General features: G+C 48.2%; 4 protein-coding genes across 9 annotated transcripts in view; 1 reads left to right on the top strand and 3 right to left on the bottom strand.

The window, feature by feature from the left end:
• The first annotated feature begins 242 nt into the window (after positions 1-242).
• Positions 243-43021, top strand: ARHGAP4 (Rho GTPase activating protein 4). 5 transcript variants are annotated; one of them, XM_083482792.1, is made up of 23 exons: positions 243-733; positions 13455-13650; positions 17897-18059; positions 19001-19063; positions 20849-21040; positions 22718-22846; positions 23847-24068; positions 24147-24248; positions 26952-27146; positions 27639-27723; positions 28495-28522; positions 28763-28850; positions 31852-31912; positions 32104-32181; positions 33825-33959; positions 34467-34572; positions 34681-34911; positions 35101-35177; positions 35763-35916; positions 38699-38785; positions 38969-39124; positions 41195-41276; positions 41403-43021. In XM_083482792.1, the coding sequence occupies exons 1-23, from the start codon at positions 667-669 to the stop codon at positions 41625-41627; spliced, it is 2922 nt and encodes a 973-aa protein (XP_083338918.1). In that variant the 5' UTR covers positions 243-666; the 3' UTR covers positions 41628-43021. The 5 variants fall into 5 exon arrangements, 4 of the variants coding, with proteins under 4 accessions (XP_083338918.1, XP_083338920.1, XP_083338919.1 ...); XM_083482793.1 differs by lacking the exon at positions 28763-28850 and adding an exon at positions 29046-29073 and having other exon boundaries at positions 248-733; XM_083482794.1 differs by lacking the exon at positions 38699-38785 and having other exon boundaries at positions 247-733.
• LOC310696821 (caveolin-3-like) lies at positions 43015-47787 on the bottom strand. The gene is made up of 2 exons (XM_083482863.1): positions 47533-47787; positions 43015-44002 (listed from the first exon to the last, which is right to left on the bottom strand). Exons 1-2 carry the CDS (start codon positions 47671-47673, stop codon positions 43652-43654), a joined length of 492 nt encoding a protein of 163 aa, XP_083338989.1. The 5' UTR covers positions 47674-47787; the 3' UTR covers positions 43015-43651.
• A 7711-nt stretch (positions 47788-55498) lies between these two features.
• On the bottom strand, positions 55499-58697 carry LOC310696182 (caveolin-2-like). Its single transcript, XM_083481341.1, has 3 exons — positions 58217-58697; positions 57702-57889; positions 55499-56468 (listed from the first exon to the last, which is right to left on the bottom strand). Exons 1-3 carry the CDS (start codon positions 58367-58369, stop codon positions 56318-56320), a joined length of 492 nt encoding a protein of 163 aa, XP_083337467.1. The 5' UTR covers positions 58370-58697; the 3' UTR covers positions 55499-56317.
• Positions 58698-63737: 5040 nt separating this feature from the next.
• Positions 63738-69319, bottom strand: part of AVPR2 (arginine vasopressin receptor 2) — a 6306-nt gene continuing 724 nt past the window's right edge. Inside the window, exons 2-3 of one of the 2 annotated variants that reach the window (XM_083482826.1) lie at positions 65892-66747; positions 63738-64448 (exon numbers count right to left, since the gene is read on the bottom strand). In XM_083482826.1, the coding sequence (XP_083338952.1) occupies positions 64246-64448; positions 65892-66741 (1053 nt within the window). In that variant the 5' untranslated portion in view covers positions 66742-66747 and the 3' untranslated portion in view covers positions 63738-64245. The remainder of the gene's footprint in view (positions 64449-65891; positions 66748-69319) is intronic. The other variant, XM_083482825.1, reaches the window with a different exon arrangement.

The following is a 69319-nucleotide window of genomic DNA, read 5'->3' on the forward strand; positions in this document are numbered from 1 at the left end:
TTTGGGGCAACCCACACATTGCTGCGGCTCGTGTTTCCGAAGAAGAGCCCTGCTGGACCACAGGTCAACCATCTCGCCCAGCGCCCTGCTCCCCCAGCAGCCCGACAGACGAGTGCAGCTGCCCCAGTTGCTGAAGAGACCCGTGTGAGCTGAGTTTTAACTCGTCGCTGGTAATTGCCAGGAAACGGGGCGGCGGCGGCGGCGGCTTTTCAGTTACTCCAGCTCAATTGATGCGCAGAAGGCGGCGGTGGCGGAGGAGGAGGAGGGTGTGATCTGGTGGTGCAACCGTCGCTCCCGTCTCTGTGGGGCTTGTTGCTGGCCGGGCCCGCGTTGCCACAGGGCTGGACAGGGCGACACAAAGCCTTGGGCTCCAGCCCTGGGAGAGCGAGAGCAGCGAGCGAGCGAGCGAGCGAGTGCGCGCCTGGCACGGGCGGCGATTGTGGCTGGCACCGCGAGGAGGGGAGCCGGAGCGCAGCGGGTTAACGGCGCCGCTCCAGCCCCAGCTTCTGCCTCTGGGGAAGGGAAGCAGCAGCAGCGGCAGCAGCAGAAGAAGGGAAGGGGGCGGCGCCTCGCCCGGGAGCGCGGCACACCGCGCCGCATCTGCCGGGCGCATCTTGCGGACAAGCTGGCCCTGCTGCGCCCCGGCCCGCACCGCCCGCCGCCGGCATGAGCGCGCCGGGGAAAGCGCGCCGCGAGCGGGGCAGCCTGGCCGAGTACGAGACGCAGGTGAAAGGTAAGGCTGGCGGCGGCGGGGGGGGGGGGGGATCCTGGGGAGGCGGCGGCCGAGGGAGGTGCGCGGGCTGCGGGGGGGGGGGAGCCGGGGGCGCGGGCGAGGCTGCGCGGGGAGAAGGGGGCAGCCGGCGACGCCCGCGGGCCGGACAAGGGGCATCGCTGCGCGGGGAGGGCCGGGGGTGGGGCTGCGGACGCAAGGGCAGGCCAGGGGTGGGGAGGGCATTGTGTGCCAGGGGAGGCATTGCTGGCCGGGGGTGGGCAGCTGTCGGGTGGCCGCTGCGCCAACGCAGCGCCGAGGGGCGGGCGTCGGGAGCAGCCAGCCGGACATCTGCCTGCAGGTGCAAGTGGCGGCGGGGGCGGCAGCGCGCTCTCCTGGCCCCCCTGGGCCTGGCTCGGGGGCGCGGGGGACCAGGGCGCCGCTGCTCATCCGTCCTCAGCTGCGTGACCGACCTCCAGCCGGCCAGGGGCCTCCCCACCGCCCACACGCCACCCCCTTCGGGTGGGTGCTCCCGCGTCAAATAGCAGCCGCGCTGGATTTCACTGCAGCTGCATTTATATGGCTGCGAGAGGGACGCTGTCTCTCTCTCTCTCTCTCCCCCCACCCAAACCTAGAGAAATGTGACCCAGATTTTGTAGACGGGAGAATATTGTTGCTGGTGGTGGCGAGGCGTGACTGCAAACTCGGGTTCTTGGCGGGAGAGACGTGGTCGAGGGGTTGGAGGCAAGAGGTGAGGTTCTGAAGGCACAGAAAAAAGAAAACCGTGTGCCATGCCCGCGTGCCGAACTGACAGGAAAAGGACCCAGGCGTCCTCTGCCTCCCTGTAACCTCCCTCGGCTGTAAAACACTAATTTCCACTTCCCCTGTTAAGACACCCTTGCACAGCAAAGCTGTTGATTGTAACGCAACATCCCTTCTTGGGTTCCGGTCGTTCAACTTCCTCTAGGCTGGGTGAGTTGATCAGCCAGCAACGATTCTCTCTCTGCCCCAGCGCTCCTCTGCTGCTCACCTCCTCCTCAGGATCACAGCACCATTCTGGACCTTATGCTATCTTACAACAAACCTCGGCTGCCAACTCAAAGCCCTTCTGGGGCTCAAAATGTTACAAGCACAGGCACCAGCCATCCTGGCACCAAGGCAGTGCCCCTGGTCCCACTAGCAGGGCTGGTTCAAGGCGTTTTGGGTATCGGAGCCAGGAAGGCCAAGTGGTCCCAGCACCACACGCAGCAGTTGGCGTGGGGCACAATTTCGTTGAGATGCTCTTGTCCTCCTGCATGTGCCCTGTGAAACGACAGTTCATCTTAATGGATATTTGCAGAGTGCATTGGACCCTAGCTGGTCACATCTGTACATGCACACCATATATTCCCAGAGTGGCTTAAAAACTAGTCCCTCTTCCCAGGGAGTTCTGGGAACTGCAGCTCTGTGAGGGGAAAAGGGGTCTCCTAACAACTCTCAGCAGCACCCGTAACAAACTGCAGTTCCCAGGACGTTTTGCAAGGGGAGAGGAGCCATGGCGGTCAAAGTGGGTTTAATAGGGCTTTAAATGCATGGTGCAGATGTGGCCTTGTCTCCCTTTCTGCCACTGAAAAATATACAAGGCGGAAGGCAGCGGTGGACCTACGCTTCTGGGGCCCTGAAGCTTGAAGTGTCATCGGGGCCCCTTTGCAACCAGCAACAAGGTCCGGGGAACCACTGTTCTCTTCTTCAATGGGGTTGTTCCATGACAGGCCACCACACTTTACAATATCTGTGCTACTAACTCTCAAACTTTGGGATTGTTACAATATATACAACAACAAAAAATTGATCAATTTTACTCAAATCAGTGAGCCTCAAATTAGATCTACTAGACCCCAAAATTTTAAGCAAGGGGACTGAAGTCACTTCTGGGGCCCTTCTGGGATTAGGGGCCCTGAAGCTTAAGCTTCATTAGTTCCATAACAGACTGAAGGAGCTGCTTTGTCTTATGGCAGCAGCCTCTCCCTGCTACTAGGTCTAATTTCCTCTTTGAGTACCTCGCCAGTACCTCTTGTTATCACCACTCCTATACCCCCAATGCTTTACAAAGCTGGGCACCATTCCCACGGTTGGTGCCTGCCCCACTCTGCCATTCTGCATCTTAGGTGAGCAAGAATGTTTCAAACTTCATACTGTAGTCAGGTACTTTGAGCAAGAGAGAAGCTGAGGTTAAATATTCTGGAAAAACAAACCCCTCTCTCTCTCCTGCTAACAGAAACTGCCCTGCCAGGAAGCAAAATGTGGCACAGCTGTGCAGGGCCGGCCCAGGATGGTTGCTGCCTGAGGCAGAGCAAGAAATGGCTTAGCCCCCACAACCCACAAGTCAAGCTGCATAGGAGGACCCAGGTCCAGTTCAGTTATTTGGCCCCTGAGGCAGAAAACCCCCCTCCCAGGCAGCAAAAACACAACGCTCAATAAATGAAAGAGCCAACAACTGCAAACCTTCCTTTCTGCCAGGCAAAGAAATAGTTCTGCTGCCGCCTCAGATATTATCTCAGGTTTTGACTATTTTGATTTGACAAACTCACAGGTTTTTACTAAGATGGTCACTTCAGGGGGCTGTCATCATGGAGAGGAACACCAAGCAAGTTGTGTGTGTGTGTGAAAGAGAGAGAGAGAGAGAGAGGCTGCCCTTTAGCTTCAGGAAGAGAAAAGGCTGAACCAGCCTTTTTTTAAATGCTGTGATCTAAATATCAGCTGAGGTGGAAGCTGGCAGGTGAACTTTGGTGGACTTTATGCCCAACAGACATTATTATTATTTCCATACCCTGCCTGTCTGGGTGGGTTGCCCCAACCACTCTGGGTGGCTTCCATAATAAAACCAAACATTAAAACAAAATGGTTGTTTGTGGCATATTTATTAAGATGAGTTATTTCTCATCCTTCTATTGCAATCACAATATTCAAAGTGGCTTACAACTTTATTTTATTCTTTTTAAAAATAAGATTACAGTACAAATTTCAAGCAAGGCAATCAGTGAAACCTCTCCCTCTCTTAATAATAAGCCATGTTTTTATGAATGAGAGAGCAAATATTGTTTACCTGCGCTGATTCTGTGGGATACGGTGGGCTATAAATCTGACTGCAGGCCCTTGAACTTCTGACCTCTGCACTTGTCAGTGCAATCACACACCCCCTTTCCCCCTCCCCTCCTCCGCCACCACCAGGGCCAACTGGTACAGATGCCTCCAAGAGGGGCTCAAAGTGCCTTCTGATCTTGTCTTTGGTACCAAGCCTCCAGACCTCCACCTCTACACCATGTTCTCATGCAAGTATTAAGCCATACACAGTGGGGGTTGGACCTAGATCCCCCTAATTCCTCTCTCTCTCCAGCCAACTCATTCCCCTTTCCCCATTTTCCCAACTGAGCTTTCTCTCTTCCCTCTTGCTCATTGGGTTGAGTTCAGCTTCCAAGTTGTCAGTTCTGATTTTTCAGAGGCCTTTGTGAAGAGGGTTGGGGGAAGGGCTGCGGACCATTTCTCCATCCCCTCGCTGCTTTGCCTTGGCTTCTGCTGATAAAACTGGCAAGCGAAGGGGTCTCTCTGTGCCCTTGCTTCCTTCTGCTAACCCAGCGGACTCCCAGCTGCCTTGGCCCTGCAGGGCTGTGAGCTTGAAGTCTCGTGTCCTGAAGAGAGGATTGGGGGAAGTTCAGCCATCCCTCTTCCTTTTGTTCACGTTTGCCGTTTTATTCTTGTTTTGCTGCTTCCTCTACTTCATGGTGGCCCCTTTTCTCTGTCCAGGCTATGAAATACACCATGGGAAGAACATAAATGGGAATTAAGTAAAATCAAAATTCTGCACAATGGCAACCCAAATCCTTCATCACCAAAAGCTGAATCATGTATATATAGCAGCTGGGATGGCTCAGTGGGTAGAGCATGAGACTCTTAATCTCAGGGTTTGAGCCCCACAGTGGGCAGAAGATTCCTGCCTTGCAGGGGGTTGGACGAGATGACCCACATGGTCTCTTCCAACTCTACAATTCTATGATTCCATGTCTCCCAGATAGATTGTGGAAATTGAGAAATTATGCAGTATTACTCTTGTACTGCTGAATCCTGCAGTTATATACTGTATATAAAAACATTTTATGTAAATCTACCCTTGTTTTGGTAATCATGTGGAAAAGTGAGAATGATGCCTCTCACTTACTCCCTGACTCCTAGAAATACTATTCAGCCCACACTTTCAGGCACAACTTCACATTTGTGAGGATTAGAAACTTGCTTTTAAAAAGCAGCAGGTCAGATTCCCAGGAAGCTTAATTGCCCCCTGATACCACAATCTGCATCGTTCCTGCTCTCATGCAGAATTGCATCACTTACCCAGTCCCGTTTAGAGCACAAACTCTACTCTGTCCAGGGCAGTTCATGCTTTCCCAGGTGTGGGCACAGGTGTATGAATATGGCTGTCCAGAACCAAGGGGAGCCATGTTTTGTAAAGGAACAACTTTCTATGCAGATGAAGCCTTAGGCTGCTATCTCACTGAGATGATGTCAGCAAAACTTACTTGCCCACAAAAGTTTTTACTAGCCTGTTTGATCTCATATACCTGGTTAGCCATCTGCGTCTGAAGTGGGGTATGTCTTCTAAACTATGAAAGCTTCTCTGCCAAGTCACCTGGAGCTAATTCTTACAAGCTGCAGGCAACTAGTAACATGGTTATTTACAAGCCTGCTGCCTCTGAGTAAATCAGTCTATTTCTCAGACCAGCCTTCTCCCACCCACCCTCCAAATATTTTGGACTACAATTCCCATCAGCCCCAGTCAGCAAAGCCAACAATCTGGGCTGATGGGATTTGTGGTCAAAAACATGTAGAGGGCACCAGGGTGGGGAAGCTGCCTTGGACACCATTACCAAGGCCTGTACTGCACCCAGCTTGGATGATCAGCAATTTGCCCATTATCCAGCACGGCTGGAGCACCTGCAAACCCTTGGTGTGAGATGCCTGCTGTCTAACACTTGATGAATCAAACCAGTCATAGCTGTCCTCTTTGTCTCAGAGCATCACTTCTTAGGCCCTGCAGTCTTTCAGTACAGTGGTACCTCGGGTTACATACGCTTCAGGTTACAGACGCCGCTAACCCAGAAATAGTACCTCGGGTTAAGAACTTTGCTTCAGGATGAGAACAGAAATCGTGCAGTGGTGGCACAGCAGCAGCAGGAGGTCCCATTAGCTAAAGTGGTGCTTCAGGTTAAGAACAGTTTCAGGTTAAGAACAGATCTCCAGAACAAATTAAGTACTTAACCCGAGGTACCACTGTATTAACTTTCTGCAAGCATGGTGGTTCTTGAGTCTGTTTGCAGCCAGTGATCAATGCCAAAGTACAAACCACATGCATGTTGTGACATTATTTGAGTGGTGCACACTTGCCTGTATAAATTGAACCATTTCTGTTCCCAATGAATACAAATGGCCATGGAGAAATGATTGGATTCCCTTTTGCATACATTTTAATGCCATGATTTATATGCATGTGTGGCTTTCCTACTGTATTTGTGTTTTAATGGCTGGATACATGGGAGTTGCTCTCAGCTGAGCCAGTACAGTAGCGTTATGCATGTTCATATACCTTGGTGGATATATGTATATGCTCAAAGCTATGATTTTTGCTTGGCTTTGCATTTCTGGATACACCAGTGCTGCTACAGCTGTTTTATATGTGTTTATCACACATTTTTGTCTTTCTGTTTGCTGTTGGCATTTATGGTTCCTCCTTTGTATGTGTCAAGTTTGAGTGTGTGGATCAGCATTTAATGTCCTGCCAGGTATTCTAGAATGCAGTGACTGTCTGACCTGTTGCTAGATGGTTCTTTTAAAAAATACTTGGTATGTGGAAAATGCAAATACAATGATTGGGGTTCCCTATCTACTTTTGTAGGTACTGTATATGTTAATTGTTCTTTTGAAACTTTCCATATGATGCTTTTACGAAGGTGGTTCTGCCATGAGGTTAGTGAGGTTTTTGTGAGAGAATTTGCCTGAAACAAAGCAGTAAATCACACACAGAGAGATGCGCGTCATGATCCAGAGTTGATATAGTTTGGTCTGTAGAAGCATATTTTTTAGACCAATGAAAAGTGAGCCTGAGGGGTTCCCAAGCTGTCCATACACTCAGATAAACAATCAGAGCCTTGGAAAGGATCAGGCACAATGAAATTGTGTATGGGAGGGTTACAACATCATCTATAAAACCGAGGAGTGTGTACACAGACGTCAGAAAGCTTGAATAAGCATACAGGTTTTAAAGAGCTGTTTAAATGCCATTACTGTCTCTGCTTCTTGAATTACCTGAAGGAGGGCATTCCAGAGGGTGGTAGCTACCACTTTTATCCTAACAAAGGCCCAATATTTTTTGTGTAAAAACTTGAGTGGGTTTTTCTGTCAGTTTAATGAAATTTATTAGAGAAATTTATTATATCAAATATACCAATACAGAGCAGTTCTATACAGTACATCAACTACACCTGGGGTGGACAAGAGATTTGCTCCTGTGGCTACGCTGGTGGAACAACTGTCATATCCTATCTTCCCTCTGTCCGGGGGGGGGGGGGAATGGCACAATCAGAAAACAGAAAACATGAAAGCCATGTAAAAATGGCAGATCTGGTTCTCAGCATCCTTGGAAACATGACCATAGCCCACCAATCAGGGAATGTGCTGGAGATGATGCCCATGCGTCACCCATATGTGGAGGGAGCCAATTCACTCAATACTGGGACAGTGAGAGTTTCTTCCCCTTGTAAATAGCAGGCATAGTGTTGGGGTGGGCAGTTCCAGTCAGGACCGTGGCAAGGGCCCCTCCCCATGCTGTGGCCCTGATTCTGCTCCCCCACCCCCAGAGTGTGGTTAGGGAATTTTAGATTCTAGACATAATGTTGCATTAGATGGTAATGTGTCTTACTTCACTGACTTAAAATGGGTAAGCCAGCTCTGCTGTGTTCAGGGGGCTGTTCTGCTCAGTGGGGCCCTGGATGTCTGTCCTCAATCCTGTCCTGATGGCACCAAACTGCCCCCCACAACCTGCTGTTAGTTAAAGTATTATGAACTACATAATGCCCAACTGTCCCATTTTATGCAGGACATCCCAGATTGACAGAAGCCTCCTCAGCCTCTGATCCCAATCCCAGATGTCCCATTTTGGCCAGAGCACAGGACCAAAAGATGGGCTTTTTTCTGTCCCACCCTGTGGCATGAGTCAGTTGGCCCACACCAGAGTGTGGAAGAAAATAAGGGAAGCAATACCTACCTTGGCCCCGGGCATTACTGCTCTTCCTCCTCCTTCCATCACAGCACTTCTGGAAGCTGATTTCTGGAAGTATGTCTGTGGCGCTGGCAGAGGAGGCGGAGGCCATGGACAAAGGTACAGTGGTACCTTGGGTTACATATGCTTCAGGTTACATACGCTTCAGGTTACAGACTCCGCTAACCCAGAAATATTACCTCGGGTTAAGAACTTTGCTTCAGGATGAGAACAGAAATCGTGCTCTGGCGGCGCGGCGGCAGCGTGAGGCCCCATTAGCTAAAGTGGTGCTTCAGGTTAAGAACAGTTTCAGGTTAAGAACGGACCTCTGGAACGAATTAAGTACTTAACCCGATGTACCACTGTACAATGGAGGAGGATGGGTGGGCGGTGACAGCAAGCAAGGGAGGTGACAAGTAGGTGAGTGATGGAGGTATCGAGAGGGTGGCAAGGTGCTCCCATTTGCCCTCAATGGCAAACTATAGTCATGACTAATGTCATGCTTAGTCTGATCTTAGTTTAACACAGTGGTGTCTAATTTCTTGCCTGCAAGGAACCCATTTCTTTCCTGCCAAGGAATCTCATTGTGTTGAAAAGATTTTTCCAGACACATTCAATGGTGCATTTTCAGATCACGTAGGGAGCCCCTGAAGTTTTGTGGCCTCACATGGGCACAGAATGCTCAGTGCTCTTCTTCCCTGTGTCCATGTGCTGCAGAGAAATTACTAGTGCTAATGGCATGCAAGATTGTCCATCATTACTGGTCCATCATTACTGCTCCTTCCCCTGCTCTCCTGGGATTAATATGAACCAGGGATCAGCCCCTGAACATGTATGAAATAATAGTAGAGTATGTAGGAGTCTGTATAGTTAAAGCTCTGGTTTTCCCAGTAGTGATGTATGGAAGTGAGAGCTGGACCATAAAGAAGGCTGATCGCCGAAGAATTGATGCTTTTGAATTATGGTGCTGGAGGAGACTCTTGAGAGTCCCATGGAAAGCAAGAAGATCAAATGTATCCATTCTTAAGGAAATCAGCCCTGAGTTCTCACTGGAAGGACAGATCGTGAAGCTGAGGCTCCAATACTTTGGCCACCTCATGAGAAGAGAAGACTTCCTGGAAAAGACCCTGATGTTGGGAAAGATGGAGGGCACAAGAAGAAGGGGACGACAGAGGACGAGATGGTTGGACAGTGTTCTCGAAGCTACAAACATGAGTCTGACCAAACTGCGGGAGGCAGTGGAAGACAGGAGTGCCTGGCGTGCTCTGGTCCAGGGGGTCACGAAGAGTTGGACACGATTAAACGACTAAACAACAACAATGTAGAAGTATGTTCATAATGCATTTTCCTGGTCACTAAGTAACATAAAATCCCTGCATATGAACTTGGAATTATGAGAATAGCACTCTTAATCGGTAACATCAACCTGGTAATTAATTGTTGCCTCATTTTCTATTCTCTCCCCTCCCCCACAAAAAAGTTTGCCTTCTCTTTAATCCTTCTGCTGGCAAAAGTTTTAAAACTAGTAGTAACATTTCATTTTTTATATTGATGCTATCTCTAAAAATGTAGGTGCTGTCAAGAGAGCTAACATTGTTTTGAAGACGCAAATCGTTAGGAGCTGAACGTGTTTGCAGCTGACTTTCTTTGCACATCATCACTTGGTGTAGTAGCGGAAAGGTTTTGGTGTATGTTTAGCTTAAATTTGCCAACATACACTGAGGTGTTCGAGAACTTTCCTATCTGGTCTGTTTCATTATTTAACTTTCCAACCAAGCTGGCACTTTGGGCAGAGTTAGGAAAGTGAGGGTATGAATATGTGCCTCTGTTTGGAGAGTTGAGTGCCTATGTGAGCGTGGGCGAGAGAGGGAGAATATGAGTGTGAAAGCATGCACACATGTCCTCAGGCCAAATAGAACTGGCAGGGTTCCTCACCTGCACATCTAGGGATATATGCTTCCTCATGTGAGGTGTGCGCTCTCTTGCCTGGACCTTTTCCCAACCTTGGCTTTTGTACGTGTTCATTTGAGCAAGGAGGGCAACTTCTGATCTGTTCCAGGCCTAAGTCATTAGGAGTCACTCATACCAGATATTATGCAGATGAGAAGCAAATCTCGTTTGCTCTGTTACACTCGGCAGGCAGGTGCAGCAAACTGTGGTGTTTCTATCTTAATCTGAGACGTGATTTTCTAAAAATATGTATGTTAGGTTCATCGATACATGTTTAATAGTTTCTTAGCAACCTAAACAAAACTTGGTGCTAAAATTATGATCATAGTAAAAATATACAGTGGTGCCTCGCAAGACGAAATTAATTCGTTCCGCGAGTTTTTTTGTCTAGCGAATTTTTCGTCTTGCGAATCACGAATTCCCATAGGAATGAATTGAAAATAAATTAATGCATTCCTATGGTCAAAAAAAGTCCAAACAAAGCCAAATTTGGTACAACAAGAGTTTATTAAGTGCTCTTTAAAGTCACACATAAAATGTAAAGAGCATTTCGAAAATTGGAGGAACAATAATTTAAGTTTCTAAACATGACAGAAAAACATTTAAAAATCAACGAAGTGTACAGTACATTTTCTAAGACTCTGGGGGACAACTTGAAGAAGGTTCCTCTTCCACTCTTTGCTTCTTGCTGAAGAACCTGTCCATGGTCTGCTGCTTCATCCGCCTTTTCAGCACCTCCCTGAAAGGCGACATGACCCTCGTATCAAAAGTGTTCACAAGGTCATGTGCCACGTGCTTGTCAGGGTGGTGCCGCTGTGCAAAAGCCTGCACATCCTTCCACTTCAGGCAAATGTCCCTCAGTTCTTTGGAGGACAGCCGTTCCTCAGTTGCTTCCTCCTCTTCCAGCGAGGCCTGCTCCTGCGCAGCCTCTGCCTGCAGTTCGACCAGCTCCTGGGTGGTCAGCTCATGGTCGTGCTCCTCCACCAGCTCACTGATGTCCTCCTCTGTGACCTCCAGGCCCATGGTCCTCCCCAAGGCAACAATGTCCTGCACCACTGTTGACTCTGGTGCATCAGAGTCACTTGGTGCCACACAGTCCGGCCACAGGCTGCGCCAAGTGCAATTCAAATTTCTCTGGCTATCCCGTTCCAGGCCGTGGTGATCATCTTCAAGCAGGTGACGATGTCGAAGTGGTCCTTCCAGAATTCCCGCAGGGTGATGGTGGTGCAATCAGCCACCTCAAAGCATCGCCTGAAAAGCTCCTTGGTGTAGAGTTTTTTGAAATTGGAGATGAGCTGCTGATCCATCGGCTGGAGCAGTGGCGTGGTGTTAGGCGGCAGGAACATGATGCTGATGAAGCTGAACTCCTCCAACAAGTCCTCCTCAAGGCCTTTAGGATGAGCAGGAGCATTGTCCATCAGAAGCAAAGCCTTCAGCAGCAGGTCGTTGTCCAGCAGGCCCATAGGGAAATTCGAAGCAAGCCCATAGGGAAATTCGTCTTGCGAAGCAACTCAAAAACGGAAAACTCTTTCGTCTAGCGAGTTTTTCGTCTTGCGAGGCATTCGTCTTGCGGGGCACCACTGTATAGGGTTGCCATATTTTGAAGAGCAAAAAAGAGGCCACATTTGCCAGCTTCTACTTAATCCATAATTCAGTTACGCATATACAGCTTAGAACTGCTTATAATCAGATTCTAAACACATTGGTCACAATTCGGCATCTCAGAATCAGAACAGGGCTCTGGAATAAGCTAATACATATTATTATCATTATTATTATTTATATCCTGCCTTTATCCTAGTTCAGGACTCCAAGCAGCTTACACAGATAAAACAGCACAAGCTAAAAGAAAGCTCATGCCCGGGCGTCAGGACTGACGTTCTTTGGGAAGCTCATTGACCAGAGACAAACGTCTTTGACAGATAGTTAAAAGAAGAGAAACATAGTGATTCCATTGTTCTCCTCTGCGTTTTAAAGGAACAAATATTGACAAAATATCTGAAAAAGGAAACTTTGTTGTTAGATCTGCCTCTAAAAGAAAAGAACAAATAGAAGTTCTTCCCCTAGAGGGAGCCTGTGAAACTGTTATTAAATCTGAATCGGGGAGCTCTACAGCTGCAACAGATTACGATCGTGGGAATAGACTTCTGACCTTGCAGAACAATGTACTCAGAAGCTCTGATGAGTGCTTTCTGCAAAACAAGTGCCCTACTGGAACAGCTACATGAGAAGACGGACTTGATGACTGCTGCGATCGGAAATTTCGGACAGGTAGTGGGTAACTATATAGAGCCCACCCAGGAATCAAATCAGGAGTGTGCTCCCCACCTTCTCTATATATAGAAGGATCTGGCAACTTCTGTTTCAGTGTATCTGAAGAAGTGTGCATGCACACGAAAGCTCATACCAAAAACTAACTTAGTTGGTCTTTAAGGTGCTACTGGAAGGAATTTTTTATTTTGACTATGGCAGACCAACACGGCTACCTATCTGTAAGGTTAAAATAGATTAAGGTAATATAATGAATATTATGAAAAATGGAAAGGATTTGCTGTGACTATTAACAATTAGGATACAAAAAAAGGGAGGAGTGAGGAGGTCAAAGAAAGAAGGTAATGACAGATAAGGATTTGAGAATATTGGATTTGTTTTTAATTTTTTGTGGCTTATTTTTGCCTTTTGAATGTGTTGTGTTACGTGCTTTGTTTTTATTTTTTGATTTTGATTTTTATCAATCTGTATTGTTTGATTGTGGATTGTTTCTCTTTTGTTTTTTCTCTTTCTTTTTCTTCTCTGTTTTTTCTGTAATTCTAAAACTCTTAATAAATATCATTAAAAAAAGAAAAAGAAAGCTCATGCCATAATTAAAGTGTTAGTCTTCAAGATGCTGTAAAATCATAATCACCCACGTGTCATTAACATAACTGTTACAAACGGTGAATAATTGTTTTATTAATCCCATGTGGGTAATTTTGATTTTTTGAGTGAAATAAATATGAAAAATCATATTTAAATTTGTTAAATTGTAATGATTTTCAGCCCAAAGTTACTGTTAACAAATTTCACTAATGTGATTTTGTGAAATTACGGTGTTTATTGGAGCCTCAATTTAATTAGATTGAAATCACCTCCATAAAACAAGTTATTTCTAACTTTTCTTATTTAATTCTAATACTGAATCTGTGGTTCTAATTTAAATAGCAATCAATAGCAATAAATAACAATATGGGGGAGGCTTACAAAATGTGGTTCACACTGGGCATAATTATGTTTACTTACAGCATGGTTTCCTATTCACTTTCCAAACTGCAATAAATCTGATTCTTTTGGAAAGTCATGCTAGAGTAACAGAGTGCTTTGACCCATTTTAACTGTGAAAGCGTAAAGTTCCAGGAGGCTTGAATCCTTTCCACAAACCAGCGGCAGTCTGGATGTGCCCAAAGAGCGTTTGAGAACCCTGTATCCTAGAGCAGTTCAGCTGCTGATAGCTTTGCTCCTCTCTTTCAGAAATGCGCTGGCAGATGGGGGAGCAAGTCCGAGGTCTGGACTCCCAGGCTGAGAGTCGGCAGCAGTTGCTCCAAGATGTGGCCGACTTCTTGCGCCGGAAGGCGGAGGTGGAGCAAGAGTATTCCCGGGGACTGGAGAAGCTGTCAGAGCGCTTCTCGGCTAAGATTCGTGGTTCCAAGGAACACCAGAACTTCAGGTGGAGACGGGTATATGCTGGCAGAGGAGGTCCTAGGACAATGATGGTGGGGGAATTGCGGAGGTGGTTGGGGGGCAGGAGCTGAGGACAGGACTACTGGAATACTAAGTTCTAAGAACTGAAGTTATTATAACCTTCCTTTGAGAAGACATGAGGCATTCTGCACTGACAACACATCAAGGAATGCCTGAATTAGCCTTTGTCTGAGTGATTGTTTTATCATTTTAAAATGTGTTCTTAAAACTGTTTCTGGTGGGGGTGAGCAATGGAGGAAGATACTGGCAAATGCGCAGCTTATTTTCACTTCAGTTTCTTAAGCTAATTATATAGGTGTTCCAGCTTAGGTCTTAATATTTGGGTTCTTAAACAAGGTGGCACTTTTTGTCAGTTTCTCAGCCTTCTATAAATCTCACCTCTCAGGCTCCTCTAGCAGTGTAACAGGCCCAGGAGGTCATCACATCCCTTCCAACTGGTTTGGGATTTTCCTCTTTCTAGAAGACCTCTAGCCTTCTTACTGGATGGAGACCCAAGTAGAGTGTTCCCTCATACCTTTTCCTCTCCTGTCCCCAGTTCAGCTTCCTAGTTTTTCTCTTGTCTTGTCTGTATACTCCACTCATTGTCTTTTGATCTTCCTTCTCTGGATATTGATGCTTTCCTCAGAGTGGATCTTACACAGTTCAGGAGCTAAACTCCTAACCAGCTGAATGCCAAGAATGGCATCTCTCCATTCTCCGCTGGGACTCTGCCCCCCCCCCCCAGCTAGCTGTACCTGCAGCCAACCAGAGAGAGGCCCCAGACAGCATTTTGGTGGAATTCTGAGGCATTGCATCACCAAACTCTGGTCTGGCTGAGTTTCCCGTCACATCATCATATGAAACACCGTTTCTGTTCCACTGCAGTTCAGTTTCTGTAAAAACCTACAATATTCTTCTCACTGCAGAATTAACTGACATAATAAATTACATAAATTACACAAATTATGTAAATTACATTGTTGTTATGTTATTCTACCCCGTTTGTTACAATGCAAAAGAAATGCAGTGCAAATGGGGGGGGGGGAATAATGTAATCAATTACAAATCATTTGCACACTGAAGGCAACAACAGCATTTCTGTTTTTGTTGGAATTCCCTGACATCCTTATTTTTTATATAGCCATATTTACAACAAAGAACCAAAAGATCACATTCATCACGATACTTCCAGGTTACCCCATTACTGTGCTGATGCATAACTGGTCCCATGCCACCACAGCAACATCATCCCCACCCTTTGAGAGAGAACTCGGATCCTGCATAGTTAACAAGCAGCTCCTGCAGAGCAGATGGCCAAATCTTTTCACTCTGATGAGGCAACAGAAAGTGGAACAGGAACTCAGCGTTTGGCATTCTGTGAAAAGTTATACTTGTTAACTTCACATGGCATATGGTGGGAGTGAGACGAATTACACTATAAACAAGACAGAACCCTGTGGCACCCCACTAGTCACTCTTCTCCAGGATGAAGAGGAACCAAAGGGTGCTCATCAATGGTTCCTCTTCATCCTGGAGAAGAGTGACTAGTGGGGTGCCACAGGGTTCTGTCTTGGGCCCAGTCTTATTCAACATCTTTATCAATGACTTGGATGATGGACTCAAGGGCATCCTGATCAAATTTGCAGATGACACCAAACTGGGAGGGGTGGCTAACACCCCAGAGGACAGGATCACACTTCAAAACGACCTTGACAGGTTAGAGAACTGGGCCAAAACAAACAAGATGAACTTTAACAGGGAGAAATGTAAAGTATTACACTTGGGCAAAAAAAATGAGAGGCACAAATACAAGATGGGTGACACCTGGCTTGAGAGCAGTACATGTGAAAAGGATCTAGGAGTCTTGGTTGACCACAAACTTGACATGAGCCAACAGTGTGACGCGGCAGCTAAAAAAGCCAATGCAATTCTGGGCTGCATCAATAGGAGTATAGCATCTAGATCAAGGGAAGTAATAGTGCCACTGTATTCTGCTCTGGTCAGACCTCACCTGGAGTACTCTGTCCAGTTCTGGGCACCACAGTTCAAGAAGGACACTGACAAACTGGAACGTGTCCAGAGGAGGGCAACCAAAATGGTCAAAGGCCTGGAAACAATGTCTTATGAGGAACGGCTAAGGGAGCTGGGCATGTTTAGCCTGGAGAAGAGGAGGTTAAGGGGTGATATGATAGCCATGTCCAAATATATAAAAGGATGTCATATAGAGGAGGGAGAAAGGTTGTTTTCTGCTGCTCCAGAGAAGCGGACACGGAGCAATGGATCCAAACTACAAGAAAGAAGATTCCACCTAAACATTAGGAAGAACTTCCTGACAGTAAGAGCTGTTTGACAGTGGAATTTGCTGCCAAGGAGTGTGGTGGAGTCTCCTACTTTGGAGGTCTTTAAGCAGAGGCTTGACAACCATATGTCAGGAGTGCTCTGATGGTGTTTCCTGCTTGGCAGGGGGTTGGACTCGATGGCCCTTGTGGTCTCTTCCAACTCTATGATTCTATATATTAGTTTTACACTTGTTAGACCACTATGGCTGCCGCCAGTGAATCCTGGAAATTGTAGTTTAGGAAGGGTGCTGATAATTCTGTTACTGATTTGCAAGTGCCCTGGATTTTGGGACTGACAGCCAAACCAGTTTTTAGCCTGTGGTGTAGGTATGTCTGAGGAGCAGCTGTCACCAGTGAATTGTGTGACATTGTGTGTGCCTCTCCTTATCAGACTTGGAACTTGAACTACAAGTTCATAAGGCACAGCAAAGCTGTAGGATACATGGCTGGCCATAAACTGCAGTTCCAACAATTGACACATGACCTGTCCTTTCTTTTTGAAGAGCAGGGCAGGCTTGACTTGAGACTAGCCAAGCAAGGGGTAGGCTGAGCACAGTGTGTCTGTTCACACTGGCACAGTCACCTCTGCATCTTCAGAAACAGCTCACTGTCAGAGCTATCCCCAGGTGCCTCCCCTAAGGAGGAAGGCTCTCGTCTTTATTGACAGTGAGTGGTGCCAGAGACAGGGCCCAAGCCTTGCAAGGTAATGCTTGGGGTATCTGATGGCACCGGGGAGGGCTGTTGTTCTGGCAATACACTTGGTTCTTCCCTCAGGTCCACACCACTGGGACCCTCTTCAGGGTCCAAGTCCTCCTGTGAGTTTTGACCATGGCCTCCTAGCCTGTTGGGCTCCTTCCAGGATCAGAGACCTCCAGCTTCCCAAGCTCCTCCTACACTTCCTCCTCATTGACCAGTCCATCAGGATGTTTGCATGAAGCTCAAGAGTGAAATGTGTGCTCGGGGGTGAATCAAGTAGTGATCAGTGGTGACAAAATGAATAGTGATAATCCATTAAAAATATTATTGGAAATACCCTGCTAGGACAACAGGAGACCATTATGTAACTTACAGTTTACAGAGTGTCGTCACTGCACATGAAAGCAGCTATTTATTTAAAACATTTGTATCCAATAAGGCTTTCATAAATATTCTTAAAGCAAAAGACCATGCAAAGACAATCAAAGGGTGGATGGGCCTGTCAGTCTGGGAGGGTAGCCCATCTAGGAGAAGGAAAACGCTGATCATAAACCTCTACTGCCTTGCAGGATATCTTTGGGAGAAGAAAAGGCTAAGGAGTAAAACCCACACAGATCTGGAATAGAGGCCCTAAGATGGTTGGATGGTGCCTTGTACACCTCCTTCCGACAACTCCTGCAGCCAAGCTTCTGCCAAATGTATTGCTCTGCTTTCCTTTGGACGATGTCAGCAAGGCCGAGAGGGGAGTCTTGACATCTGGTCAGTTCAGGACCTCCATGCACACTGCCCAGGCTTGTGCCCCGGGGAGGTCACTTTGGTGCTGCTAACACAGTGGTTTGATTTCACCCCTGGAGGCACACTCCATTGTCTCTTGAGGCAGATGGATGCCAACAAGTGGAAAAGGAGACATAAGTAAAAGAGAGGTCACTGCCCTGGAGAGTTTACAACAGGGATGGGAGAGCCCGTGGCCCTCCACTTGTTGCTGGACTCCATCCTCCATCATCTCTGACCATCATCTACATCCCTGAAGGGTCACACAAGTTCCCCATCCCTGGCTTACAGTTCAAATTTAGATAGTGGTGGAACAAAACAAAATAAAAAGAATCAGAGGCTTAGGAGAGACCAGGAGAAGGCACAATAGAGGTGGGTAGTTCATCTAGTCAAAGATTAAAAAGCATCTCTGCTTTTTCCCTGCAGGAAGGACCAAAATCTCCCATCCCCTCTGAATTGTTGGTATACGATTCTCAACCAGACGCGGCAGGCAAGCCGGGATCACGGAGCACTGAGTGAAATCTACACAGGCCACTTGGCACTGCGGTTGGTGCACCTCAGTGAAGATGTTGGGAGGCTGGCTCGGAAGGTAGGTAGTCTGGATGATAGAAGGGCAGGTTCCTGATAAGGAAAGAAAAAATGAGCTGTTTCCCAGGATGCCAGGCCTAAAATAATGTGCCATGTGGTGGCAGATGCTGGGAATTTAGCCCCTGCTGAAGCCACACTTTGTCCTTAGCCAGCTATTTTGTTTGCTTTAAAACGGAAATGTATTAGAAGAAAGCCTCTCTGTGGGTCTTCAGCATCTATGCCACTACATGCTCCCCAATTACTTCCAGGTTAATTTCAGACGTGGTTGGGAACCATTTTTGTTTGCTAGGCGACTGTGGCAAACACCTCCCTTATTCAGCCCCTAAGCTGGGGAAACAGCAGCTGGGGATCTCAAACATGGATGTAGAAGCAAAGAGCCAATAAAAAGGGGGGGGGGGCAGGGTGTACTTATGGAGGTAGGGGCGTAGTGTCATGGTTGCCCACCATACCTTCTGGGTCTAGTATGTTGTTTGTATTTAGGCTCTTCTCAAGTTGAGTGTGTGTGTAAACTGACTACTGGACAATCACTTGAGTTTGGATATCACTGTCACATAGTGGAAACTATGGTTTACCACTGATCTTATCTGGACCTGCACCTTAAAAATATGCACCAAGGTAGCCCATGTGCTCAGCAATGAAAAGCTGAATTCTGTAATTTTGGTCAATTATGGTAATGTATACACTGAAGTCCTGCACTTTGACCGCGGGATTCCCTGCTTAGAAAGACTCACACAGCTGATATTTATTAAGCCTTAGTCACACAACTGCAAACTTATTTCACAGCTGTAAGGATTCGAAACTTGTTTTTATTAAACATAAAATCTGAGATTCTCAGCATGCTGCAGTCTCAAATTCCATGTTTTTTCCTGTGCTTGTCCAGAATCTCAAGACACACATAGAATACATTGTGTTGACATGCTCACCTTTATATTCCCTGATCAGAGCAAAGAGATGGAGCAGCAGATGCAGGACGAGCTACTGAAGGCAATTTCAGAGTTGCAGATGGTGAGTGTCAAGCAAGATCTCCCACCGGTGACCACTACCCTTCTGGGCTCTTGCAGTACAGGACCAGTGATGGCGGTTCTTGCAGCAATGGGCCTAGAAAGACTTTTGTTTGTGGTTGTCTTTGTATTTGCTAGAAGTGCATTTGAGTTTGGAGGGCAAAATCCCCATCTCTCTTCTAGGGATATTTGGTGGATATTGCAGCTTTTTTAAAGCAGTGAAATGAAATCTGCCTTGTGTTGATGTTGTTGAGGTCAGGCTGTGACCACGGATAGCTTTATCCAAATCTGGAGGGGGAATGTGCATGCTCAGACCCAGGGTCCCCAAGATCAGGACTGTTCCTAATAGAATATTTATCAGCATGAGGAGTTTTGATTGGCCTACTACTATTATTTGGATGACAGTTTACTTCCATTTCGTTGATATATTTTGCCTTTTAAATTTTCTGTTTTCTCTCCTGACGTTTTGAACTACTTAGAGTTTGGTTTGCTATGGAAAATCAGCGTACAAATAAGTTAACGATGCTGGTGCTCCACTGACCAGGCTTCAAACCCCGAGTGAGCGCACTCTCACAGGTAGCTCAACAGGGGCAATCCTAGCCTGCAGACTATAATGGGGTTCCTGATACAAACCATGGTCAGGCTAATGGTCTTTTGTACTTGGGTGAGAATGCAGCACCACCTTGATTACCATTTCAACAATATGGTGTGGTTACATGAGTGTTGCAGGCAACTATTATATTATTTATGACTATTTATATAATAGTCATTAGGGACAAGCATTATTGTCTGGCAGAGAGGTCTTTCCTAGTGTAGCCTTATGAGGCTTTGCCCTCGGGTGGGGAAAATATTGCGCCCGGGAAAGGGAGATGGGAGTCAACAGACACTCAAGGAATAGTTTCGGAGAAAAAGCTTTTATTTCTACCATCCATGAACTGGTAGAAGGAGCAAGTGTGATAGTTCACAAAAACATGCACAGGTTCACAGTCATTTGCACAGAGTATATATGCCCCTTCCAGTTCCCTCCCCTTTCTCCTCCCTCAGGAGTCCTGCCCATGAGTTCCTCTGAGCATGAACAGAAAGCTGTCTATTCATTAGCTTTTTGAAGCCTTCTCGTAACGGTTTTGCCCTTGCCACAGCATCTTGTGAGAAAAGCAGAGAAGAGCAGAGAAAAGCTGTTTTGGATTTTTAGAAGACAAAAGGAATTTTGGACAGTTTTGAGGCCTGGTTGGGGGGGTGACTTTGGGCCTAGGTGGGGTCACCTGTCCTCACCTCCTTCACTAGCATAGCTGTCAACTTTCCCCCTTTTTTAAGGGAAATTCCCTTATTCCGAATAGGATTCCTCGCAAGAAAAGGGAAAAGTTGACAGCTATGCTTTCCTAGTCCTGCTCCCAAGATCCTTTCACCTGGGGCTGTCGGGGATTTATCCCTGAGCCCTGAGAGCGCAAGGCCTCGGCTCGGCCACGGAGCTCAGGCCCCTTCCCATGAAGAGTCCGGCTCCTCCACAGCGGCAGCCACCTCAGGCCACGGATTTTTCAGTGCTGCTGACATTGCAGAAGAAGGCAGTGTGGTAGGCAGGTGACATTGAATGCAGCTAAACAAGGCCACTTGGGGGATATACAGTGAGGACCCTCTCTGCCCCTGGTCTGCGTCTGCTCCAAAGACTCTTGGCTGCACAGGGGGCTGGCATGCAGTTGGGGGCCTGCCTTGCGTGGCCAGACCTGGGGCTCCTGGCTGGACATTCCTGCTGTGAGTCCGCCTGCTTTTGATGTCCACTGTGTCCCTGCAGGCCATGAAGTCTTATCAGACGTACCGCCTTGACTGCCTGAACGCAGAGGCGAAGCTGCGGGAGGCTGAGCGGCAAGAGGAGAAGCGCGGTGGCGGGAGGCATTCTGACCCTGGGGGGTCCCCCGGTGGGGCAGGGCTGGATAAGGCCCCCCGTCGCACCTCCCTCAAGAAAGTGGAGCGGCTGCTGGAAAAGGTAGGGGAGGGGGCCTCATGGAGGTGGGGGCCTTTCTCTAAATATTCCAGAAGGTTCTTGGGGTAACAGTTGGCTATTAAGAATGAGGGCTACAGATCCATGCACACTTACTTTAGAGTAAGCCCATTAATGTTATGGAAGTTAATAAATGTGCATAGGATTGCTCATGTAGGCCAGTCTGTTTATTAAATAGTTTAGCTTCATTGTCTGCCTTTTAAACAGATTTAAAATCTAATGTGTCCTTTTGAGATGTTGAGGGACTGTTAGGGACACCCATTCCCTCGGCTTCCCTTTGTCAACAGAGGTCTAGATCCCAGTGCTTCTCCTGTTTTCCGCTGTCACCAATCCACTCTGGAATTTCCTGGTAGCTTGTGGTGGAGAAGACTTCTTCGGTGTCAGATGATGCCAGAGACAGGATGAGCTTTAAATTAAGACTGCTGGCACATTAAAAGGGGTTTATATGTTTTTATTATTTTTATTTGAAAGCCACCTTGAGTCCTGCCAGGGGAAAAGGCAGGGTATAAAATAAATAAATTAATTTAAAAAATAATAATAAAGATCTATAGCACGGCCACAGGTAACTTACATCTCATGCAATGGTTGGTCCTAGGGGTCCACACGTAAAAGGAAAAGTGCGTAAAGCCAGGAACCCCTGGAAGCAGCCCCATCCTTCCCCTGCAGCTCTTTCAAGGTGCCTCAGAAGAGCAGGGGGTGGGTGGTAGCTGATCTTCATTCTCTGTTTCACAGGCACAGCAGAAAGCGTGGAGCAAGTCTTCACCCCTTGCGGACTCCTGCTCATTAGTCCTCATGTCAGTCAGTGAGCTCCAGGCCACAGGCCCCTTCTCCGTGGGGACTGGCTGATTTAGCTGCTTCGGCCCCACGCTTGCTCTGTGACCTCATGCTCCTTGGCACAGACTGGCTGGGGCCATCTCCCAAGGCTGTTTTTATACAAAATCTAACCCATATCTTAAAAGGATAATAACATGGGTTACATGCTCTGCAACTTAAACACAGTTCTGTAATACACTTAGATAACCAATGAATCATTCTCTGATGTCAGTGCAACTCTGAACCTTTGTAGAAGCAGTGATGGCCGCCCTCTTGAATGGCTTTAGAAGAAGATGAGATGAATCCATCAATGAGTGGCTCTTTGCCATGAATCTGTATCTCCTTGTCCTTCCCCTCCATGGTTAGCAGATTTATAGTACAAGTCCTACTGTGCTCAGTGAGGATTACTATTAGGTGACATGCAGCAGCCATTGGGGAAGATTATGTGATATTAGGGTGTGGGGAGGAGAGGATCTTAAAGGGGTTAATTTGAAGCAGGAGGTAGTTATCTGTCTCTTGCATCCTCCCCACCTTGTCTACCTAAACCAATAAAGATAGTGCAAAGCTACTTTTTATCTAGCTCAACAGTTTGTCAAGCTATTGCTATAGGAATGATGCTAGCAAGCAGGTAGACTTATGAGGGGAAATTGCTGCCATTGTCAGAAAAGAACATAGCCTGCACAGGAACTGGGTTTCTAACTGGGGAAGGTGGGAGCTGGTGGGAGGGAGGGCTGGCTGCAGTCTGAGCCTAACTGAGTCTCCTACAAATTCCTGCATCGCAGGAGATTGGACTCGATGGCTCCGGGGGTCCTTTCCAACTCTACAATTCTATGATTCTAACCCCTGCAGAGACAGTCCAAGTTCATGGAGAGCAAGCTGAAATGTGCCAAGGCCCGGAACGACTACTTGTTGAGTCTGCACGCTGCCAATGCTGCCATCAGCAACTATTATGTGCGCGATGTTGCTGACCTGCTAGACGTGAGTCCGTCCTCCACCCAAGCTGGTGCAAGAACCATAAAATTTGGCATTACAAAAATCAGTGCCATGCATTTAGTTGGGCTATTTCTGTGTTGTGACAAATTTTTACTCTTTCCGTCACTAAGGGGATGTCCACATAACAACTGCATATTGGTTTTATACCAACTATCATGGTCAGATCATGGGAATTGTAATTTGGTGAGAACGTTGAGAGTTCTCTTAGCGCTGCCCAGCTACTGTCATGGAACTACAGTTCCCAGGATTCCTGGGAGGGTGGAGGGAGAAAGGAGTATGACTGTCAAGCGACTTCAAGAGGCGCCAGTTTCTTTGCCATGCCTTCCCTTTGGGTACTTGGCGGGTGTGCTTGAAAAGGCCGTGTCTTTAGCAGGTGATATGCTACCTTAGCAAGTAATTTTCATTCATTTGAAAGCACCAAGTTTCTAGCTCTCAGTTTATAATTCTAGCCCAAGTTTCTAGTTCTACAGAGAGGGAGGACCTCTGAAAATATACGGGCAGTTTTTGCTGTCAGGTTATAAACTGGGGGAGTAGGCTTGTAAAAGGGTATGACTTCTCTGTTCATCTCAGCTTCCTCTACTGTTATAGGATTCCTAGCCTTCAGAACATGAGAAAGAAAAAAGCTAGACCAAAAAGATTCCAGATCCTGTGCTGCAAATCAGGCATAATGCCTAATTTGCACTGTGTTATCAATGTCATTGTGTGTTATGTTACATATATTATCAGACTCTGATAAAGACGTTTTGGTTGTAAACAGCTGCATAGCATAGAGAAATTCAACAGGTGCAGCTTTCCTTCATCATGGAGCTATCAGGACAGGTAAAGCTGTGCCTGCTGTATGTTGCTGTCCTTCCTGCATTAGGCAGCTATTTAAGGTACAGGAACATATTTCGGAAACAGAGTTGACCAACCCATTTGACAATTCGCTTTAGGGATGAGGGCAAATGTGGTTTTAAGGGTGTCTCTTTTGTCTCCTTCTTCCCAGTGTTTTGACCTTGGCTTCCACCTTTCCCTGGGCAAAGTGCTGAGGACTTACCTAGCAGCTGAGTCCCGGGCCCAAGCGGCCTGGCAGCAGGGCCTGTGCACCATTGAAGGAGCCATTGATGCCCTGGACCCGCTGGGGGACAAGTCCAGGTTGATGGAGGCAAACCCTGCAGCTTACTGTCCTCCCCTGTGCTTTGACTACCAGCCTCACGAGGGCGACGAGGTAAGGGGCTGCTCATTCCTGGCTCCCTATAGAACATACCCTTTTGTCTGGTACTTATTCTCTCCTTGCCATCTTCAGGTGTCTGAGGTCCGGGCCGAGGGTCCCCTGAGAAATGAACTAGTTTCCCGCTTCCAGCATCTCCAGTCCCGTCTCAATGCCATCACCCTGGAGACAGATGAGGTGAGTGTCAGCAGAGAACAAAGTCAAGCCCCCTCCCTTCTCCTCTGACTTGCTTGAGCCCAGAAATTTCCAAATGGTAGCCATGGATTCTGGTGGCGACGAACTGGGATTAATATTGTGCAAGACATAGGCCTAGTGTCTTCAGATTGTAGGCTGGGGTTCAGCTGACTGAATGCTCCTCCACACAAAGACAAAACATTAAATCATGGCTTCACATTTTAAAGAAAACACATTTAGGCTGAATTCCTTGCTGGGGAGTAGCAGTCTCAGACAGAGTGGCAGAGTGATCTGGAAACACTCTGCATGTCTTCAGAAGCATTAAGGACAAACCACAGGGCTGAGTACTGGCTCAAACTAAGCGCAAATGAGCACAGAACCATAAGCAGAGGGCCTGCAACTTACATCCACTTTACACCCACTACCACAACCTTTTGCAAGGGGTGGAGAAATAAATGAATGAATGAATGGGGGGGGGACTTGATATTCCTCTGTCTCCATTTATTTATTTCCCCACCACCTGCGCACCCAGTGGGTTTTCCTTGTTTACCAGGCTCTGGGAAGGTCAAGTCAAGTCATTTTATTACGGTCAATGACCCGTATCAAGATAAAAACACCAATTACAAAATTTTAAAGCTCAGCTAGATAAAACTAGATAAAATGATATAAAATCACATATACATTTTTAAAAAGCAGTTCTGCGTGGTCATTTATCTGTCAGAAAAGAAACTCTGGGATGCTCCCAGAGCCCTTGCTCATATTTGGGAAGGCATCGCAAGGGCTCTGGGAATATCCCAGGGTTTCCTTTCTGTAAGGTACAGTAAGTTTCCCTCTGCCTTACGGGGGGAGGAGGGGGCAGTTTTGGGGGTTCCAGATTTTGCATGATTTTGCCTTTGTGCGCAGACCCCCAGAACAGACCCTGGTGGGCCAACTGTATTTGATTTTTTTTTTATGCAGTACTGAAAGGTATCCTTTTGTATTACACAGCTTTTCCTGCCTTTCATGTTGCTTTCTAGTGCTTTTCTAGTCCTGGGGTTATTTCCTTTCTTTTTGGTGAGGTGAAGGAAGTGGCTTCAGGTCAATAGCTAGAAATTTCACAGTTGGTGTTCCGTTTGGTTGAATGGATGAGAGCCAGGGATGCTTCATGATTTCGCCCTCACCAGCCATGCAACGCTTTGCCTCCCCCAAGCGTGCTCCTCTTGGAGTGAGTGGCAGTTTCTCATTAGTGTGGGAGAAAGTGAGCAACGTCTGTGCAGGCACCAGTGGATTTCAAGGGGTGGGGAGTCTTCTCCCTTGGTGACCTCACTTTCTGTTTTGCTTCCCCTCTGCTCTTGATTCCTCTATGGCAGCAGAGATCAGTGGGTGTCCCTGGTCAGAGGAAGAAGCGCTAGGGGGAGGTTGTCACTCACCCATCTAGGCAAATACTGTGTACTAACAGCTGCAAACTACACTCAGAATCACTGCTGTATAGGGTGCTTTGTGGGGCTTTGTGGAATATTTAGGAAAATCCAAGCCCTTTGGTTTTTATTTTAGGAACACAGGAAGCTGCCTTATATCAAGTCAGACCTCATCCACCTCCTGTAAGGAGGCCGTGGCTCTCCAGGGTTTCAGGCAGGGTCTTGCACAGCCCAGCCTGGAGACGCCATTGGGGACTGACCTTGGGCCATTCTGCATGCAAGTCAGGTGCTCTGCCACTAAGCCTCCTCACCCCCAATATTTGAGATGAATCTTATTCAGATAGAGCAGGATATGGAGCATATGAATGAACCATGTCCCACATTCCATAGTAGTCAGTGGGATTTGCTGAGAACTGAGCCCACTGCTTTCTGCCTTCTGCCTGCTACAGCCCTGCTCCTTTTTAGCAGGAAGCAATGTACACATTTAATAAGCCTGGAGCTTAACCTGGACTGCACCACCCAAGACCCAGGGGATGTGTGTGTGTACACTAATATGTCACTTAAGACGTTACTGGGTAGGCAGCATGGGGGCAAATGTTTGGTCCCAACTCCACATTTGCTGTGATAAAACAGGGCAGCGGGGAGGCACATGCAGTAGTTAGCTAGTTTATAGTTTGCCAAATTTATGAATATATTATCGTAACTAAAAGTCTCAGCAATTTAAAGCAAGAAAGGAGAGGATTAGCAAATGGGAGCCCTCCTATCAGATGTTAAAGAAATAAATAGCTATATGACATTTAGAAGACATCTGAAGGCAGCCCTGTTTAGGGAAGTTTTTAATGACTGATGTTTTAATGTATTTTTAATCATTTGTTGGAAGCCGCCCAGAGTGGCTGGGGAAGCCCAGCCAGATGGGTGGTGTAGTAGTAGTAGTAGTAGTAGTAATAATAATAATAATAATAATAATAATAATAATAATAATAATAATAAATAATAATAATAATTTACTGGAGTATAGCCCTTCCTGATCCCACTGATTTGCCAATTTCAGGTGCCCCCATGACTTTACTTGGGTTTTGGTTCCTTCTTGATGCTTTTTTCCTTTGAGAAAAGAATAGCTGGGGGTCATTTGCAGGGAACAATTATTGGGCAGGGGAAAGATAATCATTCACCTTCCATCCTCCCTCCCAGCTCCTTCATTAGTATTATAAGGGGAACATTGCATTCCCTTTGTTAAGCGCCAGCAGTCCATTAGGTACCTTCCACTGTCAATGGCTCTCAGTGTAGAGTTTTCTGCTTCCTTCCACAGGTAAACAAGACTCTGAAGGCCACCCTGCAAAGCCTGGTGGACCTGTTGGCAGTGGAGGAGCCAGAAGCACTGGATGCCTTTCAGGGCTGTCAGTCAACGGAGTCGCTCAAGTCTACCGGCTCTGACGCTGGTGGGAAGCAGGCCTTGGCAAAGCGCCGGGCCAACCAGCAGGAGACGGAGAGCTTCTACATCATGGTACACAGCCAAAGATTCTTAGAACCATGAACGTTCAAAGCCGTTTTGATAGATGGTGTCCTAAAGGTGAATCCCCATGACCCCAAATGTGGGCCTGGCTCCTCATCAGCCTCTTGCAAGTCCCACCTATGCAGTCCAGACCACTACGTTCTGTGATGGAAAGTGGTGCATAAGTGAAAAGAGAGCCAAGCACAGGACCCCTTGCATTTGACATGGGAGCAGATACCTTTCCAAGCTGTGGTCATGCAGTGGATCCTGCTCTGGAGATCTCTCCCCGCCCCCACTTTTGATTAGGCCACCAGAACCTACGCCCCTGTTGGCCATGGCAAGGCTGTCCCGAGTGAGGTCCCTTTCTCTTCCTCTTGCCTCCGGAAGGCTTCTCCAGGTCTTCCCAGGGACAGAGCTGTAATCCCAGCCCCTCTTTCTGTCTTAGAGCCTGAGGTCTCCCTGCTGTCTTCTCTGATAACAGACTTCTTGGTGTCTCTTGTGCAGAAATTCAAAGAATATCTCTCCGGACGAAGCATTCAAACCAAACTACAAGCAAAGCATGACCAGATGAAGGAGGCGATAGAGAAGGGTGAGAACATGGGGAGTAGATTGCCAGTCTGGGCACTGTAGCCTTGGGCTAGATGAGGCATGGGAATTTGGGGTGGCTTGGAGTACAAAAATTATCTGTAGTTTTATACCTGTTTAATTGCCAGCCTTTCTTGCAAATAAACCCAAGAGTTTGTGAAGTACTGAGGATCTGAGCTAAGAATCCTCCAGGCTCCCCACAAAACTGCTGTCTCCAGGGTTTCTTATAGGAAAAGTGATTGCAGGTATTCCAGCGTCAGGGTGAAGACAGAGGTGCCTTTTTAGAGGAGCTTTGTTCCCTCACCTCCACTCATTTCAAAGACACACCCAGTGCATGCATCAAATCATACTTTAGGAAGCCTGCCTGTTTCTCTTACCCTTCTCAAACTCCTAGCAGCTGGCACATTTAAATTCAGCATTTTAAACTTATTTAGGATTTTACATTGTTTTAGAACACTATAAAAACTATTCCAAGAGGTGAAGAATTTGGCTTTTATAGTTGAAACAAGTGCTGGCCAATCAGCACTGTGCACAGTCTTGCTTAAAAAAGCAGGAGAGGAAGAAGCCTCGTTTCATTGGCTAGCTCTTGTGTCAATCTGTGCAATTCCACTTTCTGATAATGAGCAGGCTGTAAATGGCAAGTGGAGGTGCTTCCATCACATGTTGAAGCTGTGTACATTTGTCTTCACCATAAATTTGAGGTGTTAGATATGGCCACAGAGATCCAGGACTCCAGGTGCTAACTTCCCTGTCTTCTATTTCCTTGCTCTCCCAGGTGCTGCTGTGGACCGAGAACTGGCCAGGTAAAAGGAAACCGAAGGGGTCATGAAAATGGTGGATACTCACATGGCAGTGTTGGGGGTGGAGAGATGGGCACTCTGCGTGTTGCCCCTTCCCCTGTGCCCAGTGGGGCAGTGAAGGCTTCCACTGTGTATTCTGTGGTTGAGGAACCAAGCAGAACTATGGGAAGGAGTCCAGTTCCAGCTCTGGGGGAGTCTCTGACATCTTCCTTCCTCCCCACCCTACACAAACCTTGGTTCTAGGCCACAGTCCCAGCGCGTCCGGCGTTCCCGCCCGCCCTCGTGCTGCCACCACAAGCTCTTCGGGGGTGACCTGCAGGCCTTTTTGGAGGTACTGGCTGCTGCCCTGAGCTATGCCCTCCTGCCCAGCTCCTTCTAGCCCCGCTTTCTTGCCCTCTGCCTAGTACAAGAACTCTCTGCCTCCCTGGCCCTGCTTTTGCCTCTGGCTCTTCCCAGTCGCACCCGCTGCTCCCGCTGCTTGTAATGTGCTTGCTGACTCTGTCTCTCCTGTCCGTGCTGCCCCAAGGAGGAGGAGGCTGCAGACACGGAAGCAGGTACATGACTGGGGGGTGGGCAGGCAGGGGTGGGCAGGCAGAGCAGAGGGGACCAGCAATGCGACAGGCACGGAGAGGATGCTTCGCTAGTTTTTGTGAAGAGAGCTTGCACATATTTGTTGTGTGTAACTTGTGCACAAGTGTTTGTGGGAAGATGAAGTGCTGCCTTTGCATGTGTGCATGCTTTGCACACCGAGGTGTGTGAAGCTGCATCCCTGTGGGTGCATGTGTGTGACACTCCTCCCTGCTTGTGTGTTTTGCACATGCTGCTTCCAATCTCCTTTTGTTGTTCTTCTTTGTTTGCTTGTAACAGGGAGCTCTCGGCCTGCGCTTGTGATGAATAGCGACTGCATGTTGCAACCACATGTTACCCTGAGTGGATGGCCCCTTCCAATCCACTGACTGAAATGGAAGGAGGAGAGTGTGCTTCAGATTGCGGCGGGGGGGGGGGGGGAGAGCGCTTTAGTCGGGTGGGAAAGGCTGGCCAGGACGGTCAGGGACATTTTCCCCAGCCCTCAGAATGGCTTGGGGAAATTACCTAAGCTCCACCTCTGATTTCTGGTACCTAAAGCCAAGTCCTTCCCATGGAGGTGAGCTTGAGAGAGCATGTACAATGTGCAACATGTGTGACATCACTTCAGGGATAGAAGTGCACAGCATGAGGGCATCTCTTCACACAGACATTACCAGGAAGAGGGGAGCAAGACACACAGTGGGGGCAGCTCTGTGGCTCTTTGAACCCGTAACCCCACCCATGCACACCTGCAAACAATATTTAATAATACTACTACTACTACTACTAATAATAATAATAATACTAATAACAATATATTATTTATACCCCAGCCACTCTGGGTGGCTTCCAACTGAATATTAAAAACAATACAGCACCAGACATTAAAAACTTCCCTAAACAGGGCTGCCTTCAGTTGCCTTTTAAAAGTAAAATAGTTGTTTATTGCCTTGACATCTGCTGGGAGGGCGTTCCACAGGGAGAGCAAACACAACAGGGAAGGCCCTCTGCCTGGTTCCTTGTAACCTCGCTTCTTGCAGGGAGGGAACCGCCAGAAGGCCCTCGGAGCTGGACCTCAGTGTCCGGGCTGAACGATGGGGGTGGAGACACTCCTTCAGGTATACAGGACTGAATCTCACATGCAAAGAGCAGACAATAGCGTGTCAGCCCCATGACCTATTCTTGTGAAAAAATAAAAAAGGGCACCAAGTTCCTATCCCTCATGGTGGTCCAGTATCTTGTTTGGAAACCCCTAAGTGGCCTGACAGGACTGAGGGAAGTTAATGTTTGACATCCTGTTGTGCCATGGTTCATGCGCTGGTCCTCTCCAGATCACCCCTGCCTTAGAGGGAGAATTGCATTCACTCTGGCACCATCTAGTGGGATTTCTAGGCCACAACACTGTTCTTTGCTTTGTCAGTGCCAATAAGCTTGAGTTCGACATGACTGTGAAGACTCTTCCTCATTATTCAGAGGTCTCTCTCATTTGCAGCGCAGGGGAATGACATGTAAATGAGAGATTCCACTTATGCCTGCTTAGCATTTATTTTTTGCACATCTGTAAGAGTTGCTTCTTCATTGTTGTAGGGTGCATAACAACAATAACAATAATAGGAGTGGGTATGTATTCATAACCTGGAGCTTTATAATAATATTCTGGACAGGGTGGAGCCATTTTCCTAGGTGGGACATGGTCAGAGCTGTGTATATACTGCTCTGAAAAAAATAATAATTCTGCTATAAGTAAAACCGAAGTCATGAAGGCGAAGGGAAATTGTGGACAATTCATTCTGGTCTTGCTAACCTTGGGGAGGCAAGGAGCTGCATAAGGCACTGAAGACCAGCCCCAGCCACTAGGAATCTGATGGACTGATTTGCATTTAAATCCCACCCTTTTGTCAGGAAACTTAGGGTAGTGCACATGGTGGCTCTCCTCTCTTTCCTCCGCTTTCCATTTTGCCTTCACAGCAACACTGTAAGGCAGCTTAGGTTGAGAGACAGCAACTGGCCCATGGCGACCCACCAAGCATCATGGCAGGGTAGGGGGAGGGATTTGAACCCAGGTCTTCCCAGCAGTCTGATTCTACAGTGCACTAGCTGGTAGTCTCTCTCTCTCTCTCTCTCTCTCTCTCTCTATATATATATATATATATATATATATATACATAAGACAGAGAGAGAGAACCCTTGCTTTTTATAGAGCTGAAGGTGAGAGATCACCTGCTTGTGCCTTTGCATCTCTGGGAAATAGGTTTAGGGCTTGAACACTATGGAAATTAATAATAATAATAATAATAATAATACTCACAATAGTAATAATCATATATATAGCATTTCCATTATTTCATTTCTTATCTCTTATCCTAGTAATCCTAACATCAGCCCTGTAAAGTAGGTCAGCGTTACTCTTCCCATGTTGAGGATGGGGGCTGAGACTGGAGAGTGGTTGGCCTAAGGCCAAGTAATGAATCCAAGGCTAAGATAAACGCTGAACTGGCAATGTCCCTTCCACACTATACTGACCAAGGGAGAAAATAAATGTAATTACTGTATTAATATGGTAAATAAGTATATTCACAATCAAGAGAGCTGGAAACTTTTTTTAAAAAAATGAAAGCTGGGATTATCAGGAAGCTGAATTCTGCCCCTCAAATTACGCTCTATGCTTTTGATGGGCTCCTGTGGAAAGGGAGCGTCCACACAGTCCTGGTTGTTCTGTGATGAAGCTGCTCTGTGACATTTTCCTTTCCTTTCCGTAACTCCAGAGCTCAGGCCAGGCTGTCCCCCTTGTCGTGGAGAGCTGCATCCGCTTCATCAATCTCCATGGTAAGCTGATCCCCTCTCCCCTCCCAGCAAATGCTTCCCTGTGGGGATGTGGACCAGACTCCCAGGTTTCAAAAGGATCTCCAACTTGTGCAGAGCAGTGAGTGGATCCCAGCAGTCAGGGGAAATTTCCTTGCTGGAAATGTGACTGGGTTCTCTCCCCCGACCTGTCTTCTTCTTCTTCTTCTCCCCAGGGCTCCAGCATGAAGGTATTTTTCGAGTGCCAGGGTCCCAAGCACAGGTATCAGAGATCCGGAATGCCTTTGAGAAAGGTGAGTGAGGCTTCTTCTTCTTCTTCTTCTTCTTCATCATCATCATCATCATCATCATCTCGTTTGTATTCTGCCCTTCACCTGAAGATTCCAGGGTGGTTCACAACAAAAACAAAATACAAAAGGAGCATGCAAAATGCGTAATAAAACAAAGACAAACCAATAACCTCACGTCCCTAAGGACATTTAAAAAGCTGTAGAATGCTAATCGGCCAAACACCTGGCGGAAGAGGAATGTTTTGGCCTGGTGCCTAAAGGTATGTAATGAAGGCGCCAGGCGAGCCTCCCTGGGGAGCCACCGTGAAAGGTGATGAGGTGTGCAGCGGAGAGAGAGGAGTAGGGGGCAAATTTGATGAGCCTGAGAGTTTGCCAGAAGGAGGGGAAAGGGCAGTGGTGGGGGTCACAGTTTCCCATGGGGCACAAAATAATGAGCAGACGATGTACAGCAGCCAGGAGTCAGGGGAGAAAGGCCTTGGAAGGATGTTGTGCCAAGGGAGGAAGGCGTAGCTGATGTGCAGGGGAAGAGCGAAGTCAGTGTGCTGGCTCTGAAAGGAGCTTGGGCTCCTGAGCCATGGAGCAAGTGCAAGGAGGCCATTTCTTCATTGCCTAGTTCTCAATTTATTTTGTTTACAGTATTTATATGATGCCGAATAGCTAAGGTTCTCTGGGTGGCTAACAGTAAAAGTTTACACCATGGCTTTCCTGCAGATAAATGGGATTATTAGTGGGAGGTGATTCTAGGCTAAAGGGAATGCAAGACATTACCTCATAGCAAGTCCAACTGTTGGTCCACCAACCCCCCTATTGTCAACATTGACTGGCAGGGGCTCTCCAGGGATTCAAACAGCCTGGGGTCTTTCCCAACCCTGCATGAAAATTCCAGCAGTTGAGTTTGCATGTATGTGCCTATGAAGCCTGGGTTCTATGCACTGATCCATCGCTCTTCCCCTAGGATGACTTCCTCTGCAGGCGCTTCCTCTGAAAGACACCCACCTTTCTCTCCAAATCAGTCACTCTGCTTTGACGCAATTATGTATTTATTGCTTCTATAGCATTTTCTTTTTAACTATCATACCCCAAAGGAATCTCAATACAATTTCCATGCACAATTCTTTCTTCCTTTATGCTCACAACAGCCCTTTGAGGTAGGTTGGTGGGAGAGGCTAGTTTGTCCAAGTTCATCCAGGAAGTTTCATGGCTGAGGAGGAGGGATTGTAAAGACACTCTCCTGCATCCAAATGCTTTTGCTCCTGCAACACAGCGGTCCAAAGATGACCAGTAAACAGATTTTATTTTATTTTTATTTAATTTTATTTACGGCTATTAGCCCATAAAAAACAGATTTATATCCCGCTCTTCAAGAGAAAAAAATTGTACTCACAAAATTATGTCACGACAGAATAAAATATAAATTAGAGTCGTTTAAAACGTCAAAATATTACTTTAAAAAGTGCAAATGTAACAATAATTCAGAACAGCCTAAACATACAAAACTAGACCATAGCAATGTTTCTGGAACTCACTGTACCATCAACCACTGAAGGCCAAAGTAAAAAGATGGGAGAAAGATCTTTGGGCTCATGAGAGACCATGTGAAAAGGTTAAGAAAGGGATTGCTGTAATGACTGCTCCCTCTTCACCAGGCGAGGACCCACTGGCAGAAGGCTACATACACCATGACTTGGATTCCGTAGCTGGAGTGCTGAAACTATATTTTCGGGGATTGGAGAAGCCACTCTTTCCTTGTGACATTGTCCCTGAGCTGCTGGCAACAGCCCGTAAGTTTGTGCGCAGATGTGCAGACCCCTGTTTCATTATTCTTGTTTGTTTGTTGATATATAGTGCCTATAGTAACTAGCGTGCATAGGATTGACATTATGGCACACACGCACTCGATCCTAGTACAGCTTATAGTCCCCAATGTTGACAGTGTTGTACAGAAGTGACAAACGGAAGTGAGGGGAAAGGAAAGAGGAGCAGCTTTTGAGCTGCTGAGACTCTCAGCTGGGCAGAATGGAAAAGCCTCTAGGTCTCAGCTGCTGGAACAATGGCATGACTTAATCATGGAAACATTTCAGATACTTCTGAAGGTTAAAGCACAAATAACACACCAAGAAGCAAGAGGAGGCAGACCAAGAACTGGAGACTTCTGCTGTGTGTTTGTTTGCTCAGCAAGCTTACAAATCCCGACTCAAGTGCGGGACCTCCTGGCCTCTTTCTCTGTGCCTGTGTTTATGTGAATCCAAGTCCAATATGTGCTGCCCCCTCTGATGGTCTCTTCTCAGAGCTCGAATCTTCGGCCGAGCGCATCTCCCACCTCCGGGCTCTCCTTTCCCAGCTCCCCCCTGCTGTGTTGGTGGTCCTGCGGTACCTCTTTGCTTTCCTCAACCAGTGAGTATCCAGGTGCTGGGTGGCCAGATGGAGACGGCGAGAGAGAGAGAGCGCTCCCTCGGGCTAGGAGGCCCCTCCCCTGTAACACACACCTTCTTCCTCCCTCAGCCTGTCTCACTATAGCGATGAGAACATGATGGATCCCCACAACCTAGCTGTGTGCTTTGGCCCTACCTTGGTGACCGTCCCTGCAGGCCAGGACGCTGTGTCGGTGCAGCCCCACATCAACGAGGTGGTGAAGTGCCTGATCGTGCATCACGAGGCCATCTTCCCTGCGACCAGCCAACTGCCCGGACCCCAGTATGAGAAGGTCATGGCCCTGGCTGAGGAGGAGTACTGGTATGAAGGGGCAATGGGGAGAGGGTGGGCGCTGTGAGCAAAGGAGCAGTGAGGCGTTGTTGTGTGTGTGAGAAATTTGCATGTGGTTCAGAGCAGCTGGTAATGCTCATTCCTCCGTCCCACTGGAAAGACCCCTGCAAGGAAATGGTTACTGTGACACTCTCTTATTTCCCTCCTTCTTGCTGACAGTGATGTGTTGCCACTGGAGGCCACAGCAGAGGAGCCTGAGACGGAGGGGACCCCCGAAACACCAGCTAGCGAGGATGGTGAGTGGTGGGGAGTTATGTGCAGCTGGGGTTACCATATGCCCCAGATTGCAGCCCAGGTGGCAGGACCAAATCTGTCCATCATCCCAGTTACTGAAGGCAGCGCTACTGGAAGGACTTGGCCTGGGTCACAAATGCACCCACAGAGAGTACTGATACATACAGTGACCAGCCCACCTCCAGGTTGTCACAATAATATTAGGTGAGCACCCCTACAGTATACATTATTCCAACCCATAAAATAACAATGGCCATTTCAGAAGCCACTTGAAATAATATTTGACCTCCTGTTTAATAATGTGTTATGGATGCCCCCTCTTTTTTTATGGACACGCAAGTACCAAAACTGGCTAGATCTGCTTTGTCACCAAGAATTCTCTGGGGTCATAGTCTAGCTCAGGCTTTGCCTTGGCATCTATCACAAGCAACTGACAACTACGCTGAGGTGGGCGAGGTCCTTGGGAAAAGCCCTCAGTCCTCCGTTTAAGCCACCATGTTTCCTTTTGGGATCTGCAGAAACATCTTGCCCAGACCCAAATTGAGAATATGTCCAGCTTCTGGTCTTGTGCCTTCTTGCCCTCCCAGAGTGTGACTCCCAGTCCGAGACGGTGCCTCGCTCTGTTTCTGCGGTTCAACATGAGGAGCGCTTTACGCCACAGCGAGTGGGCCCAGTTGGCTGGCGGCGAGGTGAGCGTGGCAACAACCGGGGACTAGTGCCTCCCATTGTCCTGCCTGACAGGTGAGTGGCACACCTTGAAGGGAAGACCTGGGGAAGAGAGTGGCAATTGGCCCGTGTGAAGAGAGTTACTTACTCCTAAACTGTTAAGCTAGGTTTAATGAAATAAGCTGGAGAAGTGGAAGCATCAAGGTAGCTGGGGGTGAAGTCTTCCCAAAGTCCCCTCTGCTAATCAACCAAAGCACTGGATGAGTGCACTCCCTGGGTTGAGTGCTAGTGGGTCCCTAACCCTTCATCTCCCACTGCAGCCCCAGTTCATATCACTATATAGATATGGTAGCTCAGTGACAGAACTTTGCATGCAGAAAGAACCTGGTTGGATCCCTGGTCTCTCCAGGTCCCACCCAGAAGAGAACCATGTCTGTAATCTAGACAGCGGCGGTCAGTCCATGTAGACAATACTGACTGAGGTGGACCTTTGGTCTGATTCATTAAGAGGCAGCTCCCCTGTGTTCCTATGCTGTTGACACTGGGAACGCAAGGGAGGAGCTCCTTCTCAAAAGCCAGTAGAAGCCATGCGGGGCCTGGTCGAGATGAGGGATGTGGCTGGGGGGCAAAGAACTAAAGCTACATCCCTGCCCCCCCCGCCTAATATGCCACATTCTGGATTCCTCTCCCCTTTGACTGCAATTTACTTTGTAAAAAGCCACTTGCTAATTGCATGAATGGCGTCCTGCCTGAATGTTGGAGTGTCTCCACTCTTGGGCTGTTGTTGATGCCCCCCAGCAACTGCAGTTCACTTGTCTTATTTGGAAGAAGGGTTCATTCCCTCCCTCTTGGGGGCGGGTTTGCCAAAAGAAGTTTATGGAAATCTCTGGCACCATCAACTGTCCTATTACCACACCCTTCGTCTTTATCGTTTCTTTGGGGCTGTCCTACTATATATACAGCTCCTCATTGTTCCAGGCAGCTGGTTGTGACACCTTGTAAATGCTTTCCTGTTTTGGAAGGGAAACACTTTCCTTTGCTGAGGTGGCTCTTTTTACTGCTTTTGACAAAGAACGGCTGAAGCCACACAAGCAGGCTGCCAGTCACTAGCTAATATGCTGGACCACAGTATGCGGGTTCCTGTGGGTCACTTGTGGGATGAGAAGTGGCGCAAAACGTATGAGTCGTCTCAGCGGGACTACGCAGGGCCTCCCCTGCAGCACTGAAGCCATGCCTGGACTCAACTGCAGAATAGAAAGGAGCTATTTACAAGACAGGCCACGTTTACCACTGACCAATAACCGCAGCCTGTGGGGAAGGAAAAGGGTCTGTGGCTTCCCTCAGCCCAATTAAGGCTGATATGGATTTCCTTTGATTACTTTGCGGGTGAGTGGGAGCTGGGTTGCATTCTCCTCTCTGTATCATCGGAGTTCTGCATTTTGCCCAGAACCCACAAGTGCAGTTGTGAGTTAAAATGTGCCTGTCTCTTTAAGGAACCTTTTGACCTTGTTCCAAGAAGCAGCCTTTTACAGAGCTGAAGAGCTGTGATGTTCTGTGATGGTGCTGTGCCTGCCCTAGGCATGCAGGAGCCTGAGGTCATAGAGTCCTTAGGTGGCAGATTGGGCTGCATTGGTTCAGGCTGGGGGTGGGAAATGACATGAAGAAGAAGAAGAAGAAGAGGAAGAGGAAGAAGAAGAGATTGCAAGTAGAAAACTAACACAGAAGGCTGAGCTAGAACTTTTCTGCCTGCGGTCCTAGATTTTCACGTGCATGGAGTTCTTTTATGTGAGAGAATGTTTTTTAAAAGGCAAGTTCCTCCATTTGCAGCCTGAAGAAGCACAATCCAATCTACCACACTGGGACTCTAGGGCCCTTATTCTGCTGCCTCTATTTATTTAAAAAGTATACTGCCCTTAAATCATAAATTTCCTGGGTAGATCAACTAACAGAAACACTGAAAAGCAGTGCTTAATATGTTCGTGGCCCAGGGATCAAGGAGGAGAAATAGATTGGAGGTTAAAAGCCTGGTAAAAGCATAAAGGGGTTTGATATAGAAATATATTAGTGCAGGCACCAGGCGAGCCTCCCTGGGGTGAGAATTCCACCAGTGAGATGCTGCTACGAAAAAGATGCTCTCCTCAGGGGCCCTTGGTGGGTTTACCTGATACATAACCTCTGAGGCTGCTTGATGTGAGAGAAGGCAATCCCTCAAGTTTCCAGGTCCCAAGCCATGTGGGGCTTTGAAGGTAAGCACCAGCACTCAGCTGCATGTGTAGACCAAGATTCAGGAGGACTAATGGGCAACAGAGAGTCACAAAGGTACTGGAAACAGGTGCCCCATGATGCTCCTATATAGTGACCTTTTATTTCCAAGATTTATGTGCCATAATGAGGACTAGAGACTTAGGGTGCATACACAACAGACATGGAAAGTGCACAATTTCCTCCAAATAATCGTGGGAACTGTAGTTTGTTAAGGCTATTGGGAATTGTGGCTGTTGGCAGGGTAAACTACAGTTCCCATGATTCTTTGCAGGAAGCAATGGGCTTTAAATATATGATGTGTATGCTGTGTCAGAAGCTTGTTTGTTTTAAGAAAAATAAAAGGGCAGGGTCCTTACAGCAGTGGGAGTGCTGGGTAGATGCCCCTCTGTGCTGAATAGTTACTTCAGGACTCCCTGTTCCTCGTGGGTGGGCTAAGCAAAGTTAGTGTTTGCAGCTCCCCACTGTGGCTGTGCTCTGAGGACCTCTAGAAAGGTGACTGTGGGGAAGCACCGTAGGCTAGCTCGGGAGGAAAAATCCTCCCACCGGCTTTTTTTAACAAGTTTCTATTTCCCCCTGTCGCTTACCCTGGCAGCGAGAAACAATCTAGCCCCCGGAGTTCCAGGTTAGAGATTGACACGGGACCCTCTGTGGATGAGCCGCTCCCTGAACCCGCCAGCAGGTAGGAGAAGGTGTGGCAGACAGACCTCTTCCCAGGAAGTGGCAGCATCTCAGCGCTGGCTGCGTGGTGGAGGATGACGGCACCTGTAGGAACGGTTGCATTCCACCCCAGAGATGGCTGTGCCTGGGCACCTTGGGGCTGGACCCGTCTTATAAGCAGATGCTCTTTCTCTCTCTTTCCCAGGCTGCGGATGAATTCGGATGCGGGTGGTGGGGGTCGCCAGCGTGGTGGAGGGAGCAGCCCCATCCGCAAGCTGGCATCGCCCTTCATGGATGGGGGCCGCCTGTCCTTCCCCCTCCTGCAGCCTGCCCACTCCAGGACCTTTCACCCAACTGAAAGGTGAGAGCAATGAAGAAGAAAGCATGGGTAGGTGGGAGAAATTCCCCGTGGTTGCAAATGTACGTTAGATGGATAGCCATCTCTCCATGTATGATCTAGTTGAGATTCCTGCATTGCAGGGGCTGAACCTTCCAACTCTACAATTCTATGACTCTTGTATTACCAGATGTCAGGGACTGGCAGGGCTCTGAGGAGTGTGTAGCAGAGGCAGGGGGAGGGCTCAGCCATTTGTGGGCTTTTGTGCCTCCCACGAGGCAGCAGGAGTCGGGGCTGGAGGAAGGGGAAGAGGCTGAGCAGTTGGAGACAGGGGAGGAGGTGCAGAACACGCCAGGAGCAGAGGAAGAGACAGTTCCTGAGAGAGGTGGCTGGTAGAATCCCCAATCCCCTCCATCTTCTTCCCTGCTGTCTCCAAGGACCAGGAGGGGTTCGAAGAGGCAGGCACAGTGGCAACATCCATGTAGGAGAAGCCGCAGGCTGTTTGCACACATCCTGTCAGGCAAGAGTACCTAAGTTTGGGTGGAGATGTGGCCACCATTCTGCTCAACAGCTTGGAGCACTAGCCTGGGGAGGGGATGCCAGCTGCTTAGCCACCAGAAGCGTACGTGAGTGTTTGGTGCACCTTAGGAGATACCACAAGTTCATGATTTGTAATAAAGAATTAAACTGCTGTCTGTCTGTCCTCCTTCAGCTGGGTGTGCTCAGGGCATCAGAGCAGTGTGTGAGGCTGCTCTAGTAAGGTCCATGGGAAGCCCTTGCCCAGGGCAGAAGAGAAGTAGGTGGGTTGCTTCTCATTAGAATCATAGAATTGTAGAGCTGGATGGGACCTGAGGCTCACCTAGTCTAGCTTCCTGCAATGCCAGAATTGCCACTAAAGAATCCCTGATAGATGGCCATCCGAACTCTCTTTTGAACCTCTGCTCAGACTGCATTGATGATACCAGAGTGGCCTGGGATCTGGCCATGCAGAAGTGACTCCACCACTCTGGCAATGTAATAGTCGGGCCTTTGGTTAGATCTACAACCTATGCAGCAGGTGAGGTGGCAGAGTCTTGGAGTGGTAAAGTGACCGTAGGCATGAGATTCTCATGCTAGAATCAAACATAGGAAGAAGGCTTATAACAAGGAACACCACTGGTCCATCGAGTTCAGTATTGGCTACACTGACCGGCAGAAGCATTGCAGGATCCCTGGCGATGCTGAGGATTGCACCGGGAATTGCATGCAAAGCAGCTGCTCTGCCACTGAGCTGTGTCGCTGCCCCATGAATGCTTCCTTACACTAAAAAACAACAAAGCTCACTGCAAGTCGAAATCTAATATATATATATGGGAGAGCGTTCAAAAATGGTTTTCCTCTGTAGGCAGATTGAAATGGAACAGTCCATTCTGCCATCTCATTCTGCCACTGCTTGAGCGGATCCAGCCATAGGGATCCATTAGTAGGGAAAGAAGAATCAAATGAGCAGCAGAGGTGCAGGTAAGATGATGCTGGAAAGATCAGGGAGAATTTAGCAAAGTGAGTTTTATGCTGAAGAGAAACAGCTTGCTGAAAACATAAGGAATGCTGGTACAGACATCATAAGCCTTGTCAGAGCAGTGTCAGGAAAAAAGCAAAGGAGGTCGGCAGTATTTGAGTTTGTATGGAACAGTGATCCAGAATAGAAGTAAAGGCATCTTACCTCTGTTAATCTGTTCCTGTATTGCACAAAGATAAGGAATGTCCCTCCATAGATTTATAGTGTGTGTAGCCTGATAGTGCTTGCACTCCCTCTCTCTCTCTCTCTCTCTCTTCCTCTCTCTTACACTTGTCATTGTGGTTAGAGAAGTAATGTGCAAAATGCAAAGGCACCTTAAGTCTCTAGCATACTCTTCCCCCAAGGAAATGTGCCCTGTGACCCTGCCCATAACTTCCCATCACTCTGGGAAACAGAAGCGCAGAACAACATAGCTGAGAGGCAAGCAGAGAAGTGCAGAGATTTAACTATGTGGACTAGAATCCTGATGATGCAGTTGGGGACAATAGGAGGTCTTAAATTTAATACTCTCTTCTGTTCCGTTTGCTCTGCCCCAGGCCAGAAGTTAGCCCACGGCCCTGGGGAGTCAACAGCTCAGAGAGGCAGGGGCCGATGGAGAAACGGGTGGAAATAGATAAGGTAAAGTGCCAATCATTTTCTCTCTTTCTCCTCATAGAACATTTCTGCTGCCTCTGCAGTTCCTCTCCCCCTCCCCCACCTGCCCTGCTCCCTCACCAGTCTTTTTCTCTATTTCTCAATTTTCAGGAGGTTGCCAGAAATATGGATTCTGTGTTCAAGGAACTTCTTGGAAAAACCTCTGGCTTGAAGCACATGGGGGCTGACGATGCCCTCACCCACCCTGAGCAGCCAGAGCCCCCAAAGGGCACCCCCGCTGGCAAGAAGGGAGCCATCCCTGCCAAAACGGTCTCTTCGAACAGGGTGCTCCTGCGGGGCAGAGGGGTCTTCAAATCCTCTGGGAACGGAGAGTGAGCCAGACTTGGGGTGGGGGGGAGTGTCCCCAACATGTCTTGCCCAATACTGTGATAATCTTCCCCTTCCCATTCATCTTCTGAATACCAACTCAGGGCAGATGTGTGAGTGTCTCTCTCTCTCTCCTGTTACAAAACAATTTGGGAGGGTGGCGATCTGATTTTTATGGGAGTTTAATTTCAAGCCAAATGCGTTAAGCGGAAATTGCTATCCAGTGTCCTTGTGCACCCTGGAGGCGAGTCTGGAAGTTTTAATGTTGTGGATTCGGGTGGGGGTGTGTCGGGGGTGGGGGTGGGGAGCTGCTTTAAACATATGGCAACTTTTAGGACTGTCTGCCCCCACCCGTTCCGCCTCTCCTCTGCTACCCATGGTTTGCACTTGGATTTGCATGTGAAAGTGGTGAGGTGGGGGACCAGGATTCCTTTGGATCTGTTCTTGGCTAAGGGCGGGTGGGGTGGGGGGGCTAATAGTGACTAGTGTGGGTTACAATGCAAGGGGTTGAAAAGGAGGATTCTCTCTCTTGTATGTGTGTTCTGTTCCTGACATGATTCACACAAGCCCTGGCCAGCTGTGTTCTCTTCTTCCCTCGCTTCCCAAACCCCGAAATGTATCCCTTGGTGCTTCTCACATTTGTCTGGATTTGTAAAACTCTCCCCCCCCCCCCGCTGTCCCCGGTGCAACCTCATCCCTGTGCGCATCACCCTTTTACATTGGGGCAATAAGTAAGGGGACATAGTTGGGGGAGCGCATCCATGTGCCAATGTTTCCCTTGCATTCAAGGAAGGTCTACTTTGTTCCTCTCTCTCCTTTTTTAAAATAAAAAGTCTGAGCTGCTCAGTATTAATCAGGGCTGTGTGTAACTCTAGGCTTTAAAATTCTGTGCCAAGAAAAGCTGAATTCTTCAACCTGTATAAATTATGCAAATCAAGCAAACTTGCGTGGAGTCTCTTTCATAACTTATTCTGCTTGGGCTAGTCAAAAAGAGGGGGAAGCATCCGTACAGCGCTCTGAGATTCCACCCCATGGAAATCTTACTAAGCCACTCCTGTGGCTTCTAAAATATCAACAGGCTTTGGACCACACACTTTCAAGCATATCTTTGCAGCCATTAAGGCTAGAAACCTGCTTTAATATTTTTTTTATTAAAAAATACAGCTGAGATTCTCAGGAAGTGGAATTTGGTGCCCAGTACCACATCCTGTGCCTTTTTGGTTCTCTCACAGAATCACAGCATACACACAGCCCTGGTATTGATTCTCTTCTCCATTACCAGAAACAATTCTGTACTGTGATCTCCCCCTGCTGTCTCTTGCAATAAACTGGATTTGTAAACTCTCCGCAGATAGCACCCTCCAGTCGGAATTTTTTTATGGAATAAACACGGCACTGAAGGATCTCTTGGGCTTTATTTTAATACAATGCAATTTTGTTTTTGTTTCTTTTAACAAAAGGAAAATAGTCACCTTTCTTTTCAAAGCAGGAATTGACACTAGTGGCTGAACTTGGGTTTTTGTAACTGTGCAGTTGCCACAGTGCTGCTGTTTCCCCTGTTTGGAAAAAGAAGTGTTGAAAGGCTGTCCCTGACGGCACACCGCAGCTTCAAAGGGACGAGAGAATAGATGGATGAAACCTTATGTCTTGTGACTGTCGGTCCTAGGAGAGGATGGAGCTAATCACAACATGAGACATGATGCTTTAATTCTGTACACAAAGGAATTCATACTGCGGCACACTGTGAGACAGAGGGCTGCTTCGTGGGGGCAGAAATAGACAGATGCATGACCCATAGGGCATATCCTACTCAGAACGCCTGCCATGCCAGCCTAATTGATGAGGTTTCTGTCGTGTGTGTGTGTTTAGGGGCTATTATTTGGATTTCCCATTCCAGACCACCACTTTGTCTTGGCATGTGGAGGACAGGGAATTAGAGGAATAGCTCCACCAGCCGGAAGCTCCCACCTAGATCAGGCCTCTAGCTGGAGGAAGGCAAACCCCGGAGTCCTGTCCTGGTCCCAAACAGAGCCTCAGTCCTTGGCACGTTCCTTGCGCAGGGCCACTCGGAGGTCACCGCAGACCTTCCCCACAGCTTCGAAGAGCGGGTCGCAGAAGGTGCGTATGCAGAGGGCATAGCAGCGCCCACAGCACTGCACCTCTATAAAGTAGCTCTTGATGCAAGGCATGGCTCCCCAGATGTGGCAGAAGGAAATGCAGGCAAAGAGGAAGCCCCAGAGCAGGGCGAGGGGTACGCCCAGGGCCCCCGACAGAATCCGGTAACACCAGTACTTGCTGACAGTAAAAGTGGTGTTGCTCGCCTTCCACACCCCGTCAAAACTGTGCGTGCCCTCTGGCTCAGCAATCACATCTTCAAAGTCCACCTGACAAAGTAGGGAAAAAAGCCATGAGTCAGGCAGGGCTTAATTTTAACCAGGATATGAATTTTAGAAAGTCTTGTTGAGCATCTCTGCCTCTGGGGGAGCTGCAACCAGCCTTGCACATCTGGGTCCTAGCGTGTGATGGATGAGTGCTCTTTGCCCTTAGCTAGACATTTCACACAGCTGCATGTCACAAAATGGCCAGGCCAAAGCAGCTTCTGGTATGGAATGGCTATGAGCAGAGAGACAGCAAGAGACGGTGCTTGCTGAAAATCCCCTCCCCAAAGCCGTTGTTCCTCTTGGTGAAGCTCTAAGCCTGTGCTCACCCTCACAGACATTTGTCTTCTACCCTATGTGGGGAGTTGCAGTCGTCAGGATAGGGTTACGCAACCTCCCATCCCAGCTGCTTCAGTACTCCAAGCTGTTCCACACAGGAAGCTGCCTCCCCCCCCCCCCCCGACAAGTGGCCAACTATGCATCCTAGATTAGAGAAAGTGTGAATTTACAGACTGCTTTTAATGGTTGGGAGCTGTCCAGGTTCTGCCAAGAAGGGCAGGGTTGGTGTGCAATTGTACCTTGGAAGCTGAACGGAATCCGTTCCAGAAATCCGATTGACTTTCAAAACATTCGGAAACCAAAGCGCAGCTTCTAATTGGCTGCAGGAAGCTCCTGCAGCCAATCAGAAGGCCGGTTGGACGTTGGGGTTCCAAAGAACGTTCGCTAACCAGAACACTCACTTCCCGGTTTGTGGCGTTCAGGAGTCAAAACGTTTGAGTACCAAGGCGTTCGGGATCCAAGGTATGACTGTATTTTAAATCCTGAGCAAAAGTCAGATTAAAATGTAAAGAGATGAGAGCAGACTTCCCAAATGTAGAGCAACGTGATCAGCATTAAGTGGATTAAACATGAGCATTATCCTTCCAGTGCCATTTTCTTTCTTCTTCTTTCCAATCTGTCCTTTTTATAGCCTTGTTAGCTTCCTTGAACGGTGGGATAACCACCCGTTGACAGAGTCATAAAGCTAAAAAGAGAATTGCATCCAGATCTACTTCTGAGGGCCAAACATGGAACACAGAGAGAGGAGGCTTTGCTTCCCCACTGCAGCTGGAATGAACAGACACACACACACACAAACACACACAGCTTGGAGCCTTGGGCAGTACAATAAAAAAACACCACACCACTTACCTGGTCACCTATGGGGAGTGAGAATTGCCATGAGGTGACCTGTAAGACTGGAAGCACTTGCATATGGAAAGAGATTGCTTCCTTCTCTTTTCCAGGCTATACATGGGCTAGTAAAATTCATGAACCCACAGCATTACTGACCATGTCCTTGTCAGTGCACACCACACATTAAAGCACATGGTTTTCCCTGCAAAGCAGTGCTTTTTTCTGGAGGTACTCAAAGGTATGCAGTCCTGGCACCTCTTTTTTCTAGAAGAAAAGCACTGCCCAGAACAATCCTGGCCACCAATTGCCAGTTCCTACCTGTGAACTCCCATGAGCCTCTGGTGCTTGGGAGAAATGAACGCGGATGTGGGTCTGAGTTACAGAAATAGCCACCACTCTGAATTTTTTGGTGGTGACCAATTCTTTCTAAAGATGAACTAGGAGGAAGCGACTGCCACTATGGGCTGAAGGACTGTTCCAGCTGCCTTTGAGATCTCCCATTCACTCTCCTGTTTTAATTCTATTCCACAAAAACATTATTTCGTGTTTATGGAAATTTTAGCTGTAGGTAGCTTTGCAGTCCTGCACCTGAGGCTCATGTCTTTGAAATAAATGCAGTGAGGGTGTCAGCTAAGGCATCTGCGTTCTGTTTCCGGCTTGGTGAGAGGTCCAGTACATTGGCCATTTTCTCTCACTGCCCTTAGGCCACAAACTGCCTCCTACCTCTTTCTCCCTCCCTCTTCAAATCCTTTTCACAGCCCAACCTTTTCTGCGAAGACCTAGCTGACTCTTCCTCCCCTGCCGTGCCATCTTCACTCCAGCTGCCCCAAAGCCATCCCTTGGCGACTAAGGGCTCATCCACACTTCGGCTTGTCCTGTGCCGAGAAAGCAATGGGTCTGGGTGGTTGTCCTGCACCTTTCCCAGGGAAAGCCACTCTAAATCGGAGCAAATGGCAATCCGCAGAAAACCCAAGCTTCCTTTTGCTCCAATTGAGTGCTAAAGAGCAGGGGAAAGCAGCGGCACAAGAGGAAGTATGGATCAGCCCTAACTGTCCACAAGGACGTTGTTCTGAAACAAATATAAGCATTGAACGGACAGCAGCATTCGCTCAATGGCCATATCCACCCAGACGCAGGGCTCAGCCACACCTCTGAGGTCCTAAACCTGCCCTTTACTGCTGTAACCTGATTGACGTTTGTTCCAATTCAGCAGTAAAGAGTGGGCTTTCCCGGGAAAAGCAGCAGAACAAAAGAAAAACCTCTCGGATCAAGGGAAGTGTGGGTGAGCCCACAGACGAAAGGATTCTTGGAGAAACTACTCTCTTTCCCTGTAGCAAATTGCAACAGACGTTGGGCTTTTGTTTGTATCTCAGTTGGTGAAGTGCTTCATGGATCGAGTGCAGAAGAGCTTCTGCTGTTTGTACTGGAAGGAGAAAGGGCTTTAAAGAGACCTTTGCCTGGGTCTCTCCTCAGGAGAAGGAGGGAAAGGGTGGGTCAGTGCTGGGACCCAAATGGGAAGCAGCCGAGGGCCACATTTGGCCCTAAACAGCCACTGACCTATTCTTCATCTAAGTAACTGCATTTGCTGCTCATCACTACCCATCCCTATTCTTATGTTCTTGCCTTGCTCTCTCTCTCTCTCTCTCTCTCTCTATATATATATATATATATATATAATGAACAACAACATTAAAGTCCTGCCTTTCTGCCACAATACTCAAGGCGCTTTTAGATTGTATGTTCCGTGGGGCACATATGCCACTCTCCCTTTTTTAAGGGGAGTTTTGTGCCATAGCAGAGATGAGCAGAAGGTTGATCAGGATCTGCAGGTATTACAGTAGGTCCCAATTGTTTTCACAACAGCAGCAACCCACCCACCCACCCCAGAGAGGCTGGTGAAACGAAGAAAGCTTGCCAAGGAAAGGAGGGATGGATCTTCTGCCTGAAAGGGCTGTGAGCTCAATTCTGGCACTGAAAACAAGCTCCTCAGAGGAGCACTGTCCCTTAATCTCCCCCTCTCTTCACAACTTTTGCACCCGGCTCCCGCTTGTGGACTTTAGGGTTCTGGGGAGGTGGGTGGGGGACAAAGCACATCCCTCAAGTTTTAAGTCTCGCTTGGTGCACAAATGAATATCGTAAGGGGGAGGGTAGAGAGCACACTCTGCTTTCTTTAAGTTACTGCAAAGGAGCATTGGTGCTATCTGCAGAAGGAATTTTCTCTTTTGTTGCTGGGCTATTTTTGAAAGCTTTGCCCACCCCCCACCTCCTCGCTCCATCTGCTCTCAGTCTAAAGGGAACTTCATCATTTTGCATCCTCAGGAGTGTACTTCTTTCTGCCATTAAAATAGGAATGCTCTCACCTTTACCACTTCTTGGTTGATCTGCTTGGGGTCTCTTTCCACCAGATCTATCTCTTTGGTGAGGGGGTCCCGGGAGTCTATCTTCCCCAGGGTCACTTCTTCTTCTTCTTCTTCCTCTCTTCCTCCTCCTTGCTGGGCCATGGCTCCAGGCCGTTCCCTGCTTAGCTCCTTTCCCTCTGAAGAGCGCCAGCCAGTTGTCACTGGCTGTCAGGATGGAGCTCCCTCTCCCCACCTGCTGACTCCGTCTGGACTGCCATCCACAGATAGGGGAGTCTGTTCTGAAAATAGTCTGCTTCAAAGCCAGAATGCATCTGCCTCTAGGGTAGGGCAGAGGTTTTTTTTGGTAAGGCTTAGTATAGTTTATGGTATAGTTAATGGCTCTATCCCTTTTTTATTTCATAGCATAAAATAATTGCAATAGAATGTTGCTATGAAGGGTCTCTGTCCAGGGTCCATCCAGCTGAAAAGAACTATCCAGGTGGCAGCCAGGATTTCAGAAAAAAATTAAAGGGTATCTGTCATTTCTGGGTCACCTATATCTTGTTAAAATGGAAAATATCTCTCCTCCCTTTTTCTTTTGCTCCTGATTACAGCACAGGGAAACTAATCACATTAAATGTTAAAGGACAGAGGACCCATAGATTAGATTACTGCACTGCATTAAACACGGGACTGCCTCTGAAGAAAGTTCAGAAACTTCAGCTGGTGCTGAATTCAGCAGCCTGGCTGCTCTGGACAGGATGGTTTGAGCACATAAGGTTGATCCTGGTCTGACTGCACTGACTGCCAGTTAGTTTCCGGGTTCAGTTCAAAATGCTGATTTTGACCTATAAAGCCTTAAAAGTCTTAGGATTGCAATATCTCAAGGGCCAACTCTCCCCATATGAGGTCATCATATGAGGCCCTTTTTTGTGTGCCTCCTCTGTGAGAGGTCCACGAGACGGGTCTTTTCTGTGGTGGCTCCTTGCTGACACCATCATTATATATCTTTAGGTGCAAAGCAGCTGCTTGCTTCTGCAACCAGGCCTTTGGCCTTTGAGAAGTGAAGTAATTGAAGAGAATTTAAAGTAAGAAGGTGGAAGCCTTGTTGTCCATGGTGTGCTCTCTGCAATGCATTAAACACGGGGCTGCCTCAGAAACTTCAGCTGGTGCTGAATTCAGCTACAGCAAAGGCAGCATTTTTCCACCTCTGCCGTGCTAAGCAGTTGGTCCTTTACCTTTCCCGCCCTGATCTTGCCACTCTGATCCACGCGACTGTCACCTCCAGGCTTGATTATTGTAATTTGCTCTACATGGGGCTGCCCTTGAGACTGACCCAGAAACTCCAGCGGGTGCAGAATGCTGTGGTGAGGCTCCTTATGGGGGGGTCCTTGCCACAGGACCACATTCATCCAGTGCTTTACCAGCTGCACTGGCTCCCGGTGGAGTACAGGGTCAGGTTTAAGGTGCTGGTTTTAACCTTTAAAGCCCTATGCGGCCTCTTACTTATGGGACTACCTTTCCTGGTATGTCCCGTGGAGGACCTTATGGTCCACAAATAATAGCACCTTGGAGGTCCCGGGCATCAAGGAGGTTAGGCTGGCCTTGACCAGGCCTGGTGGAATGCTCTGTCGCAAGAGACCAGGGCCCTGCGGGACTTGACATGTCTCCGCAGGGCCTGCAAGACGGAGCTGTTCGGCCGGGCCTTTGGTTGGGTCCCAGTCTGACCCCCCTCTTTCTACAAGACCTTCATGGAAGTGGCCTCTCTAACTCTTCCCACCGGCCCATATAAGACCAGCACAACATTCAACATTTCCCCTGCGGTTCATTATTGTGGAACACAAACATAAAGCATATTTTTTACATGTCTTTCATGTGTAACCTTTGGAAGTGCTTTGGTAAAAATGTCCGCAATTTGATTGTCACCTGGAACATATAGGTAAAGGTAAAGGTACCCCTGCCTGTACGGGCCAGTCGTGTCCAACTCTAGGGTTGTGCGCCCATCTCACTTAAGAGGCCGGGGGCCAGCGCTGTCCGGAGACACTTCCGGGTCACGTGGCTAGCGTGACGAAGCTGCTCTGGCGGGCCAGCACCAGCGCAGCACATGGAAACGCCGTTTACCTTCCCGCTATAAAGCGGTACCTATTTATCTACTTGCACTTAAGAGTGCTTTCGAACTGCTAGGTGGGCAGGAGCTGGGACCGAACGACGGGAGCTCACCCCGCCATGGGGATTCGAACCGCCGACCATACGATCGGCAAGTCCTAGGCGCTGAGGTTTTACCCACAGCGCCACCCGCGTCCCCACCTGGAACATATTGAAATACAATTATTTTGTCAGCAATTAGTTTCTTTACAAACTGTAAATGTAATCTTAAGACTAGTGCACTGCGTATTGGTCTCTGAACACAGGATAGCGAGTCTGCTCTGGGAATCAAGGTAACTTTTTACTGGTAGTGTTACTTGCATCTGTAGATCTGCAAATACTTGCAGATACCATTTTATATCACAAATGGCCTGAATGCATGCACATAATTCACTCTCTGTTGTGGAGGGACAAATAATAGTTTGTGTCTGGGACTTCCATTCAAATGGACATCCGTTATAACAGAACCCCATACCAGACACACCCCTGCAATTATTTTGTTCCACTGCATGAGATGCATCGCAGAAAATTTCAAAACCTTTGTCAATACTTGACGTAAACTGCAATCTATAATGTTTACAATGTTGAAGGTATGTTACAACGCTCTTAAGAGCAGAGAAGCATTGCGTAGTGGGCTTTTCCACAAATTTTGCTAGAACGTGAAAAGCATAAGTTATATCTGGTCTCGAGATTCTTTGAATGAAATTTAGCTTGCCTATAGCAGAATGATACAAAGTTTTGTTAGGAAACCACACACCATAGGTATTTTCTTCCCATTTGCATTTTTTAAACATAACATTTCAATAAGATCATCAATTTTTACAGTTTGATGAACCAGAAAAGATCAATTTTTGCCTTTCTCAATTTGCATGGATAAGTAATTTTTAGCTATGCCTAATTCTACCACATCAAATTTGTTCTGTAACTGTGATACTGCCTGTTCATATTCCTGTTTAGTTTTTGTAGAAATTAACACATCATCTACATACACACATATTTTTGTTACAGTTTGCCCTTTCCTTTATAAACACACAATTGCCTGCTTTTCCTTGTGAAAAACCAATATCCAGCCATTCTTTTGCTAAAGTTTGGTGCTAATTCCTTCCACTTTGGTGCAGACCATAAAGGCTGTGTACACAATACATTTAAAGCTCATTATTTCCCCCACAGAATCTTGGGAACCGTAGTTTAAGGGTGCTGGGAATTGTATCTTTGTGAGGGGTAAACTACAGATCCCAAGATTCTGTGGGGGAAATAATGGGCTTTCAATGTGCTATAAATGTATGGGGTGCCTGCAGCCTTACATTGTGGACAGTGACCATTCCCAAAAACCACTTGTGTTGATTACACACCTTGGCACCTTGGCATCTGTAAGGCAATTTTCACATAGTGTGATAAAAATCTATCATGCTGGTTCAGTTCACAAGTGACAGAAGCAAGTGGCGTGAGACTCTCAATGAACTGTAATTCAACAGTGTCGTTGCAGTCTCTTTTAAAAGTTGTTTTTTTCTATTATGACCAACTTAAGATCAGCTTGTAGATAGTGTCCTAGGAGACACCTACAAGTACCTTGTACTTCACAGGGTTACTGTTAGGTCAGGTGTGTCGGAGATCATACAGCCAATCTAAAGTCAGTGGACCAAAACAGTAACAGATGACCCGATTGGGGGGGGGGGGCAGCTGCTCTAAGAACTGCTGCTAAAGCTGCTACCAGCAGTGTTAAAAGTCTGCATCACTAGAGATGGGGGAGAAATCTGATTCTGTTCACATTTAAAGGTGAACTTAAAAAATCTGTACTTTTTGAAACATCTGAACCAAATCCTTTGAAACTCACACTTCTCTGGATTTTGGAATGCAGTGCTGCTGTCAATATTGTTGTTGACATCCGTCTGTCTTGAGAGACAATGGAGTGTGCCTCCAGGGGTGAAGAGGAACCGCTGTGTTGGCAGCACTGAAGTGACCTCCCTGGGGCACAAGCCTGGGCAGGGTGTCTGGAGGTCCCAGGCTGCCCAGGATCACTGGTGTGGTCCAAAGGAAAGCAGAGCAAGACGTTTGGCACCAGCTTGGCCGCAGGAGTTGCTGGAAGGAGGCATACAAGGCAGCGGCGTAGCGTGAGTTGTCAGCACCCGGGGCAACGCAAGTAATTTGCGCCCCCTAACCCGGGGCAAGGCAAGTAATTTGCGCCCCCCCAACCCCTAACCTGCGAGTTGCCGCTGGCGCTGCCGCGCAAACAACGCTGCTTGCCCGGAGGAGGATGGAGGCAGAAGCAGCCGCCGCCTGTGGCTGGGCCGAGGGGATGGCGGCGGCGGCAGGGTGCAGAGGCTGCCCGTGCCCGGCCAGGCGTCGGCGGCGGCGGCGGCGCTGCTGCCGCGGCTGCTCCTCCTGCGAGCAGTGAGCGGAGCGCAGCCACAGCGACGGCGGGGGACGCGCGCGCTAGGGCGCAAGGCTGGCGGTGGCAGCGGGGAGCCCGGCGGAGGAAGGAACTTGTCCCTTCCCTCTGGACTCGCGCCCCCCCAGATGTTGCGCCCGGTGCGGTCGGCACCCCTGGCACCCCCCACGCTACGCCACTGATACAAGGCACCATCCAACCAGTCCAGATTTGTCCTACAGCTGAGGGGGAGGCAGTGAAGAGGCCCCACGCAGTGTGCCCCAGACCCATGGGTGGCTCGCCCTGCCCCTGGCTGCAAGACGCGCGCACCACACCAGGCACCCGAACGGCTAGCTACGGTATGTTACTGGTGAGAGGCTGCCAGCTCTGCAGGCAAGGGGTGGCATAACTGGGCTCCTGAGCACCACAGGGGTGCCGCAGAAAGAATGTTGTTGGTTAAGAAGAAGAGAAGAAGAGTTTGGATTTGATATCCCGCTTTATCACTACCCGAAGGAGTCTCAAAGCGGCTAACCATCTCCTTTCCCTTCCTCCCCCACAACAAACACTCTGTGAGGTGAGTGAGGCTGAGAGACTTCAAAGAAGTGTGACTAGCCCAAGGTCACCCAGCAGCTGCATGTGGAGGAGCGGAGACGCGAACCCGGTTACCCAGATTATGAATCTACCGCTCTTAACCACTACACCACACTGGCTCTCCAGTTAAGGGAGCTGTGGACTCAAAAAGGTTGAAAACCTCTGCTCTATGTTATGAAAACTATTCCTATGAGAAAATTGATAGAGATATGTTTTTCTCCCTCTCTCATTGTATACAATGAAACTGAATGTTGGAAGATTCAGGCAGAGAAAGAAAGCACTTTTTCATACACCACATAGTTAAACTATGGAACTCACACCCACAAGAAGTAGTGATGGCCACCAATTTGGATGGCTTTAAAAGAGGATTAGACAAATACATGGATAAGGCTATTGTCTACCTCCACTACCAGTTAAGCCTTTGATTTCCAGTTGCTGGGAATCGCAATTTGGGAGTGGGCTGTGGCATTTGGTCCTGCCACTGTGAAAGCAGGACACTAGATAGGCCATTGGTCGGATCCAGCAGCCTCTTTTTATAACAAAACCACAGTGGTGGGCAGCTGCTGCTGGCATTGAGTGCAACTATACAGAGCTATAGAAGGGCCCCCAGCCAAGTCCGAGACATGGCTGGGAAAGGGAGGTATGTGCTCGTAATGCGACCCTTGGTCCATAAGTGCACGCAACAGGCTTGCTGCCAGCCAGCATTTTCAGGGGTACCACGGTGATGGGCATCAGCAGCTGAAGCATGCAGTGTTCCTGGCAGCAGCGTGGCATTTTAAGGTGTGGTTCCTGGCACTATCTCTGTCATCTGCCTTTGGGTATTAGAATAGCGAGGGGCTGCCGGAGAAGACAAACAGACTCCTACTGCAGTTTTATGCACACTGGAATCTAGCGGGTCTTACATCTGAGTAAACTCAAGACTGAATTGGGCTCCGTCTCACACAAGTTGGAGAGGAGTGTGAATTGCAATCTCCACATTATTGTTAACTTCCATCCGCCCACCGTCCATTCCTCCAATACCCTCCAACTGCCCTGTTTTAAGCAGGACACTCCCGGATTCACAGAGGCATTCCCTGCTTCTGTTTGGATCTGGGAATGTCTTGCTTTCCCCCTCCAGCACCACCACCACTGAGCTCAGGGAGGCCAAGCCTCTCCATGGCCGCCACTGCCAGCCTCCTCCCTCGGCAGCTCCTAGAGGCCGCTGGACAGCGGCTGCTGCCACTGAAGCCCAGCTCCAAGTGACGCGCCAGCGGACGAGAGGTGTGCCGCCGCCACCACTTTTCCTCCCTGCCACTTCTGTCTCCAGGTCAGGGCTGACCCGGGAGTGGAGCTGCAGGATGTTGTGGCCTCCACAGCTCCCTGGCATGCTGGAGCCCAGTAGAGGAGAGGCCGGGTGCTGCTGCCACTCCTTTTCCCTGTCCCTTCTGCCCCCAGCGTTTTGATGTTGGAGGCCAAATGTTGTCCCTATTTTCAAAAAGGGGAAAAGAGAGGACCCAAATAATTATCGCCCAGCCAGTCTGACATCAATACCAGGGAAGATTCTGGAGCAGATCATTAAGCAAACAGTCTGTGAGCACCTAGAAAGCAATGCTGTGATCACCAACAGTCAGCATGGATTTCTGAAAAATAAGTCATGTCAGACTAACCTGATCTCGTTTTTTGACAGAATTACAAGCCTGGTAGATGAAGGGAATGCAGTGGATGTAGCCTACCTTGATTTCAGCAAGGCATTCGACAAGGTGCCCTATGATATTCTTGTAAAGAAGCTGGTAAAATGCGGTCTTGACTATGCTACCACTCAGTGGATTTGTAACTGGCTGACTGACCGAACCCAAAGGGTGCTCATCAATGGTTCCTCTTCATCCTGGAGAAGAGTGACTAGTGGGGTGCCACAAGGTTCTGTCTTGGGCCCGGTCTTATTCAACATCTTTATCAACGACTTGGATGATGGACTCAAGGGCATCCTGATCAAATTTGCAGATGACACCAAACTGGGAGGGGTGGCTAACACCCCAGAGGACAGGATCACACTTCAAAACGACCTTGACAGATTAGAGAACTGGGCTAAAACAAACAAGATGAACTTTAACAGGGAGAAATGTAAAGTATTGCACTTGGGCAAAAAAAATGAGAGGCACAAATACAAGATGGGTGACACCTGGCTTGAGAGCAGTACATGTGAAAAGGATCTAGGAGTCTTGGTTGACCACAAACTTGACATGAGCCAGCAGTGTGACATGGCAGCTAAAAAAGCCAATGCAATTCTGGGCTGCATCAATAGGAGTATAGCATCTAGATCAAGGGAAGTAATAGTGCCACTGTATTCTGCTCTGGTCAGACCTCCCCTGGAGTACTGTGTCCAGTTCTGGGCACTGCAGTTCAAGAAGGACACTGACAAACTGGAACGTGTCCAGAGGAGGGCAACCAAAATGGTCAAAGGCCTGGAAACGATGCCTTATGAGGAACGGTTAAGGGAGCTGGGCATGTTTAGCCTGGAGAAGAGAAGGTTAAGGGGTGATATGATAGCCATGTTCAAATATATAAAAGGATGTCACATGGAGGAGGGAGAAAGGTTGTTTTCTGCTGCTCCAGAGAAGCGGACACGGAGCAATGGATCCAAACTACAAGAAAGAAGATTCCACCTAAACATTAGGAAGAACTTCCTGACAGTAAGAGCTGTTTGACAGTGGAATTTGCTGCCAAGGAGTGTGGTGGAGTCTATGATGTCCCAAATCCAAAGTTAAGGCTGTTGGGGGATGTGTCCTCTGCAACCCCTCTGTGAGGCACAGAAGCTTTTCCTCCTTCATCCCGTCCCTTTAACACCCGTTTGTGCCTGGTTTGCCAGAACAGAATCAAAAGAATTCAAACACAAGGGGAAGCAAATCAACTTTTTTTGTTTTATTAAATAAAGGGGGAGACGACGACGGAGCTTTACATCTCAGCTATTGCTGAGGGAGGAGGTGCTGGAGGGAGTGGGGGCTGCTTCCCACAGAAATGAACATATCTTCTGCCAGAGCCCAGCACTGAGTCTGGAGTTGCCCTAGTCCCCCTCCTGCCCCCCCCCCCCATGTGCAAAATTTCAGAAGGCTAATCCCATTGTTACTTTTCCTGGAGGAGATTCTTATGTGGGCTGTCAGTCGGGGTTAGGCCAGAGATGGCTGGACTTTAGCTCCCATTAGCCCCAGACAGCATGGCCAGTAGCCAGAGACTGTCTTGTGTCCAAAGCCAGGTGGATCCCCATCCATGTCTCTGAGATACTAACTGACAGATGAGCCAGCTAGAATCTCAGGGACGGAGGAGGGTAGTTTTGAAAGTTCCTCACCTATTATTATTATTAAAAAATGTAGACCACCCTTCATCCAAGGATTGCAGGGAGGACTATGGAGAGCCCACTCCTAGAATAATGTGGAATTCTTTCTGCAGGTCTGGACAAAGCAGTGGCATGACAATAAGAGAACAGAATACGGATGTTTCATTTTGAGACTTCTCTCTGAAGCGCCATTCCCCTCGTCCTCTGGCCTCCTTGTTTTCCTTCCCTCTGACCTGTTCCCTCACCCACAATTCCCCATTTCTGACCCAAGGCTAAAAGCTCCCTGTGAGTTCTACTCTCTGCTGTGAAATCCAGCCTGTTTAGTGGATCTGAGTGAAATGGGAAGGAAAGTCTTTGGCACGTGGGTCGGGGGGGGGGGAGGCATCTCTGTGTCACTTCTGAGTAACGGTGAGGTAGATGGCACTGCAGCAGCGGCCCAGACTGGTGAAAAGTGGGGCCACCACAACATCCAGGATGCTGGCCCAGAGGGTGCGAACCGGAGGCATTGCCATTGTGCAGAGCTGGATACAGGGCATCACACACCTGAGGGAGGAAGAGGGGAGAGATGTGGCTGGCAGCCTCCAGGAAGCAACAAAGCACCCCAACATTTAGACTCCAATTAGGCAGCCTAAGGGCCAATATATACTCACCTACAGCATTGTTAATAAGGATGTCTTCGATTGCAGGTAGGCAACCTGCGACCCAGAGACCGTGGGTTGTAGCCAACACTAGTCCTACTCAGAGTAGAAATGTTTTATATTTGTTTTATGGTTCTCTTTTGTAAGCAATATTGATAATCTTGATCTAGATTTAAAATACACATTTTCAAATAATTTTTTTTTAAAAGAATAATAAAAAAGAGTAGAAATGCATGGACATGGCTAACTTAGGTTCATAACTTTCAATGGGTCTACTTTGTGTAGGCCTAGCACTGGATACAACCCTGTGTGCAGCCCCAGACACCTCCAGAAGATGCCTACTATTCTTCCAACTTTTTTGAAAGAAGGAAAGCTCCTTTCTGGTTCATGTCCTTGCTTTCCTGGGTCCCACCAAGTGACCAATTTATTTAGCATTTCTGTCTTCAGATTCCTCCATTCCTCACATCAGTGTTAGGCAGACAGTACTTATCTGCCCCCCCAACTAGCAGAACAAGGACATCACACAAACAGTAGGTGCTTCCAGATCTAGTGTATTGCTATTTTGCAGATCAGGTTCAGTCACATCCTGGCAAATTCAGGTTGTGCAATTAAAAGTGGATTTGGCAGTCTTGTGCAACAAACTCACTTTGCCCGCACACAAATGAAGACCCCAAACCTCTCACTGGTGTGTGTATGAATACATGTGAGTCTGGACATGCATGTGGGTTGTGACACATACTTTAACACCAACTCCCTCTGGGATAAGTGTTTGGTAAAGTGTCTTTTAAGAGATTAGTTTGCCATTACTAGTCTACTCCCTGAAGCACCCACAAAACTACAGGACAAGTCAAAAGTCAAAGTGCTAGAAGAGTCTCTGCCCACCTGGTGCCCTCCAGACATTTTGGACTACACCCCCTATCACCCAAGCCAGCAATGAGGCTGATGGGAGTTGTAGTCCAAAGGGCCTGGAGCTTGGCAAAGTCTGTGTTAGAGTAACACAGCCTCCTCCTGTTGGTAGTTCCCCCAAGTAGCCACTAGAATTAGCCTTGCTAATGGTCAAGGAATGTGCAGCCAACTGGAAGCAAGAGGCTGGGCGTGAGCCAAGGGCCTTGGCAGAGCAAAGGGGGCAGACCCTCACCAGATGTGCAGGCAGCCTAGGCAGGCAAAGAGAAAGCCCGAGAACAGGGAGACGGGCACAGCACACAGCAGCGAGATGATGCGGTAGCACCAGAGGCGCGAACTCTCAAAGACGATGTCACTCCAGGTCCAAACCCGGTCAAAGCTGCGAAACGAGGAAGGTTCAGCAAGAATGTCGGAGAATTCCAGCTGCCGGGAAGAACAAGGGAATCTGGTCACTGAAGATTCTCCAGCGAAGAGAGAGAATGTTGTAAGGCAGAGCAAAGCATCTTGGGACCAGGAGGACCCATGCCGTCTCCTTCTGTGTGGTTCTGGGGCATGTAAGGAGCAGCAATCAGCAAAGGGGGTGGAGAAGAATCGGTTGTGCTGCAGGTGAAGGGCTGGGAGGAGTTTGGGGGTGAACAAGGATACAACTCCCACCTTGGGTGGGTAGGAGAGAGCTGCGCCCTTAGAGCTTAGGAAGTCAGAATGTAGGCATCCCCACCCCAAGGCAGGCAGGTAAGCTCCCTCTGTTACCTTAAGGTGCTGGTTGATCCCACGTGGGTCCCGAGGGTCGGCTTTGGGTGGTGTGTTGATAGCGGACTGCAGGAACATGGGAGATCCCGGCTCCTGCAAATGAGGGTCTTCTGGATCCAACTTGCACTCAATCAGATAATCGTTATTGATCATCCTGCCAGGAGGGAGAAGATCAGCACTCGCAGGCGCTGCTGCTGCTCTCTCAGAAGGGGGGATCCAGTGACGCTATCAAGAACCTCTTTATAATTCTGCCTCTAACACTTCCTTTTGTTGCATAGGCTTCGTGTTTTACTGAAACTGCCTTGTCTGTTCTTATTTAACCTGCCTGTCCACTCTTCACTTGCACAGTATTTCTCTCCATCTGTGTGCAGGAACTTGACTCCAGTTCTATTCTCAGCCTTGGCCAACATAGATTGGAGGGCGAGGGGAGTCGAGGAGGGAGGATCTCAGCAGTTGCACGCCTCCGCCTGGTATTTGCAGCCATGGGGCGAGCGAGATGCATTGGGACAAGGGGTATAAATATGCCACCGTCCCAGAGTTCCTTTGCTGAGGAGCGGAAATGGGGAATGGCGGCCCAGCTAAATATATGCAAGCACAGGGTATTCTTGGAACTGGGAGAAGAATGGGGTGCAGTGGGTCGCAGCAGAAGGGCTCAGAGCCAGGTGAACTAAATAGGGTGTATACCAATGGCAGCTAAATGGGACTTACAGCAGCAGGGCACCACCTAGTGGATCTGAGCTACCATTCAACAGGTCAAGAGAGCACACCATGCACAATCTTGCCAACTTTCAGCAACACTCATGGGTCCAAAACTGCAGGAATCAGAGGCATTTTGTGGCATCTGAAACTTTCCTTGGGTTCTGTAGGACTGGGATAAAATGCTGGCATTTTCAAGGCTTCTGCTGGGTTCTGGGAAACCCAAATAAAGCTGATGATGAACTGCATTACTTTCCCCAAACCCATAGGTTGTATTAAACTCACAGAGGGCTTCCCGATTCAAGGTCCACACAGTCAGAGAATTCTCATTCTCATAGGAAAGTTCAGTCAGTAGAGCGTGAGACTTTCAATCTCAAGGTCATGGGTTCAAGCCCCACGCTGGGCAAAAGATTCCTGCATTGCAGGGGGTTGGACTAAATGACCCTTGGGATCTCTTCCACCTCTACAATTCTCTGATTTCATGATTCTATGAATTGTATAGTTGGAGGGGTTCCTGAGGGTCATCTAGTCCATCCCCCTGCAGTGTGGGAATCTCAACTAAAGCATCTGTGACAGATCTAACATCTGCTGAAACACTTCCACGGTAGGAGAGTCCACGACCTTATGAGGGAGTCCATTCCACTGTTGAACAGCTTTTACCATCAGAAAGCTCTTCCTGGTGTTTAGGTGGAATCTCCTTTCTTGTAATTTGAAACCTTTGGCTCCTTCCAGAGCAGGAGAGAACAAGCTTACACCACCTTCCAGGTGACAGCCATTTAGATATTGGAAAATGGCTCTCACATCTCCTCTCAGTCTCCTCTTATCCAGGCCAGTGTTTTTTTCTGGGGGTACTCAAGGGTACGGGCACCCTTTTTTCTAGAAGAAAAGCGCTGATCCAGACTAAACATACCAAACTCTCTCAGCCATTCCTCATAAGGCTTGGTTTCCAGACCCTTGACCATCTTGGCCACCCCCCTCTGCACATGTTCCAGCTTGTCAATATCCTTCTTAACTTGTGGCGCCCAGAGCTGGCACCTGTATTCCAGGTGTGGTCTGACCAAGGCAGAATAGAGTGAGACTATTGGCAGGGCCCTTCATTGGCATCTGGACTGCACGTGGGGGGATACAGTGAACAGGGAAACCTTTCCTTGTTCCAGTGTTCCTCCTGCGCAACAGAGTTCCACAGAGTTTTGGGTAGACCAGTTATACTCACTGCGTATTCTTCCTGGGAATCTGAAGAATGTGAGAAGCTGGAGCCCACAGCCAGGCTCCCTCCAGACATCTTTTGGATTCTGCATTCGTGATGATTCTTGACGGTATCAGGCCAGGGATGCCAACTTGAACGAAGTATTTGGGGGGGCAGGTAAGCCGCACCCTGCATAATCAATCACGTAATGCGGTGCACTCACACCATTTGAACGGCAACGTCCATCAACTTTGGGGAGGGCTGCCCCCCTCAAGTATTTTATTGTGCATGCAAAGGGACCTCAGCCCCTAGGAGCTGCCTCCAGTATATCAGGTGGCTATTCGTGACTCTGCTTTTAATACTATTTGTGCCTGCCAAAGCTTTGGGGAGGACATACAGCTTCATTTCCTGCAACTTCCAGCTAAAATTCTGCTTTTGTTGTGATGTGTTGTTCGTTGGTTGTACCCTCTGGATAATAATGTGGTAGCATCAGGGAAACGTCACAGAACAATGAATGAAGCAGAATAAATTCACCACCATTATTGGGTCGATAACATGTTGCAGAATGAATGCACCTGCAATAAAGCACCCGTCTGGGGGGGACATGTCTTTGGGCAAGGCTACCCAACGCTGTGTAAGTAATTCATTCAACTAGCAACTTGTTTTTGTTGCTGTTCTTTTTAAATGAATTTTATTGAAAATGCTTAACAGAAATAAAGAACAGTTATTTGGGTCAAGTCTGCAGCAGCAAATATAGTCGCCATCTGCAACCGGGTAATGCAGCCACCTCAATAAAACTAGAAATTATTATCAGAGGGAGGGAGGGAGGGAGGGAGGGAGGGCTGTGGGAAGTAGGGATGAGGAAGAAATTTGATTCAGTTTGCATTTAAAGGTGGATTTACCTATTTCACACTTCCTTAAACAATACATGACCCGAAATGCAGCCATCCTTCAAAATCCACACTTCTCCAAATTTTGCAGGGCTGTTCTCCACGTTGATTTCTGGTCTCCCCTTCATATGCCCTATAGGCATTGTCAATATTGACTTGCTACCTCTGTGGTTGCTCGTTTGCCTTTAAGACAGTTTGTTCTCTGAAGAGGAAGGAAACCCAGCTCCTCACCAGTTTAACATGGGGTGATAGGTCCAGTGATAGGTTCTTCTGCAGAAGCCACATTGGAATAAAATAGGGTTGCCATACGCCTGGAATTTCCAGGACATAGCCGGCAATCAGCCCTCGTCAACAGCTTCCGGCCATATGGCAACCTGGCAACCAATGCTGGAAGTGTAGCTCAAAAAGCTCAACAACTTTGTGTCTGGATTTTCAGCTTTTGAAATATGGCAATCCTAGAATAAAGGGCAAGCACCTGTTGGGCCCTTGGATCAAATCAATGGCTGATAGCTAATGCTAGTCCTACTCAGAGTAGACCCACTGAAGCGGATAAACATGACCAAGGGCTCGTCCACACTTCTACCTGTTCTGCCGCTTTCCCAGAGAAACCTGCTGTTTATCGTTGAATCAGAACAAATGTCCATTGGTTTTTCTGTGGATTGACCATTTGTTCGGATTCTGTGGTAAACAGCATGTTTCCTGGGCAAAGCTGTGGGACAAATGCAAAACTATTTGGACCTGTGCCTCCAAAGCACAAGAGAAATGGGAAGCCACTCAGACCTGTGTCTTCTCAGCATGAAACAAGCAGAAGTGTGGATGAGCCCTTAGTCAGGTTCCTTAACTTCAGCAGGTAGGAACTAGCTCTGGACACTAGCTGCCTCCTCACCTTCATGGTGTCCAGGAGGCAGCTGCCTTCTTTTCGACTGACTTCAAGTCCAGTGTTGGACCATTTCGATCGGATACTCCCTACTGATGTGGATAGATTCCTCCAAGTTGGTAGGCCCACCACCTGCCTCCTTGATCCATGCCCATCTTAGCTGATTAGGGAGTGTCCAGATGTTGCGCGGACCCACCTGGTTGAAATTATCAATTTGTCCCTTGACACGGGGACATTCCCAGGGGAACTGAAGGAAGCATTAGTGTGTCCACTCTTAAAGAAAACTTTATTAGATCCCTTAGACCTATCCAATTACCGCCCAGTTTCAAATCTTCCATATCTGGGTAAGGTAATTGAGAGAGCGGTTGCTGAACAGCTTGGTAGGTTTCTGGAGGAAACATCGGCTTTAGATCCATTTCAGTCCAGTTTCCGTCCTGGTTTTGGGACCGAGACGGCTCTGGTTGCCCTAACAGATGATCTCCGTAGACAACTGGATCGAGGCGGGTCAGGACTGCTGATCCTTTTAGATTTGTCAGCGGCCTTTGACATAGTCGATCATGATCTTCTGGACCACCGCCTCGCAGACGTGGGGATACAGGGCATAGCCTGTAACTGGTTGTGCTCTTTTATCTCTGGTCGGGGACAGAGGGTGGCACTAGGGAGGGAAATGTCGTCGCGCCATTCCTTGGTGTGTGGAGTGCCGCAGGGCGCAATTCTCTCCCCGATGCTTTTTAACATCTTTATGCGCCCCCTTGCCCAGATTATCCGGAGCTTTGGGCTGGGCTGTCACCAGTATGCTGATGACACTCAGCTCTATCTGCTGATGGATGGCCACACCGACTCGGCCAGATGCTTGGAAGCTGTGGCTGGATGGTTTCGTGGGTGCCGATTGAAACTAAATCCTTCAAAGACAGGTCCTATGGCTGGGTCGGGATGGCATGGGGATGAGGGACCAACTCCCTTCTCTTGCGGGGGCCCAATTAGTGCCATTGCCTTCCGTTAAGAGTTTGGGTGTAATCCTTGACGCCTCCCTTTCCATGGAGGTGCAAGTTACAGCAACAGCCAAGGCGACATTTTTCCACCTTCGCCGCATCAAGCAGTTGGTCCCTTACCTTTCCCGCCTTGACCTGGCCACAGTGATCCATGAGACGGTCATGTCCAGGCTTGACTACTGTAATTCGCTCTACGCGGGGCTGCCCTTGAAGCTGTCCCAGAAACTCCAGCGGGTGCAGAATGCTGCAGCGAGGCTCCTCACGGGGTCTCTGCCATGGGAGCATATTCGCCCAGTGCTTTTCAAACTGCACTGGCTCCCGGTAGAGCACAGGGTCAGATTTAAGGTGCTGCTTTTGACCTTTAAAGCCCTTCACGGCCTAGGACCCTCGTACCTACGAGACTGCCTCTCCCAGTATGCCCCACGGGTCCATAAATAGCAACACCCTAGTGGTCCCGGGCCCTAAGGAAGTTAGATTGGCTTCAACCAGAGCCAGGGCCTTTTCAACTCTGGCTCCGGCCTGGTGGAACGCTCTGCCCCATGAGACCAGGGCCCTGCAGGATCTGAATTCTTTCCGCTGGGCTTGTAAGACAGAGTTGTTCCGCCTGGCCTTTGGCTTGGAGCCAATTTGATTCCCTCCCTCTCTTTCTTTTTTTCTTTCCTTCTCCTCCTGCGTTGAGGCTACATTTTATTTTAATGTTGTAATATTCTAATGTTGTATTTTAATTTTGTTTTTAAGCTATAATCATTCAACTTGTTTTTATTATTGCTTGTAAGCCGCTCTGAGCCCGGCCTTGGCTGGGGAGGGCGGGGTATAAAGGCGGGGTATAAATAAAAATTATTATTATTATTATTATTATTATTATTATTAATTATTTTGCTCTATTCTAGGGCTGCCTCTCATCTTGCACCTGCCCCTTCTAAGCATGAAAAAGAGCAAATCCTACAAAAGATTAGGATGTTTCACTTAAAAAGGCTGCAGTGTTTAATAAGGTGGCTTGGTCTAGCCCAGCCTCCCCCAACCTGGTGCCTTCCAGATGTTTTAGGCTGCAACTCCTACCTGCCCCATCCAGCACAGCTGGGGTTGTAGCCTAAAACATCTGGATGACACCAGGGCTGGGAAAGGCATTGCTTTACAGGTTCCAGAGGGCACTGAAAACAATGGTCTTCCGGCCATCCTAAGTGCCCCTGTGTCCTTGGAGCCGGCTTCTCTGTTAAGCTGGGCATCCTTCCACCCTATAGAGCTGGCTGGTGAGAGAGTGGCGCTCCTCTTTGGGGGTTTCTTTTGCATCCACCTTTCTGGCCAAGCCCCAGTGCCTTTGAAGCCACCGTTCAGCAGAAGGAACATATTCCTTGCTAGGTGCACCCTTGGTGTTAGTGGCCTCTGGCTCAGGAAAGGGCATCCCGTCCCAGGGAGAAGCTGGCAGTGAAGGTGGAGTCCTCATGCAGGGAACCAATCTGCTGACGGGCCAGTCTGGGACAAAAGATTTGTCGCAGCTCACCCGAAATACTGCTGCTAAAGGTGGCGTAGACCCAGGGGTTGGTGCAGCTGTTGAGACTGGCGAGGAGCATCAGGAGGGTGAAAGCTGGACCTGGAGAGGAGAAAAGGAGCAAGGGTCAGCCTGGGAATTGCAAGAGCTCAGCCATGGGACATGCTCTGGAAGACAAATAATAAAGGCAAGGGCACCTCTGAGAATAGATAGAGTGCAGTTCTCCCAACACTGGGTAACCACAGCCTGCTCACATGTTTTGGGGCTTCCAGGGGAGGCGATGTCGTTCCCAAAGAGACCTCATATATCCCTAGCTGAAAACCATTGTTCTCCTATAGGGAAGAAATTTGATCCTGTGTGGGATTATCTCCACCCATCTCTCCACTGGCAGGAAGTAAAATCCTTAAGAGAATACGCCTTGGGGGCTGAGACAACCCCCTCCAGTTCTATTCCCTGCCGGCTCTACTGCAGTTTGCATTGCACTCGCACCATTGTTTTGCTGGTGGCTTGAACTGGCTTGTGAACCATCTAGCTATTTCTTCTCAAAATGAAAAGCAGTATATAAATTCCTTTTAATCCTTCTCCCCCTCCTTATCCTTGCTTGTCCCCCACTCCCAGTAGGACTGTCTGTATTAGGCATAGAATTGAAGTAATATGAGTCCATATGCTGTGCTTAAATTTCATTCACAGATAATGGAATTCAATACAGTGCATGCAAAGTGCCCACCCTGCCACCCACCTTTTGCCATGTCAGTGAGATAAGAGAATAGGAGGCAGCAGGTAGGTTCCTAGACCACAAATGGGCTCCAGCTGGCCAGGTTGAAACTCTGGAACTTGTTTCAGGCCCCAGCCACACGCTGACAGTCATCTCCATAGCTAGCCATGGGGAGTCCTTGATCTGGATCATGATAGTGGTGCTTAGCCCCCTACCATTTTCCCGATCATTATGTGGTCTGGATTGGCAGGGTGTGTAGCTGTGTGTGTGCTTATTTCTTTTAAAGAGTAAACAATGCTTTTATATATGTGAAACATAGCCTGTCGTTTGTATCCACAGTTGTAAACAGAAGGAAGTAAAGAAGTGGCAGACCTTTTTAAAAAAGCAAGAGAAATAGTGTCCTACCTGTAACCTTGAACTTTTTCATGTGCCCTTGTTCTGCTGCTCAGCATACAATAAGAAGGAAGGAGGAAGGTGCTTTTGAGGGCTCATCCACACTTACCATTTGCTTTCTAGGCACAGCTGCGCACTTTCCTGCTCCTGGTCCAACTGCTTTCTTTTTTTGCCCTGCCATTTCCCCCAGGAAAACACACTCTTTAATGCTCAATTGAAAGAAACAGCAATTCAGGTTTGGGGTGGATTGCAGTTTCTTCCAAAACAATGATAAAGAGGGGTTTTTTGTGGAGAAGGGGAAGCACTTGGATCCATACCTGAAAAGCCCAGATCTGTGCCCAGAAATGCGGGGCAAATGTGTGTGTGGATTGAAATGCTGCGGTGGATGCCAGTTTTGTAGTCTGGAACCTGACACCCTATGCTGCTGCACGACTCACCGTCTAGCGGGGCCTGAGGATCCCACACAGACCACAGCTGGACTAGGAAAAAGGGGGCCCAGCAGAACACGTAGATAAGCACAATGGCTAGGGTCATCTTTGCAGTCTTGGACACAGCCCCGGAAATGGGGGAGGGCCCCTGCTGGCTGTCCCGGCCCCGCAATGCTCCTTCTGGCCCCAGGCGCAGGCTGCGGTGGACCTCACGGAAAATCATGGCCTGGCAGGTAGCAATGAAGAAAGTGGGGAAGACGAAGACCATCAGAGTCACCCACGTGACGTAAGCCCGAACTCCCCAGGGCTCTGCAAAGTGAGCCCAGCACTCATGGGCTCCGCTGGGCAGCTTGGTTTTGGAGAAGATGAAGAGCTGTGGGAGGCTGAGGAGGAAGGATGCGGTCCATGCCGCCGCCACAAGGCGATGCCAGCTGGCTGGGCCCTTCCGGAAAGCCAGCATGGGCCGGCAGATGGCTCGGTGGCGGTCATAAGTCATGGCCACGATGACGTAGGAAGAGGCAAACATGCCAACCACCTGCAAGTACTTGATGGCGCGGCACAAGACATCCGGACCCTGGAACCGGTCGGTGATGTCCCAGATGAGCTGTGGCAGCACCTGGAAGAGCGCCACGGTCAGGTCGGCCAGGCAGAGGTGGCAGATGAAGCGGTGCATGGGGCTGGCCCGGTGAGTGCGGCGGAAGAGGGCTCCCAGCACCAGCCCATTGCTCAGAGTGGCTAGCAGGAAGATGGAGGCCAAGATGGCGATTTCCACTTGGGCTAGAGCGTCGTCCCGGTCGTCAGATAGAGGGAGGGAGGTGTTGGAGGTGGGGACAGGCAGCGTGGAAGAGGCATTGAGCATTTGCTTCTGCAGAAGGTAAGAGGGCGAATGGGAGGGGAGAACACCCAAACAACGTTATGGTATACACCCATTAATCCAACTCAGCACTTCAAAGGCAAACACAGGGATGAAACACAGACGCGTGATTAAATGATGCACTGCTGCAACTCAAGGGTACACAGGGATGGAATCAAGGGCAGGATATTAGTCTGGTTTATTGCAATATAAGGTTCTTTGGAGACAGCACTTACTTCGCCAACATAGTGCCCTCTAGAAGTTTTGGACTACAAGTCCCATCATCCTTTGCCATGATGATGGGTGTTGTGGTGCATGCAGAATCTGAATTCATCAGCTCAGAAGCATAAACAGAGAGCAAGTATAACAATCCCTAAATAGGAAAGGGCAAATCTGCCAACTTCAGGTTCCCTCTACTTTTCATTTTCTCAGTTTTAGCAGTCTGCTACATTTCCACATCAATGTGTGATTTTTTTAAAGGTCCTTGTGAAAATTCATTGGCATTTTAATGTGAATTTCTCTTAAGTTATAGAGTCTTGTATGCAACTTAGCCTAGTATACACATTTCAGCAAAGCAATTTCCCCTAATGCAACAGATTTCTGCATGTTATTTTAATATCTGCACTTGTATGCACACTTTGCCCTAGCATGCGCATTTTTGTACCCAGAACATGGCCAGAGAATAGCACTACAAAATTTGAGGAAGTGTGAATTTTGAAGGGTGGCTGTGTTTTGATTCAGAAAATGTGAAGTAGGCAAGTCCACCTTAAATGGGAACTGAATCAAATGCCTTCCCCATTGCTACCCCAAAATCACTGCTGCCCCATAGCAGCTGAGCTAGCCTGTCTCCATGTCTGCCTGGGCCCTCAGCCCAGTCTCCCATATCGGTTCTCCTGCAGGCCAGGGACAGAATGTTTGGACACTCATAGTGGTCCAGCAACCATTCTCTTCTTTCACTTCAGGCTTCCGACACCAACTGCCTTGACCTCCTCAACTGGGAATGGCATGCTTTTCATATCTGACAGATTAAAAAAAACAATAAAAACCCAGCTCAGGTGTTTTACTGAAAGTTGGTATTGTAACGGCTGCCATGTTTTGTTTGCATGGGTTGTTTGCTAACAATCAGGGATGGTTGACTGATGTTTCCTCAGCGGGAGCTAATGGCTGGGGATGTTTCCTGAATGCGCAATTGATCAGCAGGGTGGGAACGGAGCCCAATGCACTCTCTCTCTGTGTGTGTGTGTGTGTGTTTGACTATGACCGGAGAAAATCAGAACTGGCCCTGACTGGAATTCAACTGTTGCTCTTGGGAAATCTGACACAGGATTAGCCTGCTGTTTAACACTGTGTGAACACTAAGAGTCTGAAGTGCATGGGGCTTGTTCTCCACCCCAGAATTCCTCTGTTCACATCACTTTGCGATACTGGCACACTACCCCAAGAGTGCAAAGGGAAGCTCCATGCCTGATCTCCATACACAGCAGAGGGGGGTACAGAGAGTGAACTTTACAAGGAGTGGGGGTCTTGACTGCCTCCCCTCCTCAATGTCTCCACGCCCCATTGTGGGGCATTTGTTTACCTGTGTGTGCACTATTTTTAATCAATATTTGGGATGAACATTTTCTGAGATACAAAACTTCCACAAAAGTAGAATTTTTAAAAAGTGTGTTTCCCTAAGCCCTACCATTTGCCCATTGGTAAAGCATAAAGGGCCAAAAATCTGCATTTTTAAATAATACGTCCCCCCAGCTCAGCATTTTGGCACAAATGTCTCCTAATTTTTCCATGCAATTTTGCCTAAGAAACACATTTTTTGCAAACCAACTCCATTTTATATGTAATTTTAACCAATAAATGCTTTTTGGTGAGCACATTATACTAAAATATGCATGGCTGTAGACATTACTTGGCTGCAGAACTGCACTGCAAAATTCATAGAAGTCTGCATTTCAAAGGATGGTTGTGTTTTGGAACACACAAACTTTAGCTTTGGAAGGTTTAACTTTGAAAGATAACATAAATTGAATTCCCCCTGCCCGTTACAAGCCACCTTCGAGGCCACTGGGCCAGGGGTGCCAACTTGAATAAAATGGGGAGGGGCTAAGTAAGCCCTGTCTTGCATAATTGATCACTTGATGTGGTTCACACACAACTGCTGAATGGCAATACCCATCAAATATTTTATTGGCCCCTAAGAGTTGGATCCTATGCACTGGGCAATGTGAACAGGTGGTTTTCCCTGGCAAATGTTCATAATTTCCTAGGGAAATGCAGCAGCGTATGAATGGACACGGCTGGCATTTCTCCCCCAGCCCTTCACCTTGCAGATACATAGATCAACTGCTTCCTTCAAGTCTGATGGTACCCCCATGTCAAAGAGGATACCATGTAGCTGCTGCCTTGCAAGGAGTCATTGTCATTGGACATTGTCAGCCCATCCAGCCCAGTCCTGCCTATCCAACTGGTAGCTCTCCAAGGTCACAGGCAGCGCAGATATCCATCAACCAGAGAAGTCAAGGATTGAGCCTGGGACACTCTGCATGCAACACAATTGCATTATCCCCCTCTTTCCCCCACAAGCAAC

The sequence above is a fragment of the Podarcis liolepis genome (genome assembly GCF_965112155.1).
Source record: "Podarcis liolepis genome assembly, chromosome: 17".
NCBI classification, from domain to species: Eukaryota; Metazoa; Chordata; class Lepidosauria; order Squamata; family Lacertidae; genus Podarcis; species Podarcis liolepis.

Coding starts and splice junctions, on each gene's coding strand:
- ARHGAP4 (XM_083482792.1), top strand. CDS start 667: ATGAGCGCGCCGGGGAAAGCGCGCCGCGAGCGGGGCAGCCTGGCCGAG. Junction 19,064..20,848: donor CAATTTCAGAGTTGCAGATG/GTGAGTGTCAAG, acceptor GTGTCCCTGCAG/GCCATGAAGTCTTATCAGAC. Junction 31,913..32,103: donor CCGCTTCATCAATCTCCATG/GTAAGCTGATCC, acceptor TCTTCTCCCCAG/GGCTCCAGCATGAAGGTATT.
- LOC310696821 (XM_083482863.1), bottom strand. CDS start 47,673: ATGGCCCAGCAAGGAGGAGGAAGAGAGGAAGAAGAAGAAGAAGAAGTG. Junction 44,003..47,532: donor TCAACCAAGAAGTGGTAAAG/GTGAGAGCATTC, acceptor CTACTTTGTCAG/GTGGACTTTGAAGATGTGAT.
- LOC310696182 (XM_083481341.1), bottom strand. CDS start 58,369: ATGATCAATAACGATTATCTGATTGAGTGCAAGTTGGATCCAGAAGAC. Junction 57,890..58,216: donor GGATCAACCAGCACCTTAAG/GTAACAGAGGGA, acceptor TCTTCCCGGCAG/CTGGAATTCTCCGACATTCT. Junction 56,469..57,701: donor CTAGGCTGCCTGCACATCTG/GTGAGGGTCTGC, acceptor TTCCTCCCTCAG/GTGTGTGATGCCCTGTATCC.